The sequence below is a fragment of the Gigantopelta aegis genome, unplaced genomic scaffold, assembly GCF_016097555.1.
Source record: "Gigantopelta aegis isolate Gae_Host unplaced genomic scaffold, Gae_host_genome ctg2690_pilon_pilon:::debris, whole genome shotgun sequence".
Taxonomy (NCBI): domain Eukaryota; kingdom Metazoa; phylum Mollusca; class Gastropoda; order Neomphalida; family Peltospiridae; genus Gigantopelta; species Gigantopelta aegis.
The window spans coordinates 1-62640 of NW_024532997.1; the positions used below are offsets into that span (position 1 = coordinate 1).

General features: G+C 36.2%; 1 protein-coding gene across 1 annotated transcript; it reads right to left on the reverse strand.

The window, feature by feature from the left end:
• Positions 1–1761: 1761 nt before the first annotated feature.
• LOC121391583 (deleted in malignant brain tumors 1 protein-like) lies at positions 1762–54281 on the reverse strand (the record flags this gene model as incomplete). Its single annotated transcript, XM_041523161.1, has 20 exons — positions 1762–1947; positions 9240–9409; positions 10217–10373; positions 12293–12465; positions 13672–13796; positions 15030–15210; positions 16681–16831; positions 17201–17393; positions 26237–26306; positions 26571–26721; positions 33636–33808; positions 34819–34981; positions 37282–37454; positions 37866–38007; positions 40151–40323; positions 41320–41461; positions 42802–42974; positions 46157–46298; positions 53053–53222; positions 54125–54281. Coding segments are annotated over 20 exons (3165 nt in total), but the record flags the coding sequence as incomplete, so codon positions are not given.
• Between the last annotated feature and the right edge of the window lie 8359 nt (positions 54282–62640).

The window sequence follows — 62640 nt, forward strand, 5'->3', positions numbered from 1 at the left end:
CATCACTCTGTCACAGACACAACCACAAATCACGTAATTAATTAAGCAAACACTAAGATTTACTATGTTCTTAACATTGCTTAAAATATAAACACTTCTGATAAACATTCCCCAAAGCGGATTTTAATGAACTTTATGTTCCTCTACGAAACACGGCACTTCTAATGATACCAACATGTCTATAGCATTTTGTTTTTCGAGTATTACCTTCTTTTCGACCTCAATGTTTATCTTGATAGACTGAGTTGAAAATAATTATGTGTAGATAAATATTTTGTTTTATATTAGGTTATCAACGAAATCACCCAGACATAGTTTCCACTGGTACAATTGGTTGTTATAAAAAAATATTGTATAAATTGTATCCTTATAGTATGGCACACACCATTGACCACTTGATGTATATAGGTTGGTATAAATATGTTATATAATAAAAGCATGACTGCAAAAACTTGTTAATACAATCGATCTTGGACTTTAGTAATAGTATTTTTCAGTGTCAAAAATAAAATGCAATCATCAACCTGTGCAAATATATGCAGATACCAGTCTATTTGTTTGTTCTTTCCTTTACTCCTTCCATTATTTCTTCGTTTATAGGTTTTACAAATTGTTTCATTTATTTTAATTTTCATTTGTGGATGTTATTATATGGTATAAAACTACAAACAATAAAAAACAAAACATAATAGTGATCAGACAGTTTGCAATTATTAATTATGGCTTAGGTCAATAACTTTTATTATGTTTTTCTATATTATGTTTAATCCTAATATATGATATTGACGGTAGCGAAGCACAAAAGGGTAATAATCTCTGCATCATATAATATCAAGCTTAATACCACATGATTTTGTAAACTACATAAGCAACATTAATTTCAGTCAGCCATTACTCGATATTCAAATGACGTAAGAATGTGTCATTTTGAATGATAATGATGTCATTTTGGATATATTTATGTAAACATAAACAAGTGCATGCCGTTTTTTTGTTTTTCTCTAGACGCTGTACAGATGCTATTGAAATGTGTTTTTTCTTTGAAGACCGAATGCATACGTCAATTATGGCGTGTTATCCTAGTTTGTTTCTACAGGCTGGTAGGTACTGGGTTCGGATCCCAGTCGAGGCGTGGTATTTTTAACCGACTCCAAACCCAGAGTGAGTGCTCCGCAAGGCTCAATGGGTAGGTGTAAACCACTTGCACCGACCAGTGATCCATAACTTGTTCAACAAAGGCCATGGTTTGTGCTATCCTGCCTGTGGGAAGCGCAAATAAAAGATTCATTGCTGCTAATCGGAAAGAGTAGCCCATGTAGTAGCGACAGCGGGTTTCCTCTCAAAATCTGTGTGGTCCTTAACCATATGTCTGACACCGTATAACCGTAAATAAAATGTGTTGAGTGCGTCGTAAAATAAAACTTTTTTCTTCCCCTCCCCCCTAGTTTGTTTGCTTAAATGTGAATAAATGTAGTATTGTGACCTGGGTAATTTACATTTAATTTGCAAAGTTACCTAACTCTGAGAGTATGTGATCTCAAACGTACCACAAACTTTGATTATATAAGAAGTGCTTCCTATATATGTATTTATGTATATGTGCGTATTCATTCCCTGTGCATTACAAAGTTCATTCATGTTTTTGTATGAACGTTACTAAATTCCAAGCTATTAAAACATACTCACAGTACACTGTAAGTTTGAACTGATTTCTTGCCGACTTGTGTGTAAGAGTGTTGTTCACAGTACACGTGTACACACCTCCCGTCTCACTCCTTTTGGTGCTGGAGAGCTTTAACCAAGAACTGGATGTGATCCATTCATCCCCCAGTGACCAGACGTAGGAGCATGGTGGGTTACAGTCTGCAGAGCAGTTAACATTCACGTTTTCACCTTCCAGTACCTTACCAGGTGATTGTCCATTGAAATCTACAACGTCTGGGCCATCTGAAAAGGTTAATGAATATCTGTTCCACTTAATATAAGAAAACACGTGGTTCTTTAAACCACAATTTAATTTACCAATAGGGTAGATATGCCTGTAAAACAAAATACAGAAATGTTACGTGGGATTGAATGTCATTACTGTGGGAATGACGATCATTAAAGTGGTTAACTTCCTGGAGCTCAGGATGAGGGATTTATTGGCAGTAATTATTTGCTCTTACTATTTATATCTTCTCGATGTCGGTCCATCAGTATGTAATGTTCAGTCAACATGCTTAGTTTCCTTTATTAAAATCAACACATAGTTTTATTTATACAAATATGGTACTCACAGTAAACTGTCAAAATTAACTGGTGACTACTCGATTTTTGTATAGCAGTATTGTTCACTACACACGTGTATATATTCCCCATCTGATTGCGACTGGTGTCTATCAGATTTAATCTGGACGTTGTACTCATCACTTGATTCCCCAGCATCCAGGCAAATGAACATGTAGGATTACAGTCAGCAAAACAGTTCACAGTCAGATTCTGTCCTTCTGGGATTCCATTAGGTAATATTGAATTGAATGTACTAGTGATGGTATCTGGGCCATCTGAAAGAACACAAAGTGAATTTAACAAGCCCGTAGCCAATGGGGGGTCCGGGGAAGGGGGGTCAGTTGACGCCACCCACCCCCACCCCCACCCCTTTACCGGGGCTCGAACTTTATTTTACTTCCTAATATATATTTAGTTGTACGACTGAAACTACTGAGGTGTAAAATCCATTTTGGACAGACACTAGGACGACCAGAAACACATTGGATAAACGAACACTGATATTCTAAACAAGAAAATGTATTTGATATTTAAGTTTAGTAGTTAAGCGGTTCTAATAATAATAATAATAATAATAATAATAAGTTGGCTTGTATAGCACTAACCTTCACACTCGTATATGCTCGCATAAATTATAAAACACACACAATAATACACACAGCAGCAAAGATAAGCTAGTAGTGCAACTAATGAGGGGAAATTAAAAGAGTAATATTAGGTAAACGTGTTTAGAAGTATTGTTTGAACAAATATATTTTAAGATTCGTTTGAAAGGACATAAACGTTTGGGCATTTGTAAGAGCGTTTTGCAGTTTGTTCCACTTCGTTGGAGCTGTCATACTGAACGGACGAGGGCCAAAGGATTTAATATTCCAGTGCAAAGTTGACGGGTATCAAACACGAGGGATACACGTAGCCAAGGAAAGACAACGAAGAGCGAATTGACTTCCTGCAACCAATACCAGCAATTAAAAACATTAGAATGCAGCAAACTAAACATATTTATTACATTAACATAACAATAATTATTTCCTCCTACAGACAGAAGTAGAATGTATTGTCTTGAAAGACATGTACCTGGTAGTGACATTCAATCTTATGTTTGATATTGGTAGAATAGACATTGATACATTTATAACGTAAAATTATTAAAGCATTATGTTTGAAGACTTCTTTGTCAGTCCAAACAAGGAAGTGAATATCAAGAATATAGTCATAGAATGTCACTCTGAAAGATGGAGACTATCATAAAACAGAACTACAACATGGAGATCAGGAACATGAAGTACTCTTCCATGTGACCCTACCTCGAATGGACATTTGGCACAATAGTTTTTGATTTCATGAATCTCCATCTAGTTCCTCATCTACTGAGGACAGCACTCCTGAGGAGATCCCTTACTGGAGTTTTCATCCCACTTGCACAACCACAAAGAGGATTGTCATTCACAGACTAGTTTACTAAATACAAACTTGCAACGGGCATAGCTCATTAGAATAGTACAGCTGTGGTGACATGCACTCATGAATCACTGTCATAAAAGTGATGATGTTATATGTTCGTAAAAGGCGAGCATATCCTGTGACACCGGTGGCAACTCCTCGTGAGAACAGGCACCACAGTTGTGACGTCTGCCACTTGATCTTAAACGATGAAGAAATACTAAGCGTGAAAGAGTTTCACCACAGAGATCAAAACGTATGCACAAGAAAATAAGCAATGATTTTCATATTGATAACAGCGTACAGAATACTTGCTGTACATCTCTATAAACTCAAAGTGGTTGTAAAACATCATTACCATGTAACATAGAACATCCAGTTCCAGAGCATATATTACAAACATTTCCAACAAATGACAGTACCAGAGATAAAACGTTTGACCAAAACCCCAAAAAACCGAAGAATAATTTTGTGGCGATAGATACAACAAACTGTTGACTACGGAACATGAATGCAGTAAAAATGAATTGAATTTTAGGACACAAATAAACTGAATGTGAAGAACATGAACACGAAGAATGAATGAGTAAATGAATGTTTAGCGACACCCTAGCATGAAAAATACATCGGCTATTTTGGGTGTCCAACTATGGTAAGTCAAAACATCAATATAAAAATTCAAGAGTGAATGAACACGAAGACGAAGAGTTAAGATTCAAATGAACCATATTTCCTTTCGAGCATTAATATCCAAAATTATATATTTTTCCATGGAGCTGAACATCAGAATATTCCACTATTTCTCACACGTTTGGAGCGGGGTATACATGACTGTAACTGGAGTGATGCAAAGCTATACAGTGTGAATAAATAGATAAAATTGCTTTATCTTATGACTGTTTTGACTGATTAATGAGTACATGTTATCACAGCTATATCCATTCCAATGAGTTCTATTCCGTGCTTGTTTTGATTTAGTACACTAGTCTTGTGTGGCAGTCCTCTGTGGCAGTACAACAATGATGTATTGGCTAGTAATGGTTTTCCTCGAAAGTGGTTGTCCTCCTATAAAAGATTCACTGGATGGAGATTTATGGAATTAATCACAATTTTGCCAAATACCCATTTGACACCGCATTATGCGGAAATACGTTCTTGATTGTGGACAGCAGTTTTGTCATTCAGATCTAACCAGTTGTAGGTGCCAGTCCCCTATAAAGGTGTGGACATTGTTGCTATGATATAGGAATAGATATATGTTCTGATTAATGTGCAATAACTTTGTAATAGACCATGTCAAAGTTCTGATTATTTCCTGTTTAGTGTAGTGAATCCTGGGAGAGGTCATGTGTCAATATTATCTACTTTTCATAGCGGGAATTTACTTCCTGGTTCGAATTTGTTGTTTTTTAATGCTACAAAAAAACAGAGACAATGTGCACCAACTGCTCAGATATAATCAGCTACAGTGTCATATTTATTTTCTAGATAAATAACTTCCAGATAGTCCACCAAAAGCAGGTGATCCCAATATGAATTCGACCTACCTCATCATCTATATATCGGTCGAGTGACTAAAAAAAATTCTTATTTTAATTTTGTTTTTTAATAACCTGCTGATTGTATGTGTAGACTGTGTCAGAGAATCCCTGTCTCATGTTTCAAAAACTCTACAAATCTGTTATTGTGTGAAGACTGTCCCAGAGAATTTGTGTCAACTGAATCAAAACGCTAGGAGAAAATACATGTTAAATTTAATTACATTTTGTAACATTCAACAGTTAGAAATTGGATATGGTCCCAAAAAATCCAAGTACTTAGTTTTATAAATATCTAATCAAATCTGTAATAGAAGGCATCAAAAAGAGAGAAAAGTTGACGGGTAATGGACATACACCAGACAATTGTACAGGAAAGGCTCATCCGAGGAAATCCTAGTAGAATTAAAAATAGTATTAACTGCATTTCATATTACCAGCATATGCCAGTGTCTTTAATGTAATATAAATAAATGTTGCAACTATGTTTTTCAGTGGAATATGGTTCCAGTGAGGTACATGAGGAACTTCTCTATGTATAATACCTGGCAAAAAGCGGCCCCCTCCCTCTCTCTCTCTCTCTCTCTCTCTCTCTCTCTCTCTCTCTCTCTCTCTCTCTCTCTCTCTCTCTCTCTCTCTCTCTCTCTCTCTCTCTCTCTCTCTCTCTCTCTGTGTGTGTGTGTGTGCGTGTTAGTGTTATTGTTAATGCAGATATCAGGGTATCCTTAGATAAATACTAATTTATTCCAATGCGTTAGCATAACCAGGATTTTATTGAGAGGTGGGGGGGGGGGGGGAGGCACCGATAGCTTAGATATTTATGGGGCGACAGGGAAATATATACTGACCAGCATTGAAAACGCACCACCAGTTGATGATAACAAATGTGAATGGGGCGTATATCAATGAATAAGTACCGTACTACCTTACTACCTTATAGACCATGCATGACGGTGAATAACTTACCAAAACGATTACCTCAACACTCCCTGAAACACAACTCCAAAACACAAGATATTGCTTTCATAGCATGGAAAACGTAAATTGAATGTGCAAATCATGCTGATTGGGGCTATAAAGGATGGTCTTTAAAAAGCCACTTTCATTTATGAAGTAGTCTTTGAGGGAACGTTTAAAAAGGTTGACAGCTGAGGAACGTGAACATGCCTTAGGCATGCTTCAAGTCAGCATTTAGAGTACAGTCATCGCACGGCGGTTTGGATGTCACCATTCAACAATCACTAGACTCAACAGGAGATACCAACAGACAGGAACCACCAGGGACCGTCCATGTCCAGGCCAACAACGTGTTACGAAACCACGACAAGATCGCCAGATTGTTCACCTCCATATTCGTGATCAAACGCTGCCAGCTGTCAGAACTGCACCAACTGTTCAAGGTCGACGAAGGGTTATCAGCTAAGACTCTGTGCGACGCCGTCTTCGCTCTGCTGGGCTGCGTGCTCAACGACCATAAGTTGGAACTATCCTGACTGATCGACATCAAAATGAGCGCTGATGTTGGTATTGTCATTGGAGATTACAACATTGGCATGGTGTGCTATTCTCTGACGAATCTCATTTCCATTTAAGGAATGCTCATGGTCGGTTGCGGGTGTGGCATACACATGGATAACGTTACCACAATGACTGCCTTGTCCAGACGGATCGATGGGGTGGAGGGAGTATAATGGTGTGGGGCGGGATCAGGTATCATCAACGAAGAGTACTCCATGTTTGCCGTGGCAGAATGAATGCCATTTACTACCGGGATAACGTCTTGCAAACTTACGTCATTCCCTTGTTTCATCCCTTTGCTTAAATGGCCAGCACTCTTCCCTGATTTATCGCCAATGGAGTATCTCTGGTGTTACCTTGGTCAACGCATCTCACGTCGTCCACAAATGAATAACCTTAGAGAACTGGAAAACGCACTACAGCAGTAGTGGAATGCTACCCCCCTGAATACTATTCGCAGACTTATCAGGTCGATGAGATGACGTTGCATGACTTGTGTTGCTGCAGATGGTGGTCATACGCGCTACTGACTTTTTATTGTGACCCCACGTGTCTTTCATACGTAGATTAATTAAAACTAATCAATGATTGTGCATCCTTTTTTGTTTGTCGCCATTATCATTCAAAACGGTTTATTGCTCAGGTATTCTTTTCGAATCAAAACATTTCTATTGGAGCATTTCCAATGCTGTTCAGTATATAGTAAGAAATGGTGTTGGGAAAATAGATGTGATGAGGCAAACCTCCACCACACGCACACACATGCACACACACACACGTGCGCGCGCGCGCGCACGCACACACACACACACACACACACACACATTCCAACTTCGTCTGTGCTACCGGGCGTATCGTAGTCTGGTGGTGTAGAATATGAGTCTTTCGTCTACATTTTTCCTGGACACACACAAATAGACTAATATTGCAATGTAAGCCTCAGCGGGTAGGTGGAGTTTGTCCGACTCCCCCCCCCCCCCCCCCAGGTTCCTCCCATGATAACAGATCCACTTGCGAATGTCATACTGAAGCTACAAAGATTTAGTGTAGGTGTTATATGACGAAAACATTATTAAGGAAGGCACGTGTGCAGGAATTTTAGCATGGGGATCTATACTGTGGCAAACGAAATTTATACAGAGGGTCGAGACATGCTCCCCTGAAAAATATATTGGAAAAAAAGAAAATATACTTGAGCAAGGAGGGGGAGGGAGTCAATACCCCAAACCACCCCAATGCTTCACACGCGCCTGTAATCAAACCCCCAACGTCGATTCACAAATCAATAAACTTATAAATATTCTGGTGAAGACAAACGTTTTTCATGTTATTCATATAGGTTTACAAAATTCAAATGACATCCCGCAATTATTTAACCAAAGTACATGTCTTATTTACAAAAAAATAAAATAATAATTTTGAAGTCACAGGCAATATACGTTCAATGTAAACAAGCCATTTCTAGGTAGTATTGACCTTTGACCGGGTCTGTTTCCAAAATGTCGGGCATGCGCAGTTCGGAACTCCGAAGCTGTCTATTTGTAATTATAGTTGATTATATGGCAAGATTATACGGTATTGTTTGCTAATACTGGTTACCATTCAGTTTGCATTTGGTCTACTTTAGTTTTATATCCAGAATATCTGTGAGCCATTTTCTTATTAATTTATGTAATAATGATATAACATAAAAGGCACAATGTAATACTCACAATAAACTGTCAACAAAAAAGTGTTACTTCTAGTCATCTGCGTGGCCGTATTCCTTGCTGTGCACGTATATGTATTCCCATTCTCAAGTCTGGTGATGTTTGATAGTCTTAAGGTAGGGCTGGATGTGAGGTGTTGACTCCCCTGTGTCCAGGTGTAGGAACATGATGGATTACAGGTGGTCATACAGAGTATATGCATAGTATGTCCTTCTCTGATATAAGCAGGTGGTGTTGGGATGAATGTAACAGGGCCTGTACCATCTGAGTAAAACGAGAATAGCTTTGTAATGTAAAATTTGAATAATTTGTTAACATATCCCTAGCCAATTAAGGATCGCGCAAATCTACCCCGGGCACACCATGTGACTTTGATAAGACTTGTGTCTGGGGGAAAAGGAGGGCAGCCTTGAGTTATTTGTAAGGCTAAAATTGTCATGTCTGACCTAAACAGTGTGTTTAATATTATGCTTTTTAGTAATCAAGATGCCACAATATGTCTGAAACAATGTTGTTGTTTTCTGGCGGAGGGTGGGTGGGTGTGTAAGGGGCAGGGTTATTTCAACTGAATTGATAAAAAATATAATAATGGGGACAAAAGATACAACTTCATGCTTAATCATTTCTGACTAGAATTAGGCAACATATCTATTATGATAACGACGTCATTTATTTTCTATCCTATGGATGCATATATTGCTGATTACGTCATCATGAGCATGATTTATTTTTCTCAACCAAAGCAGTCTAAACTATTTACATTGACAGTTCACTCCCACATCTTCATTATGTCCACAGTTGTGTTTACCCCAGCGAGAAAAGGAGCACTGGTCCAAAACGTCCTCATTCCCTGTACAATCAACATCATCAAGCCATATCGGTCCTGCATCTTCTCCAAAGTGAGCACTTTGATATGACATAGCATTAAAACTGCAAACAGAGACAAAGGGAAACATAGATTCAAAAGCTAAAACATTCTATACAGGAGTGCATAAGTGCGCGAACAACTGCCACCCCCACCCCAAGTGGACAAAATGTGCTGGCTTAAAAGTTTGACACCATGTTTTTTTTACATACATTAGTTGTGATCCATTTAAAAACAAGAAGTGTTTCGTTAGCAACGTTTGACAGTAACGCTGATATGAATAAATGTTATTATCCAGATTGGGACATTTTCATTTAAATCAGGCACAATGCAGCCTCCCCACCTACAAACATGGCAGACCCTAGACCTATGCAAGGGAGGCTGTATGATTTTGAGGGACAGGACGCAACATCAGACAATGACACATACATTATTCCAAATATGCTAGCATGCACTATGTAAATTAAGTCGTCCTCCACAAACACCCACATATATAGATATATATGGTTGCAACCTTTGAAGTTCAAAAGAGGGGATGCATACCCCGGCACCCTCTCTCTGGGACTGAGTTACAGAGTTTGTAACAAGTCAGCTTCACAAACCAGAGCTATTTTGTTAGTTACAGCAATAGTAGACTGAACAGTTTAGCCAGCAGATAGAGAACAAGCACCAGGACCATCAGCAGACCCATAGCCATGTCAGTTGGAAAAAATGTTGATACAAACAAAATTAAATGATCAAATGGTTTCTGCAATCAAAAATCGCATCTCCATAAAAGACTGCTACAGTGGATAAGTTAATCACACAGACAGACAGACAGACAGACAGACACAACACGTACATAGAGATGCATTAAGAAATCAACTACAAACCTCTTGAGGCCTAAACTGCGACAGACGATCCGGGCTTCTTCCACCCCAAAATTATCGTCACAGACAGATCCCCACTGACCATCATGGAAAACTTCAACTCTTCCCTCATAGCTGTTCGTACCATTTACCAACCGAACTGGTGAGGAAATACCTGCCACTGAAGTCACAATTAAAAATCATTATGAATATCCAATTTAAAATCATTATGAATATCCAATTTAAAATCATTATATCGACAACAATCATGTCACTCGGCCATTATAAATATTATGGAAGCCAAGATTTAAATAGAATGAATTATGGGGTGTGAGATAAACTCTCTACCCTCTATGCCAGCTGTGGTGGTTGTCAATCAATAATGCATAAATATATTTTATTTCAAGAGCATTAAGATGTGACACAAGCCAAACACAAACGAAATGGCAAAGAAATAATGTCAACTTCGATTTTTACAAAACAGAAACTCATTTAAAACATACCAATGAATACTTACTACTGTAACAGGTGTTAGAGTGTATATAAATGTGAACGCTACTACGGCTAGAAAAGCCTAAATGAAAATCATTATTTTAATAGAGATTACTGTTTTTTAAGGACAAGGACGATATGTAAAACATTATCAGTAATACAATGACATGAGAGCAATTGGATTGGATTCCTAAACTTCAGAAAGGCTGTTCAACAGTTATGTAACACACAATCTGGCTTTTTTGTTTACATCACATCTCCCATGTAACATTTTGTAACGCTAACACTATGTAACATTATGTAACATAACTCTCGCTGCTATAGTGACGTCATCTAACCAATATTATTAGATTTTATGTGTGTATTTATGATTATTTTGGTTTAGTAATAAGTGGACAGAAAATCATTTCTTATAGAACAAAATTGCATTTTACTTTATATACATCTGAAAATTAATTAAGCACAACCTAAAATGTATTATCACCAAAATGTTTCAGGATGGAGAAAGTTGATATTGATAGTTTCAAAAATGTATGATCCTTTCGACACATTACACCGTTAGACCTTTGTTCGTGACCGCAATGAAGTTGATCAAATTGCACCTGCAACGTGCTTCCTCCAGCACGTGCTAATATCAAGTTTTGGATACACGTTATTTTGCACAGATTTCATTACGTTTGTTTTGATGTTACACACTAAATTATTTTAAATGGTTCGTGAAAAACACTTTGAAGCCACTAGGCGGCAGATTATTGGAATGAAGAATGCGGGAATGTCTTGTAAAGAAATCGGACGACAACTGAATCGCAACCATACCATCATTAGTCGCCTCATAACGAAACATCGATTAACGAACGACATCAATAATTGTTGGTGCTCAGGACAACCACGTAAGACCTATGCTAGAGAAGACAGATCATTATTGAGTTATTTGCTTGTTGTTGTTTTTTTGTTTGTTTTGTTGTGGGGGTTTTTGTTTGTTTTGTTTGCTTGTTTGTTTGTTGTTGTTTTTTTTGTTTGTTTTTTTTTGTGTTTTTTTGTTGTTGTTGCTGTTGTTTTTTGTTGGGGTTTTTTTGGGGTTTTTTTTTTTTGGGGGGGGGGGGATTGATGGGGTGGAATACGGTATGGTGTTTGTTTTGTTTTTAAGTGTTGTAGACTACCTAAATTAACTCCAACGTAGTATGTCCCATTAGAACCCTAAAATAGGCCAATATATAAGGTGGATTAAAAATATATGATTGTTCCAGGGACATGGCCCCATAGTCAATATCTGACTATGCCAATGGAATGACGAACATAGCCATGGTAAAGTGTAACATCAATATAGTTGGTCTGGAATACAAACGAGCACACACACACACACACACACACACACACACACACACACACACACACACAGACACATACATACACACACACACACCACACTCTCTCTCTCTCTCTCTCTCTCTCTCTCTCTCTCTCTCTCTCTCACACACACACAAACACACACGTCCATACTTGCGTTCTCGAATTCAGATTCGATTACTGTCTGTATACAAAGCAATATACATACACAGCAGAAGCAATATCCTGTTTGGTATAAACAATAATAAATGGTGAGCTTACCTGTTTTGCAGATAACACCTGCATCCTCTGAGTGGCCACAATTTGTTTGACCAATAGGCGAACCAGAACACTGTAGGATGGATGTTTCATTCCCCGTGCAAGCTAAATCGTCAAGGTAGATTGGTCCAGACCCTTGTCCAAATTTAGCCATCGTGACAGCTTGAGCTCCTGTTCTAAAGGTAAATATTCAAAAAAAAATTACATACATAATATACAATTATATCAAATGAGTAATCTGTGCATAAACGCATGCTTATCCAACCGAGCCAAATAACCACGATATCAACACGTAGTAACCTGACATTTTTAAAACATGCAACCCCTTTCAAGTTATATGTGTGTAATGTGTTTCAGTCAAAGGTGGTATAGAAAGTATTAGTTTTATCGTGTAGAAACTACTACCGGAAGTCGGATAATAGCAGGTGCCCGAAAGCAGCTTGAGAATGGCAGAGCTAGCCTAAAAGTTTTAAAATAAAATACATTGATTATATTTCAAAGTATGTCGTGTCACATTACAATTTATGTACCTTTTTTGTGAAATTAAACTCAAGTGTATGTGTGACCTAAAGAAGATCTACATCACTGGCTGCTAGTGACTGTGACATCAGACACTGTTCCAATGTAAAAAAAAGAAATTGCAGAAAGCTACTTGCTTTTTTGTTCAAAATGTTTAATTCAAAACACTGACTAGTTCTGACTGGGAGTGAATAATGGAGAAGTGAAACATAAGAGGTAATTTGAAGTTACAGGAAGTGTGAATTATTGCTGTAAATGGATTTTTGAAAAATGAGAAAACGACCCACCTGAAAATTTAACAAACATCCGTCATGTGCACAATTGATTTCCTAGTGATATGATAACACTTCGAATTATCGCGTATGGGTGATCAGGTCAATAGGAAGCATGGTTGCATGCCAAATAAAAATATCAGTGGAATTATACAGGTGTTTTTTAAATACAAATATTTACCAGCAGAGATAAAAAAAACCCATGATTTGAGTTTGAATCTGCTTCTTAATAAAACTTGTTTCTTGTAGTGGTTTATTTGTTTTCAGTGAAATTTGAGAAATGCGTGTATCTGCAGCAAAACTAAATCAGTGGTGCTAGTACTGGATATGCAAAATAAACTGGTAAATCCAAGCTTACTCTTTGAGATACTCCATTTAAGATCTTTCAAAAGTGTACTTAAATGAATATTTCAATGTTACATCTTCTAGACTACAGTAGTTAGAACAGGTAGATGCTCACTTCTATACATAGTATACATAAATGAAACTAAACACAACACATGGCTATCTTCAATACTACACATTGTACATTATCAGTCGTAAACATGAAAACGTCGTATACCGACTGAAACCCATCATAGCACATATAACGTCAGCCTCTTGGACACCAAAGCCATCATCACAGACAGTTCCCCATGTCCCATTGGTATGAATCTCAATTCGACCTTGTGTTGGAATTCCTCCTCCATCGACCAACCGTATGTTATTTGCAGGGACTAAAACAAATTAAGTAGTCATTATGAATTATTATTAACAGTAAAGCGACAAACAACACTGATTATAATTATTAAGGATTACTCAACAAATGACCACAGGGAAAGCTAGAGACTGGTAACCTGTTATCGTGGGGAGAGATTTAACTGCAAGGTAGAGTACTCGCCTGCGGTAATATGGGTCGCAGGATTTCTACTCATTCATCACGACTGGATTTCAAAGGTGATCGTATGTAATATCATTCCCTTGAATTCAAACGTCATGTAATGTAATATAATGCCCTTGGGAAACTGCATGTTTTCCTGTCCTGGACTGAGGAGTTGGCGAAAGTCAACACCTGCGCCTATGACAGCTTGTCCTAAAAAGTATGACCTGATCTGACCTAAACTGCGTGTTAAAAATAATGTGCTTCTTTATAACTAGGAGTAACCTATGTGGAAACAACGGGCTAGCTTTCAATCCATTTGTCTCTTCTTTTTTCATTAGCATATGTTTGGCTAATTTGAAAATGTACTTCTTTATTCTTGATTGGGAGGAACTTTTCTTCACTGTTTATACTATATTTGTATGGTAATACATGTAATGATAGGTATTACTGCTAGGATGGGGGATTTAGACTGAGTATTTTTACGCGTCCCTATACCACTAAGGTTTCAGGCATGTCCGGTCTGTGGATAACTAGTGGCCTGATCCGGGACAAAAATACAAAATAGGGCCAATTTTGATAATTAATATAAATAAGGACGGGGCTTTATATTAAATATTTTGAAGTGCAAACTATTATTATTTAACAATTAAAAATATTCTAATTTTTATTTAATAATATAATTTTACAAACATTATACAGTGCACAATTTCTTATTCTGTATGTCTAAATAAACCTAACTTAATTTTACAACTAATATTATTAATTAGCCATAAGGAGGTTAAGGAAGAAGGTTGTGCCAATGCCTCACAGTGTGACCAAACGGGAGGGTGGGGAGGTGACATATCTATCAGGGCTTTCATTATTTTACTGTTGTTTAATATCTAAATCAATGCATAGAGTATGACCATTAATTAAGTAGTGTAAACTGATATATTATTTGACAGTATAGCCCTAACGACTGTAAGTTTACTTCTCGTTTTAATACCATACCGGCTTTACCTGTAGTGGGGTCTTTAGATCGGTCTGTATGGGGGAAACTATATTGGAAACTGAGGAAATATAGTCACCGATAAGAATGAAACATTACAGACGTACTCGTTTGGCAGCGGACACCTGCATCCTCTGAGTGTGTACAATCAGTTTGACCAATATGACTCCCTGGACACGATATGATTGATATTTCATTTCCGGTACAAGCTAAATCATCAAGGTAAATGGAGCCCGAACCTTGTCCAAAACCAGCAACTGTGACAGCCTGTGCTCCAGTTCTAGATGATACAAATTAATATCAAATATACTGAAAATGTCATGAGCTGGTGGTAAACGCTATTGATACATTAGATTCTACTTTTTCAGTTCGAAGTCCCACAATAATGTTTGGGTTTTTATTGCTGTTTTAAATTATTATAAATTAAAAAATATATTTATATACATGACTGGACTCCATAACATATTAACGTGCCTATATCCAGTTAAGATTCAGGCACGTCTCTCCCGAGCAGAATCTCTGACATCGCCAGTGACTGGGTCCTGGACTGAATGTGTGTGTGTGTGGGGGGGGGGGGGGGGGGGTGTTAGTTGTAAAGGGGAGAATTTTGAAAAAGTTAATAGAATTCAAAAAATAAAATTAAATATTAACAAGCCAAAAATAAAAAAAGGAATTGACTGCTCGTCTGAATATTTATATAATTTGGAGCATTTTAGAAGGACAGTCCAAAAATATATAAGAAAAAGAAGAGGGGATCAGACTATTTATTAGCATTAAAAAGTAAATTCAACATAATTTTTTAACAAAGGTCTAAAAGTTTAAAGTCTGATTTATATGTCCACATGTGCGGCCTCGTTAAGGTGCACAACTTATGGGTACAAGATGAGTTGCACCCCGTCAAGTAAATCCCTAGATTGTCAGTCATTAGATGTGGAAGGTATAGTGCTGTACTAAAATGCAGATCTTGAGAAGCCAGATCCGTCTGAACGAGAGAGTATCAGACTTGTATATAGTCCAGTTGTCATGGTTGGTATAGTGGTGCTAACGGGCCCGGGTCCGAGGGATACGACATGGAACCAATATGAAACAAAGTAAAGTCCAGAAAAGAGTAGTAGGGGTCGACTCCACGTTCTACCTCTTCTTAGAGTGAGCGGCCAATTTTCCAGTGCTGCTAGGATAGGCTCGGACATGTAGAGACTAAACGTCAACAAGAATAGCCGTCATACGAGTCACCGAAAAACATGTTAACAAAAGTCAGCTGAAAAGATGACATGGAGGCAAGGAATCTCGCTAAAAAGAATCCAACCTGGTGGTGCAGGGTGTAGAAACAAGAAGCGTCCAAGCATTGAATCAATCCCGATGGTCGCATACATCTCTGTACAAAATTAAATTTCGTTGAGAAAAAAAGGGTTCCCAAGTCAAGCACATGAAAGCACGTGCAGTGTGCACAGATGAAACAGACACCTCTTACCGCGGCGAGCTCAAGACTGCAAATGCGTTATATATAGTGTATGTTGCTAGAAGCAAGGGAGGTAACATCAGAACCGTAGATGTGGGAGTTCTGTAAGATGTTTCAAGTTGCATTTAAATATCATTGGTTACTCTGATAAAAAAAAGCAACAACTATATTTTCATTTACCTACTAGAAATCAACCATTAGTGTTATACATTGATCGATTTTTGAAAATATTTGTTTAATATTCAAAACTCATAACAATTTTTTTTTTCTGTTCAAGTGTTAGTGTCTTACCGACTGAATCCCATCATGGCGCAAATTACTCCAGCGTCTTTGTCATCAAAGTTGTCATCACACACAGTTCCCCACGTGTCATTGATTTTAATTTCAACTCGACCTTGTGTTCGGGCTGCTCCTCCATTGATTAATCGTACAGATACCGATACTAAAATAACAAAAGCATTAATATATAGTAAAGTACTTGTAGAACGAACTGCAAAAGACCAGAGACATCGGATATTTATAGCAGTGGTTCGCTGTATATATTTGCGAAAGTTAGCAGTTTTCATTCTTGAAGTCGGCCATTTCGGATTTTTCATATTTAACCACAATAAACAGTTTAGTGACCACTGGTCTCATAACCTGCATTGCTGTACCGATGCTGGTAATAAAATAAAACATAGGCATAACTTAACTTTGGAAAAACTGTCTTATCGTATCCAGAGGACTCATTGTCTCACTAGTAGTAGGCAGCGTGCGTTCACATGTCTCCTCAGCCTCCGATGTATCTTTGGGTCAGAATCGACATGCACACCGTCACGTTGGGCGATAATGTCTTTAATAATATCATCTTTAGTCCACTGATCAGTGGTAACAATATCTTCGTCAGCAGTTAGATAGTCGTCTAATGTGATGTTGTCCGATACCAGTATTCCTGACATTAGTTTTTTCCTCACTGCCTGAAGTGTAGATAATGGTGTATTGTCATCTTCGTCATCGGAACTGTCCTAGTTGTCATTGGAAATAGTATTTTAAAACTACAATTGAAAAAACAGTTCACTATCCATGATGATGTCACATGATGCCAAGGTCTGTGAGCCATATTAATCGCTGTCAAGATAGAAACAGAGTGCTCTTATTGTATGTCATAAGCCTCGTTATTTCACGCCTGTAATGTTGCTTCAAGTTAGAAAAAAATACCTTAATCCATCAGTTGAATGTGGTATTCAGTGGTTGGAAAAATAGGGTTATACTTGTCAGTCTGGGTATATATTTATATATATATATATATATATATATATATATATATATATATATATATATATATATATATATATATATATATATCTTTTTTTCTTTTTTTTGTATTTTTTTGTTACTGCTGTTTCTGTCAAGTGACTGAACCTATTCTGAAAAGACTGCCCCTGTTATTCGACTTATATTCCGCTGGTAAACTTCAAATAATGGATGTTTGCAGATTTTTCTATAACTAGCAGTTTCAGGTTTTCCATTTGCAGGACAAGAATAGTTATTCAGTATGTTGATGTTTTGCTGCCATGACACGTTTCACATTTCGACTGTAAAGTTCTTTGTGGAACCAATTTATTAAACAAAAAAAGTTTTGTCTGCATTGAAAATACCGTTGGGATAAATTCAGCAAAATAATTTGCTAGTTGGGAAATCAACCAGGTGTCAACAACTCCAGGGTCAACTACAGAACTTTTTACCATGATTTGCTTTTGAAACAATACCTCTTCTGTGTTTGATATGTTCAGTCCATGTCTTTATGAATGAAAATCGATCCGCTTAGGGTGATATTGGTTTTGTTTGCAGACTTGAATTACTCAAAAAGGGCATCGTCAATATTTTAGGCCGATATAATTTGGAATTTTTTTATCTAGATCAAGTGCTTTTCTGTTACTTGATGATTTACTGTTCAACATTTCATATTTGTGTTACCTAGCTTCAATGCAGCATATCTTATATTAATGCTAATTGCAATGACTGTATAGGGAATTCCATGTGTTAGTCTTATTATTGGATACCAGCAAAATGTGGAGGAAACGAGAGGGACTTTAACAAGCGAACAATGGCAGTGAAGTGACAATGACAATACCATTATTCTCATAAACCGTAGGATTACAGTTTAAAGAAGAATGAAATACACACACGCACGCACGCGCACGCATGCACACACACAAACACAACAACAACAACAACAATGCGATATGGTGCATCAAGTAACCCATATTCACACCTGTAGGAATACTAGTACCCATCCAGACCCGATATCTCAACCGTGTATCAATAAGAAAGTATGACTTGGAATGCATTTAATTGCCACTGGCTAGGCTATGCTTGACATATGTACATCCACTTACTATGACAATACACTGCATGATGTAGGAATTAATTAATTAAATGGAAAAAGAAAACAAATTTGTTCAGAACGGTTAATTTAGTACATTCCAGTTGCATTTTTTGTTCTGAAGGAGGTAACATGTCAAAAGTTGATTTATAGTCAACTGTGAAGCATCATGGATGATTTTGTTCCCTTCCATTTATTCAGTAAAAAAATACTTCACTTTTATCTTTTATATGAAAATAAATATTGTGGTTCATGCTTTAGCAAGAACATAAACATTCATCATTTCAATAATAATTATTTCACCGAAACTGATAGTCAAAAACCATATTTTTTCAAATTTGTCCACTAAGTTACTGTCCCAAACCTATACATACAGTCTGTTGTATGAACCAAATAAACGGGTAGTATTATTTTTCATTCAAAACCGTTTTATTTTGGATAGTGTCCAGTGTTGAAATCAATTATATAAATGACACAGTTGTTGAAACTATAGAAATTATTTAGGATTTATTTTGTGTCCCCATTTATTATGAACACTATGTTATTATTTTATTTTAGACAAGTACAGTCACTGAGAGATACATATGGAATGTTTTCAAATACTCACCAGATGGCATTGCAATCCCTGTCAGTAATGAGAAGCATGGTTTTGATCAGATGTGACACATTTCTAATTTATTTTCAATTTTCGAAACGCGAGTCAGTCGTCCCTTTATTATATGTCTGCAATGTTACTAATGTAGTAATCCACCAATATATTGGCCGAGTTTAACCATTATACCACAAAGTATATATACCAAACTCTAAAACAAAAGCCTGAGTGGTAATAGGTCAAACTAGCAAGGTCATAGGATGAGACATTTAAGAAAATGCCTACTATGTTACCGTCTGCTAAGTTACATTCAACAAAGTAACTTAGTAGACCAGTGTTGGTAACCTAGTAGACAAACAGGTAGAAATGCCATCATTTCATGGAGTTATTGCTAAAATGTTACTATTAATACGTCTCCTACATGTTTATACTGAATAATAGTTTACCTATTTAAAGTGTAGTCCTAGAATATTAGCTTTACTGTAAATTTGTGACACTTTAGTAATATAGCGAACACCAGAGTAACTTAGTGGCCACACTGTCAATATATCAGTTACCAGTATAAAACACACCACAGTTGTCATCACATTGATTTATACTAATAGTTAATGATGGACACATACTTGTTTTCAGTTATTTTAATAAATACAGGTATATTTTATTTAACTACTACCAGTGTACCAGTTAATTACTATATACCGTGTTTATAACATGTGCAGAGTGCCAATACAATTAGGATGAACTTTTTTATGTGGAACTAGGATAGTCAGAAGTCAGAGATGTGTCCCGATATATAAAACATTTTAAGGGTCAGGTGTTATGGTGTGCACTGTGTTAATATTTCAATTTTGTGGTAATATGTTGATTAAAATAATGGTTATACATATAGCTTATGTATGCACTATTGTGTTTATTAGTAATGGCATCTTTTCAGTTTGATTTAGTGATATACATCCTAATGAATGTGTTCTGTACCAGGCACATGAAAGTGTCACCGAAGTAAATAATAATAAATAAAAAATTAACAAACAAAAAATACCCCCCCCCCCCGCCCCATCCCACCACCCACACACACACACACTGAATTCTGACCAGGGGATGCCAGTTATGTTTGTTTAATAGCTGACCTGTGCAAATGCAAATACATTCTTTCTGCAGAGTTCTTATATTCTAACTTCTGTAGAGTCACGTTAATTATGAAATATTGGCTAACACTACTCTTACTCAAACTACAGCACAAATAGCTCAATCAACACTGAAGTGACTGTTGTATCTTGTATATATAATTCCATGGGTCGCTGTTGATGTGTACCTCAAACTCCTACAAATGAAGGATATTCGTGCATCTTTGCATTAAATGTATCTGGCTGTATTTTGTTTTTATGATTCAGTGTTAAACAAGGCATCATAAGGTTGTACAATGAGACAGCTATACAGGTGGAGAGCATTCAACAATAAGGACATTTGTGGGTATATTTATAAAAAAAACTGTTTGTCTCCTTCCCAAACCAACCACTAATGGTAGTAAGCATCAACAAACTGACACACGTTATGAGGCCAGATCTTATAAATGATATAAGCATGTACACATGCATGCATTTAACATATAAAATTTCAAGTGTTGAAAAATAAAAATAGAAATAATATATGATTTTGTCAGCTGAAGTAAATTTAAAAAATGATGTGTATTGGCTTGTAGTTCAATTTTGTGTTTGTTATATTGATCCATCAGAGTTTCTGCCAGAGGGTAAAACGGGTATGGCGCCATACCCAAATTTTTGGGTAGATTTTTGTTTTAATTAACTTTGGACAAAATTAATTATTCTTATCAGTACTGTATGATTGCCTTAACCCTAGCCCAAAACTTAACCCATTTTCTTTCTGGAGGAGGCCCTCATACTGTGGTTGCATCCAATTCCATAGCGTCATACCCATACATTTCTTTCTGGCAGAACCACTGTCCATGGAACATTTTGTTTGATTCCACATATTATGATATTCATGCTGAGGTGGTTTTAATCATTCATTTACTAATTTGAATTAAATGTGTAACAGTTACGATTTTAAATGTTATTTATTGTCAATTCCGACTGAATCATATACATATGATGATGACCTCACATCAGTAAAATAATTATTTGTCTGTATTTAGACATATCACCTTGTTACACATTCTTATTACTGTATCAGTGTTTTTACTGTAAGTCAGTTAGTTCATTAGATGGTTATTATAGTGGAAGTGAAACCAGGTCTACTATGTTACCGCACGTCCACTAGATTACTTTCATGAACAAATGTATTTTTTAAAATTAAAATGTATGTTGTTAATGGATATTAGCATATATTTACAAGGGCAGTAAAAGGAAGTGCTGGTTGATATATAGTAAAACTACTTCTCGCAACATATAGGAAACATTTACATAAAATATAACCTTATCATGTAACAAAGTGACGTTAATTCATAGAAAGGGACAGCTTGCCTAAATTGTAGTACCATATAAAATGTCCCCTGTGTATGTTTAGTGCAATGTTTGATATTGCTGTTGTCCAAAACTTAGTGGACACTATTTCTTACCTGTGTCAGTTTTAAAAAACACACATACAAATTGAAATGGCTGTTAGCGTGCCAAACCATCATTTCATGTGCAGTAATATATATTGAATACAGTACTGCAAATAAAAATAGATTGAAGTTGTTTAATTTTTAAGAAAAACAAAATCTGAATTTTTCCCCTTTTCTGTGGAATGACCCATATATATATATATATATATATATATATATATATATATATATATATATATATATATATATATATATATATATATATATATATATATATATATTAGGCACCTGGAAGCTTCGTATATACGATTCGATTCGAAATCGTCGCGAACCTTCGATTCGATTCGATTCGATTTTTGTGTATTCGGAATTTCGAATATTGCAGTGTATGGACAATAATTGCAAAAAGAGGGACAAACTATATGGCCAACCTTAAACATTAATAAACAATAAAAAGTGTGGAAGATAAAGCAGGAAACAACCCTCACATTTTAAAATGAAATTCGTATAAGTAACCTATTAACCAAATAATACTTTTATCATACGTATGTTTTAGTTTGCTGATTAGTTGCTCATTAGCCCAAATGTAGACTCGTTGCACACAGTACTACACTGCTACAAGGCTAATTGATTGGTGTTTTCTTTTTTTAAGTACGAGATGAATATTACTTTATTAACATACTATTTAAATGAACCTTTATAGATATATATACAGTGAAACTTCTCTAAACCGAACACCCTTGGGACCGAATAAAATGTTCGGTTTAGAGGGGTGTTCGGTTTACTGAGGTTTTAAGAAACAGCCTTGATAACCATTTTTTAATTTTTACTATTAATATTACCAAGGTACAAATGTGTGTTAAATTACATTTATAAATTATAAAATTATTGGGCCACTGACCGGAATGTCTTTCGCACGTGTTTGACAAAACCACTGCCAAACGAGTTCGTTGAGTCGGTCAAATTTACACGCGTTATTAAACCTTCGTTTACTTCCATGTGCATTATTCTCGTACTGCGATTTATAGGTGTCCCTTTTCTTGATTATGTCAGATACAGTTGATTTCCCAATGCCAAATGAATCACTTAGTGACTGTAATGTTGGTTTGGGTAAACTTTCGTATCTGTTAATAATTTTAACTTTGCTGGACGTTCGGAAATCGATATGGAAATGAAATGCTATTGACGTACCTACGAAACATATCGGAAACAGAAGCCGACTTATTTGTCTAAATAAACAGTGGAACAGAGACAATGAGAATGCAATTAATTAAATTTATGGTTACTTTGTCGGGTCCTCGTGTAAAATAATCAGATATAACCAGTGATAAATTTGTTCGGAAGAGGTAATAATCTCATTCCCAATAAACACAGTGCACATGCTTATTCCCGTTACAAACTTAAAGGTGTTAATTGAATGACAAGGCTTAACCGAAATCTAGGTAACAGAGACTAATTAGAGCATTGTTCGACAAACGCTCAAACACGTCCCGGACACGCTACACCGAGCATGCGCATACCATCTGGAATAGTTAGTAACACCGCGACTTTGACAACTAATTGGTATGGTCGAGACAGGCGACGCTCCTTCAGAGTTTTTAATTGTTCGGTCTTCAGAGGTAAAATTTGTATTGAATAAACAAAACGGGACCCGGAAATTCGTTCGGTATTCAGAGTACAAGGGTTTCCGGTTTTCAAAGGTTTATTTCAGTGGTTAAAGCTGCGTAAAACGCGGGACCGTGAAAAAAGTTCGGTGTTGTGGGAATTCCGGTTTACTGAGGGTCCGGTTTAGACAAGTTTCACTGTATATATATATATGCCTATATATATGTAGTCCTGTATACGTATGTAGTCCTGTAGGTAACGAGTGTGCATAACCCTAATGCCAAGAGGTCGGCATAATGATCGACAAATGATCACTTTCAAGATATTATCTTGTGTTAGTTCAACTGTTCAACCTATGTACACATTAGTACTGGTTTTCTATTTAGGGCGCTGTATTATTTAAACTTCAACATTGTGTAGTCATGTTAATTATCGTACGTACACCCAATGCATTAATAATACAGGATCATTACATTTAAATATATAATGAAATTCATCTCCAATTTTGTTAAGAGTACATATATGACATATTTTGTTTTCTCTAAGATCGGAAGTTTCACATTACATATCATGTTGTACATTTACATATTCCATTTGCACAACTTAGAAATAATTTTCAAAATCTATTGAATTTTTAAACATTCTATAATTAATATCCTTTGATGTCATTTCAATTTCGTGTTTTCATTTTAGAAAACAAATCATGTAACACCTGGGATACAGTTCCGCATAGTCATTTAACATTAATCAAATCATGATATGTCCAGAACCTAAGTCAATCCACATTCATCAAGAGTAGTGTCCAAACAACTACGTAGTAAGTGGTCGACATTTGTTTTTCTTCAAAATAATTCAAGTACACATTTGATGGAAAGATTATTCTAGCGGCTCCTGTCTATTACACCTGGCTATACATAGCCTTCATTGTTTTGTTATCAAGTTGTTTTGTATTGTAAGAGAATAATCCACTTCAAGTAAAGTATATTCCCAAGTATTTACAATCTCAGTAATCTCTCCATCGAATTTAAATATATAGTCATAAGGTGTTCTTCCTGTACTAAAATCATTATTATATTTCTGTCAATATTAACATTAAGTCTCCATAAATGACGATAATCCAAAATATATTAATTGTATGTTGTAAAGCACAGGTGATTCTGATAGTTATTTATCATCGGCATAAATCAAAAGACATGGTTAATTGATTTAATCTCTTAACTGACACCAATCTACTAAGTAAAAACAAAAGGACATTATTTGACTGATTTTTATCAGGGCTGTCCTTTTGCATGCATTGCCGTTAATGTTAATGATTGATAAGATACAAAGAGCTTTCAGTAAAATTATGAACGGTTCGCTGTATGTCACTAACATTGAATTTCACAATTTGTGACAAGAGGTTTTGTTCGTTTTAAAAGTTAACTGACAATACATAGTCGGTTTTATACATTAAAAGTTATTAACATTATATAGGAGAAAAACAATATTTTACAATTGGTTAGTTCTAACTAGTAGTTTGTTCTAAAAATACTTAACTTTACATATACTACCAACAGCATATTCATTATTAAGCATAATTACGCAGAAACAGTGCTTATTAAATTAATGGAATACCAATATTACCAATATTACACCGTTGCTCGTGCGTCTTGAAACGTCATATATACTACATGTATTGTACTATGGACATTAGGACAGTATCTAGTAGGTGAAAGAAATGGAACCAAAAACTTTATATCAGACATCTTTAATATAGCATACAAATGCAATATTACTGATGTTATACATTGTTATATTCAAAATGGTACATTTGTAGACAAGGAGCGATGGAGAGCCAGGGTATACAGAACCTTTCTGGAATGGGAAAATGAAAGCCACCGGTCTCATCTGAGGGATACAAATGAACTTCTTCAATTTACAACATCCACCCAGACATAACGATTCACACTCTTTGGAAAATAGCTTACGTGCATCCAAAGTTCACATTTCCAATATCCTCCGTAATTAAAATAGGCAATATGAAATGTTTTGATAGAAAATGCATTCTTTGCGACAAAGTTGATTATACAAAACATATCTTACTAAATTGTGAAAAACTATTACAAATCAGAAATAAGACGTTTGATGAAATAGCAAACATTTTTTCTGTACACGAATATGTTATCTTCTGTGATCAAAATGATGACGAACTTTTAAACTGTATTCTTGGTGGAGAAAATAATGACATCAGTGACAATGACTTTCATTTGTGGGTCCAGTTTATATTGCAATTTTCAAAGTTTGTACATGTGTGTCGCCAATATATAATTAAGTTTTAAGTGAAAGCTCAGTGTACATATAGGGTAATATTAGAGTTGTATATAATCCCGTGAAGTTAATTTGATAGTATAAACACGTTCTACACAAACACACACACATGGAGAGAGAGAGAGAGAGAGAGAGAGAGAGAGAGAGAGAGAGAGAGAGAGAGAGAGAGAGAGAGAGAGAGAGAGAGAGAGAGAGAGAGAGAGAGAGAGAGAGAGAGAGAGAGAGAGAGAGAGTAATTGTATCATTTTTGGAAACAACAGTAACCGTAGTAGTGCATGTAAAATAGATAACATTAAAGCATCATATATTTACAATCCTGACAATGGACACCTGCGTCCTCACTGTGTTGACAGTTGTGTTGTCCTATAGGTTGCTTAGAACATTGCAGCACTGATGTTTCAAACCCCGTACAAACTAGGTCATCAAGATAGATAGAACCCGTCCCTTCTCCAAAACCAGCATCAGTCACTGCCTGAGCGCCAGTTCTAGAACAACAAAAAGGTGTAGCAAAATAGCTTCTGGTTAATGTTTAAAGACATAGTAGACTAATCACGAGCATCAAGAATCGATTGTTTTAATTATATCTAGTATAAATGAAAACTTTGATTTGTGGTTGCCTTGAAGTGTGTTATCCATTTGGTCAGATCACATACATTTTACATATATCAGATATATACTTAAACGTGTGTGTGTGTGTGGGGGGGGGGGGGGGGGGGGGTAAGTAGTTATAAGTAAATGGCATTGTTTACCTGCTGAATCCCATCATAGCACACACGACAGCAGCATCCCTGTTGTCAAACTCGTCGTCGCAGACCGTTCCCCATTTTCCATTGATTTCAATCTCCACTCGACCTTGTGTAGTAAGTCCTCCATTGACTAACCTTACTTTAGCATCAGGTACTGCAATGAAAAAATAAACACTATCTGCAAACACATTAGTAGCATTAATCAAACATAGAGTATAGAGTTTGTGCCACCGGTGAGGCAGGATATACTCACCTTTCACAAACATCTGAAATCATCACTGATATAACAGTGGTTCCTTAGTGCATGTCATTAGAACTGTTCTTATTCCTATGAGCTACGTCAGGTGCTTAGTAATAGTATGTATTATATAATAAACTAGTCTTTGTGACTGTTCAAAAACGATGAAATATCCAGTAAAGGATTTCCTCAGGAGAGGCTGCTCTTATAGACGAGGAATCAACCACTATTTTACCAAATACACATTCGTCTGTGCATTGTGCAGAAATATAGTCCTGATCACGTACTACGATTTTGTCATTCAGATCGTTTACTGAATCAGTTTGTTGTTTATGCAATAAAATAATATTTCCAATCAATTAGCCATGTCGTCATGAGATTTTCGTGAGTTTGCTTTCATTGTTAAAGTGTGTTCAACTAACATATCTCTGGTTAAATATTTACACATTATGTACAGGCATTCACAATAATTTCGGACAGTAATGTTATATATTTAGAAAGTCAATTACACTATTGTTTTATTAAATATTATATGTGGAAAGGTTGTCAACTTTAAGTTTATTTTTATTAACTTTTATAACAGAGGCATTATTTGACGAAAATTCATTTTCCATTGTAATATGTTGCTCTCTGCGCTATTTTATTGTGTGTTGATATTATAATGCTGCATGGATGATATAAAGAGGCATGTACAAATGTGCATTTTCCAAAACAAAGTGGCCTTGGGTTCATACAATGAATACTTACGAAACTGCCTCTAGTTTGACTGACCGAGTGAAAAAAAAATGGATGAAGCAGCCAATACGCACGATTTCGGGATAGCTTTAAAGAAAATGAGCCTAAGAGTGTTTAGTAAAATAGTCAGAGAACTCAAGTGGACCATCAGCTGAGTACCAGAAAGTCAAACAAACAAGGTGGTGGTATATTGAGGTATTTATAACACGAATATCAGTCATGTATTTTTTTGTTTCAAATTGTTGTAGTTATCCTTTCACTACAAAAGTACTCAGCTACTTATTTGAAGTGTCTAAAATTATAGCTTTCTTTCCTTTCTTTGATTTGTTGCTTCAGTAAATCATTCTTGCCATTCCCTCGAGCTTTTTTTGTGTAATTTGTAATGTACATTCTTATTTTATTCAACCAAAACCTTTCAATACAAAGTACACAGTTGTATCTACTAAATATGATGCATCACTGACCAAAATGATGGCTAATGCTATTTCATATTTCGAATATGTGCATACCTTTTCATCTGCTTATTGACTCTCTTGCATATTTATGTTTAGATGAAGTAACATACTAGACAGCTATTGTGGATACTAGTGGACAGCTATCGACAGGATATGCTCACCTTTTGCAAATACCTGACATTCACACCTATATTTCTTCCAATGAGATCTGTCCTATGCTAGTTTTGATTTAGTAACCTAGTCTGGAATTGGCTGTTATCTTTGTAGATGTATTGACCAGAAAAGGATCCCATCGGGAGTGGGTGTCCTCCTGTAGACGAGGCACCATATAGAGATGCACGGCTTAGTCATTCAGATACCTTTTGCGTTTAATTATTAATACACTATATAAGAAAGATGTTTCTTGCATACCTGTAGATGAGAACACCATTCATTATTTTTGGTAACACATATAGATGTGATACATGTTTAAAGACATGGGACTGGCTGGTGATAACTCGGTCGACCCTGCCATACCATGCAATGAATAAAAAAAGGAGAATCGAAATCAATTAATATGTCATCTATAAGATAACCTGAAATTAATTTCCATGTGACACATAGGTTAACTACATTCGCTAGGATTGTAAATAGGTTTTAGTTGGGATAGACGTTTAAATTGATATTAATCTATATGACAAAACCGTATTACATGATGAAAATTGTCGAATATATACAGCTATGATGTCATGCACTAATGAATCACTGTAAAAACAGATATGATACCAGGTGTTCATGGAAGGTAAGCATATTCTGCCCTACCGGTGGCAATCATCATGAGCACAACCTACAGCAATCAAGTCCATATGTACAAGATTGTCACCAACAGAAATTAAAAGGCATTTACAAGGTAAAACTAGTATATTGCATCAGCCATCATTTTAGTCAATGAATGGTCTGCCCTGAGCTCTCAAGCTATGAGTTGCTTTCTCAGAAGGTCGCTATTAATTCCCCCTTCACACACCCTGGAGGCAATAATTAGATGGCAGCAACGGAATCGTCATCATCATCGACCAGTCGGGTTGTCCAGAATTGTCGCCTCCACTTGTGAGACAAATTGCTGCATCATATTCCAGTGGTCAACTTTGAAACATGTGGAGATCACAAGAGGTCATTAAAGGTCAAGTGAGTACAAATTTGAAGAAAAAAGTAAATTATTTTCTTGATAAATATTATCTTCTTAGTCATATCTTGTACGTGTGATTACTTATAAACACAAACATCACACTAAATTACCATACTTTTGATTTAAAAGTTTGATTTGCGTAATATTCAATACAAATCTTTAACTTTAACGTCACATTTCTCAGTTAGACTGGTTTTGTTTTAAAGGGTTTTTTAAAAGGGTATCATTCTACCAGAGCGGGAGTCAAAACGACCATCATGGTTATTCCATATTGAATGATGTGCTGCATTATTTTCCAGTGAATGAATGGATGTTTAACGACACCTCAGCACATATTATAGTGACGTTCAGCTTCAATTGCTTTTGATTTGCATAGTTTTCAAAACACAATCTTAACTTTAGCGTCAATTTTCTCAGGGGGGGGGGTTTGACTGATTTTTGTTATGGGGGGAGGGGGGGGAGGGGGGGGGGAGAGGGGGGGGAGGGAAAAAATATGGTTTAAAGGGGGGGATGATCTAGTTTTACCAGAGCGAGAGAGAGAGAGAGGAGAAAGAGAGAGAGAAGGAGAAGGGGAGAGAGAGGAGAGAGACAAGAGAGAGGAGAGAGAGAGAGAGAGAGAGAGAGAGAGAGAGAGAGAGAGAGAGAGAGAGAGAGAGAGAGAGAGAGAGAGAGAGAGAGAGAGATGGCTACTGCCATTGTTATTTCATATCTAATAATGTTCTGCATTACATTTTAGTGGATATCAGCTTCAAAAAGTGTGGAAGGTCACCAGAGTTCATTGAAGATCAAGGGGTACAAATTTGAAAAAACCCAACTCGGATCAAAGTCTGTCAACTTCATTTGTATCTGAATGGTAAGCAAGTGTGGCTTTGCTGCAACGGCATTCCATTTGGTATACAGATATAGTTTAACACATTAAACATTACTGAATATATACTACCTCCCCATGGAATATGATGCAGCCCATCATGCTTGTCGCTTTGAATTTTTCGGGTAGAACAAAATCCTATTTTAAGCCATTTTATATTCTGTCTCCAGACTAATCACGATTGGTAAAACAACCTCATCAGATTTGGATTCTACAAATAAAATGCCCATAGAAACAACTCTGCTCCAAACCGTCTGGTAGTTGCATTTATATAGAGTAGAAAAATACATGACATTTCGTCATCAGGTGGGAGCTTATGTCTATAACCCCCCCCCCCCCCCTCTTCCACCGATTCCTACAGGTATGTTAAATATATATTTCCTTGTTTATAATACTTTTTTTTATTTGATTTCTTTAATTTTTCTTTAATTTTTAATTTTCAATTTCTTTTAAATAATTGTTTTATTACCCCAGATCGAATAGACAATTTCAAGGTTGAGGAGCCTATTTATAATACTGGTGTCTGTATATTATCTTTATTTTTGGTCGCTTTAAAATTTTAGTAACTCAAACTTCATTTACTTTCTAAATATATTCATCTTTTGTGCATACAAAATTATTTGGCAGTAAAATCCCATTTGAGTAATTAAAAACATTAGTGGAATTAAGATTATTTTATTCTAAACAAGTAAGTGTATATCATATGTATTTTTAGGCTGTAGAAAGGTTTTACTATTGGAAACCATATTATAACAGCGTCAAACTAAGGGTAGAATATCTAAGGTTAATAAACTTTTTTGTCATATTATTTTTATCAGGATGAGTAGTGACATACAATAACATTTACGCTTAGGCAGCAAAAAGTGAACACTCGAGGATATATTTATGGCAAATCTATAACCACCGTTTAGGCTTCATCGTGTTAAGACTTAACTAGAGTATTCTTCCATCCTTTCATTTAGAATTAATTTGGCGCATATCTTAAAACGTATTTTAAAAAAAATCCATGCTGTATTTGTGTTTTATTTGCATATAATCATGAAACTGAGCACGTTTCCATATTTCCATCAAACTGTTTTAATTTTGTTAAAATGAAGTAATCATTATCATATGCAACAGTGTCTTTCTGCTTTATAATACCAAACTAATTAAATACTTTTAAGATGATAGACGCATTTTGTTAGTGTTTGTTGCCATACATATCGCAACATGTAATGCATTGTCCTAGTTAGTTCTAGGGTATAACATCCTGTAAAAGATCTTCCATAAACTGGTAGTCTGTCTGTGGACGAAGCACTTAATAACAAATTTGTGGACGAAGCAAATAATAACAAATTGGCCAAAATTACCTTTTGATTCTGCCTTGAGCAGATATATGGTTTTGTTGTGCACATTTGAGTGGAAAAAACCCCCAAACAAACAAACATGTGACGATGTTAATTGATACGCACATATGTTGTATGTGATATAAATATTGAGACACCAGTATGTGCTATTTACTTATACTCTGTACAAGGTATTTCATGTCATTGAATGATTCTTCAAAGGGAGAGTAAACTCAAACATGAGCCTTATGTGTTGGGAAGATGCATACCTGGAACTCCAACACATACTGACACTTTACCAAATGAAAAAGTTAATTAAAAAACGTGATTATTCCTGCTACTGGGGTCGGCCATTTTATTGTGTTATCGATGCATCCGGTACTCTAGTTCGCGGCGAACTGACGTCAGCTCCTACCAACCTCTGTATGCACAGCGTAAACAAAAGTAGTAATATACAACAAGGCGCTTCTTTTTTATCAACCTGACTTGTAAAACAACATAAATGACGTGATAATGTAATAAACTATTTAACTAAATATATTTCAAGTTACCTTAATGGAACGAAATGGTGTTATAGTATTTATCACTGTTAAATAATCCAAAGGAAAAAATAACATTATTAGGCCTATTGGTATGCTACGTTGGAGCAACAACGACCACCCATGATACCCAACTGATAATTGTCTTTTCTTTGACACTACGTAATTGGTCAGTTCTGTGATTTTAGATGGGAAAGTCTACTTAGTAAAACGTTTTACAGAAGTATTTATAGTAATAACCCATGCCCATTACCACTTTAGGGGCGACAGGTTATTACACAATATCAGTATGTATGTTTGTGTCTAAACAGCAGTAATTAATTAGCTCGTCTGGTTACCTCTCAAATATACACCTGCCATTCAGAAATCACAGGTAGAGTCAACTAATAGAATAGACCAATTAACTATGAAAACATTCCGTGTATCACTTCACTACGTAGGTTAATGCATGGACAAAACATGGTATAATTATTTCGACTTGTTGTGTAGCCACTTTGACAATGGTAGTTTATTTTGTATTGGAAAATAATATATACTTATTGCTGGCTTACTGGGATGAATATTATTACAGAACAATGCAATGCATGACTACTTTATCATCCCACAAAAACAGGTACATTTGTTTATCTAGTTCTAAGACTCATTCCTGACGATACACGCTATGCATTACGTAATGACCGGCTCGCCAGAGGGCGTACTAGTATTCACTGGGATGGTACACAGTTGCTGCGTCCGTTATATATAATAGCCACATAGTCACATTTAACTGTTTTATTATCTAAATATAAGATTATACTTGTTGATATTAAGCAATAATGTGCATCATATATCGTTGAATATGCATACCAGTCCAAAAGCCTTGCTTAAGCATTCATTTAAGTACCTTGCGTGTCTGCACCACAATGAGCAGTAACGCGTCCATGTTATGTACTAAACCTTTAGACAAAATTACACCCCAACATGTTTTTTTCTTGCATATGATTTGTAAAATTCAAAAACCAGTAAAGGACATTAGCATTATGATGACTAGTTAAATCCAAGTAACAGCCATAAGGGGCTGTTCAACAATTACGTAACGCTTTAGGAGGGAAGAGTTTCGTGGAATGCGTTATGAAACCTTATAGTGGAGGAAGATTGGTTTGTTAACAGTTATGTAGCATCTTAAATAATAATTGTCTTATTTTAATATTTAAAATAAACTGTAGCCGGCCATTGCTAGTTTGTTCTTTTAGTATTTAATTACCACACTAAAGCACACAAAATGAAGTACAACCAGAAAAACCAATACTATTGGATAAATTGCGTGAGGAAGGTGGGAGGATATCGACGAGCGTTACGTAAGTTTGGAGGTCAGAATGGTTTTAACATTATCAAACATTACATGAGAAAGGGGGTATAAATATGTCAAATTTTGCAATAAGTAATTGTTGAATGGGCCGCTAAGTAAAAACATTTAAATGGTGCCTTGTATAGATATTTATTTATCTGTTTGTTAAAACTCACATCAAAAGACTTAAACATCTTTTCCTCTATATGATGCAACTGTTTATGATGCACGTTGTTTGTATGTAGCAACAGACAATTAAACTGCTAATGCATGTTTCAGGTTTTCATTCTCGGAATGTTCACAAATCATATTGCCATAGATAAAACAAAATACACTTGGATATACTTTTGATTAGGTCTTTAGTGCAGAGTAGGGTTTTCGTTTACATTTTACTAAATTTAACATTACCGACTTACATGTCTTGCAGCGAACAGCTGCATCCTCAGAGTGACTACAGTCAGTATGTCCTATAGGCTGACTTGAACAGTTTAAGATAGATGCCTCGGTCCCGTTGCAAGCCAGTTCATCGAAGAATATAGGTCCCGACCCTTGTCCATAACCTGCGTTTGACACAGCTTGTGCTCCGGTTCTGAAGACGAACAAAATAAAGAATACAGTTTAAAGAGACTGTCCTGAGATCGCTGCACACTTAAGATGTTCTTTTTGGGCAAGTATAATTATATATCAAATAAGTTATTTATTTTTTCGAATATTGTACACGCGATGTATTCCTGTGCCTCCTAATGTTTGTTGTAGCCTAAATGTTGTTTATATTTTTATTGTTCATACATATGCCATTAGTGAAAGACAATATCCAATTTAGGATACAACCAACATTAGGAAAATCCGAAATGCATTCAATAAACAGATACTGATAATATAATTATAAATGCCGTCATCAAAACAACTCTGTTAGTTGGTAAATTCTTAACAATGGATGTAAACTGCATTCTTGTTGTGTAGGTTTTCTCTGTGTGTCTTTGTTGTTGCTACTGTTGCTGTTGTTGTTGTTGTTGTTTTCTAATAAATGAAGTATGACTATTTTGTCAGGTACAAGCTGTTAACATGTTTAGAAGTGGTCATCGTAATATAAGACCATACATGACCTCTTGCACCGAACCAGTCACCAACATACTGAAATTAGTAGAATGAAGACAGTATGTTGATTTCTATGTCATGACCCACATAGCCTGTTAGCATTTTGGAGTCAAAACACATATTATATGGAGTATATTCATTAAAAGGTCATGTATACCGGATGCTCTTTGTATAACAGTTTTTGAGTTACAAATCGTTCATAGTGGAAACCCGTCTCACACCTATTCTTTTGTAGAGTTCATGTTACTCAAGTAAATATTTTGTTATGTATTGGCTTAGTATGACAAAATTCATAATTAAATTGCTTTCCATAGAAGTCATAACATCAATTTATGAAACGGCGGTAAATACTTTCTAAATTGCATTTCCACTTTTCTGTCTATCTTTCAATAGTTTTATATGTTCAATTGCTCGAATATTAAATATGCATACAATTTAAACATCTATTAAAATGTATATTATATCTGTCTGTCAAAGTATTTACGTTTATATGATATATACCGACTGAATCCCATCATGACACAAATAACTCCAGCATCTTGCTGGTCAAATGAATCATCACAGACACTTCCCCATGTCCCGTTGATTTCAATCTCGACTCGACCTTGTGTTGGAATTCCGCTTCCATTGACAAGTCGTACAGGAACCAGATATTCCATAGACTCTAAATATAAATATAACATTGATTGTATAGGAAGGACACACAATGTGGTGGTATTAAAACAAGACTATGTCTTCAATATATGGTTTGGACACGCGAGTCATTCTTAAAAAGTGTGCTCGTTAACCCATTGATATGCGTTAACATCTATGTATATAATAGTCAAACCTTACATACATACATTATATATAGTTGCAGGCGATTCGTTGTAATAGGTTCAAGTCCCATCGACGGAATGGGACAATTTGTGAGACCAGAAAATATTTAATTATCCCCTGCGCCATCGCCTTAGTGTCTGTGTGTGTCATAGTGAAATCTTACATATATACACTCTATATAGATATTCATACATCAATATATACTAGACAGTTTCAGGTTTGTCCACAGTTGCATGTACGTAAACGGGATCGACCGCAAAACGTGTAGGCCCCATGTAGATGGATGGGTTAAAGAGCATTCTGTTTTCAAAATGACTCGGTAACTAGTCCAAAACATAGTGTGGCAAGTCTGCAAGTTGTGAGCCATTCGGTGTCATACGTTAGAGTCCCAGCAACGACAGAAAGGCCAGAAAGAAGTCAGTGATCGACTGTGTCAGTTCGTTAATATCTATGTAAGTAATAGTTAAATCTGACTTGCATACAATATAAATATATGCATACATCAATACAAGCATACATACATACATGCATACATACATACATACATACATACATACATACATACATACATACATACATGCATGCATGCAGTGATATGCTGTCAGTCTAGGATTGATCTCCGTTGGTGGGCCTATTGGGGTATGTGTCATTTCAGCGTGTGCACCATGACTGGTATTTTAAAAGCCATGGTATGTGCTATCATGTCTGTGGGATGGTAAATATAAACGGTCCCTTGCTACTAATGGCAAAATGTAGCAGGTTTTCTCGCTATGATTATATTATGTCAAAATGTCCAAATGTTTCACATCCAATGGCCGATGATTAATAAATCATTGTTCTCTACTTATGTCCTTAAACAAAATTAACTTTACCGCTCGGCTATATTCAGTAGCTATGTCTCACGAAAATGTATTATTATGCATTATTTTCCATTTTAGACTAATTTGTGTTGTAAAGTAATAAAAAAATGGTTACATGGTGACGGACTAGCTTTTTATAGTGTGTGGGGATAACCGACGATAACCGCAAAACTTTTAGGTGTGTTGTACAGTCTAATCCGTAGATTGTGTAATACATTTCAAAACCTTGGTACCCTCAAAAGGCGATCCCAAACATACTGTGCCAGGAAAACCGGCTGATCAAATTAATGGCGAAAGGAAACCGTCTATTTTGAGCATCCCAACTGAATAGACAATTAGGAAATGCCACTGGTTTCCAAAATTCTACACATGCACGGCGAACTTCTGTACGCACTGTCGCCAATATCGACTTCAGTTTTTCAGAGTTCGTGTAGATGAATTGCGCCCTGTTCTTTTCTTTGATGAATCCAGGTTTTGGCTGGACTATCACAATTGGTTTTATAGGAGGTTTGATTAAGGTCTAGAGAGTGATACGTTTGGATGGTTGCACAGATCGGTACCTCATTAGACATAAACAAATATAACTGATGAGATTTTTGATCCAGTTTTTAAACCGTATGCTACTGCCATTGGAGATGATCTGTTTGTGTTAATGGACAATAACACCGAACATAATCGTGCAATATCATCTGAACAGGAAGCAATTCAATGTACTGGATGGTCACCATACTCCCCTGACCTAAACCCGATACATTTGTTTCATATTGACTACACGCTCCATACAGTCACTAAGAATTAGTTGACGTTTTGTAGGAAGACATTTTTTTTCAGCTCGAGTTCCGCAATGTGGTAGACAGCTTCCCAATGCATTGCCAAGCAGTAAGTCAGGTCCATGAGGATGACATACCCTACTGATATTACGTTTCTGATCCCACATTTTATGGTGAGAGATGTTGAAGCGGGGGTGAGGGTCAGAATGATTTGTAATCTTTTTGTTAATATTCACTTAGCAGACCTGTCACCAATGTTAAAAATTACTAAATATAATCTTTGTAAAACGAAAATCAAATGTATTTTGTACCATATGTAAAAAAAACATGCCGAAAATATATACTGGACCTTAATTAATTTTACTGAATACAAGTTGAGCTGAGCTGGTAATTTACAGACAATTGGTGTAAAACAAGCCGTCTTACAAAACACGTGTCTTAATAAATGTAAATTGAAAAATGACTTTCAGATGTTGATACTAATAGAACTGTTCTGTGCTGCACTTTCGACATACCCATCTCACAGATAACACCTGCATCTTCTGTATGTTGACAGTTGTGTTGACCTACATGGGTCACTGGACATGACAGTATGGACAATTCAGTCCCAGTGCAAGCTAGATTATCGAAGTGGATGGATCCTAAACCACGCCCAAAACCAGCATCTGTGATAGCTTGAGCTCCAGTTCTATATGAAAAACAACAACAAAAACTAACCACAACTTGGATATAATGTAATACATTTTAAATAGGTTGAGTCTATATTTTTCCATTATTATAATTCCCACTTATGATTGTGTGATTTCATATTAAGTTATACTGCTTTGATAAAATAAACTGTTCGTTTTAATGTAACGTATGGTGACTATCACTACCAAATCCAAACTGGAAACATATCACATGGAAATTGCACACGTCAAGGCATTATAATTACAGGTATATCAATAATTATAGCTGACAACAAAGTGTATTGTTCTTGAATATAAACTGACAAAATGAAATTATTTACAATAATTTATGTATGTAGTAGTATGTATTTCCACATCCAATTATTTTCGTCAGTATAGAAATATCATGAATATTTCATTTATTTATTTACCGACTGAATCCCATCATCGCACACACGACTCCAGCGTCCTTCTCATCAAAGTAATCATCACAGACAGTTCCCCATGACCCGGCGATCCTAACCTCAATTCGACCTTGTGATGGAATTCCCCCATTCACTAATCGTATAGGTACTAAAATAAATTAATCAGTTGTTAAAAATATATACAAAAGCATGTGCAGAAGTCCAAAATGTTCCAACTGCCCAAGGTGTCTCAGTTGGGAGATATTTTGCAGTTTTGACTGTTTGTGATAAACAAAGTCAATATGACATGAGTCAACGCATTACAATATTTAATCACATACAAAATTGATGACCTGTTAATAGAAGAGTGAAACGATATTTTATTAACGGACGTTTATCTCCCTTCGAGGAAAATAAATAAACTAAAATGTATGGCGAGTTAGATATTATTTAAATATTCAATACAAGTACATGTTTTATATCATTAAATGTGTTCAACACAGAGATACGTTTAGACCTGTGACAAAATTAACAGAATCTTAACGACATAACTGATTTCATCATTCATTGCTTAAACGCAGTTGATGTAGATAATCAGAATGCTAGCCATGTCAGATAAATAGCCAGAATAAACGCACAAGCAACACATAACATAGATGAGCCTCTGAAGATTTATTTACAGTCGTGTGATACACTCACAGGTGATATAAAATGTAACACTAAACGCCTCATTTAATATAGTACTAAATTCAGTTTCTAAAATTAAAATGATTTATTATCACTAATAGTACTCAGCTTATTCACATATATTATGTCTAGACATAAAATATCATAATAACATATTAAACGGTTGACATAAACTATTTAGGATCTACAAGTGTATCAATACATGCATATTGAAATATACGTATGTACCACGTAAGTGTGTTTTTGATATTAAAAGACCGATGCGTTATACATCGGTGCCACAGTTATACGAGTTTCAGGATTCTTGTATTGCCCGAGCGAGAGTAATACATGAATCCTGACATGAGTTTTGTAAAATCAGTATGGTTCACACGCGAGTGTAATCATTTCTTTATTATCCATATTATCCATAATAGTATTTGTTTTATGAATAACAAGCTAGTACCATGTAAACCTGTTTCAAAACTAACTAGAATGAGACGAGAAAATTACCAACTGCACATCAGGTCAGTGCTTGACAAAAATCATGGAGACATTCGTGCTAAATGAGCTATCCTGAATATTATATCATAATATTAGTTGGAAACCATGTACAAATACAGTTTGTATTCTGTAACGACACCACTAGAGCACATTGATTAATTAAACATCGGCTATTGCATATCAAACATTTGGTCATTTTAGCATATAGTCTTATGAGAGAAAGCCTGCTACATGTTTCCATTAGTACCGATAGATATTTTGTATGTACCATCCCAGACAGGGAAGCACACACCACGGCCTTTGATATACCATCCGCGGTCCACTGGCTCGAACCACCAGGGTTGATCCATTCAACTGACTGGGGGTTTTCTCGTTCCAACCAGTGCACCACACTTGGTCAAAGGCCGTGATATGTGCTTTCTTGGCTGTGAGAAAGTGTATTTAAACGATCCCTTGTGGCCTTACATATACCCAATGAGTCGTTAACACTCGCTCTGGGTGAGAGCCGGTACCGGGCTGTGAACCCTGTACCTACCAGCCTCATGTTCCATGGCTTAACCACGAACATTATCAGATCAGCGTTGACCTCCTTTTACCCAAATACATCATAATATATAAACAAATAATATTGCCTAAGATAATACATCCAGGAATATTCTCATCCCGAAGTAATACAGATGTTTTAAAACAGATCATAAAAACGTTTGTACTAATATAAAAAAAATAATAAGCATCGATACATTGGTTGTGTTTCACTCAGCAAAAACACAATAACTAAATTTGAAAAAAAAAATTTGCCATTTACACAAAACTAGATTTTAAAATCTATATAGCACCTATTGCTCTAATTGGCGGACCAGTGACAGATCTTGGTCGTTTCCAGTTAGGTGCATTTGGAAATTTGTCCCGGTGAAATGTCATTTGGTAGACGTGTACATATAAGGAACCCAACCCTCTCCCTGAAACAAAAACATCTAAGCCCACCTATATTACTATTTACGTGTAGGTCTGGAAAAGAGGGACGTGCCCTCTAATTTCTAACAAGCTTGGGATCTTTTTACTTTGATGGCTTCCAAAAAATCTGTAAAATTAAAATCATACAAGGAATCATATGGGTCATTCTGTTGTACATTTGTGCTTACCTGTGGTACACATAACACCTGCATCCTCATTGTGACCACAATTTTCTTGACCTATACGGTTTCCTGGACACGATAGGATGGAATGTTCAGTCCCTGTACAACCTAAATCATCAAAATATGTAGGCCCAGAGCCTTGTCCAAAACCAGCCGTCGCTATAGCCCGAGCTCCAGTTCTGTAGAATATTAAAAGAATATAAAGAGTCAGTTGGTAGGATTCGAACGTACTGAACCGATTCGCATGACATTTGACAGCCCACGATCTCAATCGCTCGGTCAACTGGGACATCTACAATGACTGAAGCCCAATTAACCGTAGTTAATGGAGTGTGCTTTGAAGCATTCGGTTCGAAATTAATTTAACGTTATATTTTCATACAAAATCACAATGGGGCAATTAGTCCATAAGCAGAAACGTTGACCCACAAAAGTTATAATATTTATAAACACAAAGTTTCAAATGGCAGGATTCGAACCAATTGTACCGACGCGAATGGCATTCGACATCACGCGAACTTAACCGCTCGCACAACTGGTATATCACTAGCAATGTATCCCAATTAACCATATTTTGGGAAGTATGCTGTAACGCATTTGGTTCGAAATTAATGTAACAGTTTAGTATTTTTATTCAGCAATTTTTATATTGCAACTGGGCTACTGCATCGTAGTTGTAAAACACATAACTAAAAGGATGTAGGCATCGTATTTATACAACACCAGCATACGTGTGTTTGTATATGTGTGAGCGTGTGTGTCTATGTGGTATGTGTATGACTGTTGGTGTATGTATTTTGTGCGTCTGAGTGTGAATTTATCTAAACTATATAGTTTGTTAAAGTTGAAAATAATGTGTCATTTAAAATAGAAACTTGCTGTCATTTAGCCTTTAACAGTTTAAACTGCTTCGAGGCTTGACCAGTAACTAAAATAAATAGTGTTTGTGTTTTTGTTGATGTTTTATTTATTTTTAATATTTAAAATAAAAATATTGTATAAAGTATGCATTTTCCTGGACGATTAGTCATCATTAGCAATTCTGAAACTTATGTGGATATCAAAAATCAAGTAAAGCAGAGGATTTGGCATTATATAGTTTTATGGCATTGAGTTACACATTTTATGTCATTTTGGCTTTTTATTGCTTGTGGTATATGCAAAAGTGGTTATACCGATCGAACCCCATCATTGCGCAGATGACTCCAGCCTCCCTCTCGTCAAAGTAATCATCGCAGACAGTTCCCCATGTTCCGTTGATCTGAATCTCAACTCGACCTTGCGTTGGATCGCGTCCATTGACTAATCGTACAGGAACTAAACAATAAAGCAAGTAGTCTTTTCACAAGAAAGCCTTATTGAATATTTTGTCATAGTCGTCTAGACACACACACACACACACACACACACACACACACACACACACGCGCACCCACGTACGCATATAATGCATACAAAATATAATAGAGACATGTCGTTAATAAAATATCATACTACAATTGCATGCAAATGTTTCAAATATAATTAGAGTAATTACAAGTATTTGAAAAAAACCTATTGCTAAAATAATATACAATACTTGATTCAAAAAACTGTTTTTTGTTTTTTTTCTATTGTCCTCATATATGCTTGCCAGTGTCGGGGTTGAGGACCCCGAGCTCACTGACTTACAATGTTATATCTATATCTACATATCTATATCTATATATATATATATATATATATATATATATATATATATATATATATATATAGAGATATATATATATATATATATATAGATAGATAGATATATTTAGATTGATAGGTATATAGATATTATATATAACAGGTTACGAAAAGTGCAGTTTTCGGAGACTATGTTATGGATTTTATATAGAAAACTATTTTTGTAATAATTCGATGAAATATTCTGTATTGAAACCACCGTACCTCTTATATATTAAAAGCTATACTATAATATATTTTCTTTCTCTTGGCGAACTTTTAAAACTGTGTTTGTCATATTTTAATTGCGATTTTGGAATCACGGCTGTATGTCTTAACGTTTTGTACTGTATTTTACATCCCTGATTTGTTTTTAAAAACTTTTTTTTACTTTTAAGAACAGATTGGTGCAAGATTTGGAGTAAACGTTTGAGTCTGGCAATTTTGCTTTGATTAAAGATCCATACTCTAGAAAGTGTGTTGATATGTTATATTTTGCTATTGTTAAAAAGCGGACTTCGTCATTAAGAAGGTCATTTATAAGAAAGATTCCCTTTACAATAAAACTAAAACTAAACAGGTGACCCTCCTCCCCCGAAAGAAGCCCAAACAAACACTAGGTCCTTGTATAGAGATTTTATCGGCTGGGTGGGGTGGGTGGGGTGTCTAAACTGACCGACGTTTATGGAGGGGGAATGAGTCACGCTCCCCCAGAAAATATATTGAAAAAAAAAGAGAAAATTCGCTTGAGCAGGGAGGGGTTGGACCTTTCCCATGCACACGTGTCTGGAAATATACCTCAATGTTGGATTAACTGTTTGGGATTTAATGATTGTATCCAGATGACTAAAATAATATATTTTGGAGACAAATATAATTTTGGTGTATGATATTTGTACTGTCTTTTTTGTGCCTTAAATACTAATGAATCCTTGCAAGTTACCACTTACTCATCTGACAGATTACTCCTGCATCTTCACTGTGAGTGCAGTCCTCTTTGCCTATACGATTGCGTGGACAGTCTAGAATGGATGCCTCAGTCCCTGAGCAAGCTAGTTCATCAAAGAAGGTAGGTCCCGAACCTTGTCCAAAACCAGCACCAGTCACAATCTGAGCTCCATTTCTAGATTTTAGAAACACGATTTAGAATAAATCTGTGCAAAAGGTGAAGTCACGTGAATGTTCTCCCAACAAAAAGGATATGTATGTCAAGATATAGAAGAACTACACGGTTTGTTTTAGTATCAGGAGATGCATCTCCTTGTCAACATCTTGGTGAGTCAACTTTTGTTTTAAAAAGTTTATGGTATTTGCTATTTTTATTATTTAAAGAAACAAACAAACCTAGTCGTGTGTTAATTTGAAGAGAAATCCCAAGCTTACTACAGTGACCTCTGTACCTGTTTGTGATAATGAGGAGTGTATAGATACATAGTTGTGAGCACGATTGCTAATGCTAGTAAATACAGACAGTGAACGCTGAGCGGTGATTCAAGCTTTGAATCGTCATCAAATGCTACATTAACAGAATAAAAAACATGGCCACACAGAACCAAAACCAAGACGTAAACAAGAAAAAGGCATAGGTATCGGGGAGCGAGTCTCTACAATCAGAAAGAAAAAATGGATAAAGTGCTAAATGAATTGTGAACAGCAAACAAAAATAATTCAGAAGCTAGACCAAACATCTAAAAATGTCACAGTGAATCTGAAAGTGCATCTAATTGATCTTAAAGAAGAAATACTTTCAACACTTGAAGAAAACTTAAGCACACTTGAAGGAAACACAGCTATAAAATGATGAGTTAAAGAAAAATAACAAAGTTTAAAACAAGAAAATGCAGTGTTGAAAGTACTAGTTAAAGAAGCAAACATAGCAGTAGGTTTAGCACTGATTACAACAAACAACTTGAACAGTATACTAAGAAGGACACCACTCGTTTGTTTGGTGTAAAACATAAAAGTAAAGATGAAAGTGTGTCAGAAACGACAGACACAACTATCAAAGTATTAGACAAGATAGATGTGAACATTGCTACTAAAGGCATTAGCATTGTCCATAAACTGCGATTTTTTAATGCAGACAAATTATTGCCAGGACTCTTAACCTAGAGGCATTACGAAGCAAAAGAAAACTTACAGACACATGGTTTAGTTTAAGTGAAGACCTAACTAAGGAAAAACATATATAAATTTAATCAAACGGATGGCACATGAAAACGTGGATTGTTTTTGGAAAAAAGATGGAGTTGTATTTGCAAAACTGAAATAAGAAGCACGAAGGAAGGAAGGAAATGTTTTATTTAACGACGCACTCAACACATTTTATTTCCGGTTATATGGCATCAGACATATGGTTAAGGACCACACATATAATGAAGGGGAAAACCCGCTGTCGCCACTTCATGGGCTACTCTTTTTCGATTAGCAGCAAGGGATCTTTTATATGCACCATCCCACAGACAGTATAGCACATACCACGGCCTTTGATATACCAGTCGTGGTGCACTGGCTGGAACGAGAAATAGAAGAAGAACGAATGCAAAATATTGCGAATATGGATGACTGCTTGATGCACAGATCACAACACACCTCTCTCTCACACACACACACACACACACACACACACACACACACAAAGAGAGAGAAACACACACACACAGAGACACACACACACACACACACACACAGACACACGCACGCGCACACAGAGACACGCGCACACAGACACACACACACACACACACACACACACACACGCTGTGATCGAAGCCGCTGTGTCAGGGTGGGTCCAACGTAGGGTCTTCTTGGTTGGCTCCAGTAGTTGGCTGATGGGACCGTTCGGGCAATGGGTGGTAGTAGCTGTCCTAGCTGCAGGTTGAAATCTGTGGCGCAGGTGAGTCAGGTAAATTTGCCGATCTTGGTGGCGGGTAGTGACACGTCGTGGACCAGGGCAGGGTCGATTACGTGTGGTGCCAATTTGTCGTAGCCGGTGTTGCAGTCTCACAATTGTTGAATTATGACAATTGAATCTACGGGCGACATCCCTCGCCGACAAGCCAGCTCAAAGACATCCTATGGCTCGTTCCCTCTCAATGCCAGAACATGTGAATCTGATAACTCAATTTCCCGGCTTTATAACCCTAGAACTGGTACTGTAAGGTGCCAGTGGCATGACTTGCACGTGCAGTTTGGAGACTTTCAAGAAGTCTGCTCCTAGACAATATGTTTCAGCATGTGTACACAGTATGGTTTGATGTAACCTTTCATCCCGTTGCATTCATTCTACCCTATATTTCAGACCGCATCTCCACAAAAACAAAAAATGAGCCAAATTAATGAGTGCTGTGTTTTCTATGTCTGTCATTAACCATGTATTTATCCATCCGTTCACTCATTCAAGCACCCAACTATTTATGTATTTACTAATTGTTTAGCACACAGCAATAATGGCAATATTAATAACTTGTGTTAATAAATATTACAATGTTTTCTTTTCATTATCAAAACGGAATCTGTAAGATATATCAGTCATTGTGTTTTTAACGTATATCCATGCGTACATATGATATTGTCCTTTTAGAATGACTTTGCTTTTTTTTCTTTCTTGTTTTTCCCTTTTTTATTGAATTTGAAATGACTTGATTATTTTTCGTATAATCTTATTATCTAGACAACAATAGTTATGTACCGTACTAATAAATTAAATTACATTAATACAAAGAGCACTTTTTTTATATTTCTGATCATGCTGCTTAAAACAACAACATATTTTATATATTGTTATTTGAAACTGCAGACCTCATATTCTATCTACCGTATCTGATTCACGATGAGAAGTTTGTATTCATTTGTGTAATTTGTAATGGGTTCTTATTTGCTGAACAGCACAGCATGTCCGTACTAATCTTAAACACTTTATGACTTCCCAAAAATCCCACAACTACACTAACTAAACTGTATAGCTAAAATAGTGTTCAAATAAATGTTGCAAATGTTATTGTTGGGATTTGTTTTTAAATCTTTATTCTGGTCGTATTTAAAAGGTTTCTAGACACTTTCTAAAATCATTTCTGGAAAGAAGTAAAACATATTGAAGAAATTGCTTGTGTTTATAGTTTTGTTAAATGAATGAAATGAATGAATATATTGATTGATTGACTGATTAAAATTAATGTATTTATTTATTTGTTTATCATGTGTGTTTATTTGTTTGTTTATTCGTTTGCGTGTGTCTTTATTTGTTTGTTTATTCTATTTATATTTTTAATTTATATTTTAAATTATTAATTGTTGATGTCATACCGACTGAAGTCCATCATTGAGCAAATAACTTGAGCATCTCTGTTGTCAAACTGGTCGTCACAGACAGTTCCCCATGTCCCGTTGATCTGAATCTCAACTCGACCTTGTGTTGGGGTGTTTCCATTTACAAGTCGTACAGGTACTGAAATAAATAAAGCAGCCACGGACATGAAAAACATGGCAGGGTTATCATCAGATAAAGTCCCAAATTTAGCTTTTCACTTTCAACAATGAAAAATCACTATTTTGTTTAAATTATTGGATGATTTGATAGAAAAAACAGCAGGGGATCATATGTCAGTATTAGCAGCGTACTTTTCTTCCAAAACAAAAGCAATAAATGACTGTGTCAAAACTAGGTTACACGCTCATTGTGTCACTACCGTAACATGATTGTAAATTAATCAAAGATTAATAACATCATCAAAACGCTTTATCCCTAAATAAATTTGAAACGTTTTCTACAAGTTGACTTTCTTGTTTGTTATTCTAATGGCTTTAAAAAATAATTAATTAATTTAAAGTGACACTAAACAAAATGTCATAATGAATATTTTGAAAGAAACGTCTTGAGGTAGGTTCGATCCAACAGAACAGTATCACCGTTGATTAAAGTAATTCTTTAGACACAAGATGTTGCATTAATAATTTATGAAATAATCATGAAGTGGCGACAGCGTGTTTCCTCTCTCAATATCAGTGTGGTCCTTAACCATATGGCTGACGTCATATAACCGTAAACAAAATGTGTTGAGTGCATCGTTAAATAAAACATTTCGTTCTTTCTTTATGAAATAAAATAAAATGTGGAGAACACATGAAGGATTTTGTACCCAGTTACGGTACTGACTTACACGTCACGATACTGAAAAACATATCTACTGAAATGTTATCTTTCTTAAAGCAAAAAAGAAGAAAATTGGAAAATTAAATTTAAATATAATGTAAATGTAATTCCTGAACCAGACAACAGCAAAACAAATAAACTAAATGTGTTATTAAGCCGTTCCATTCGTTTAAAAACTAGATTAAACACTCTTCCCCAATCCCTCATCCGCTGCAAACATGCCTACTTCTATAATGCATGTCCCATATTGAGAGATTCGTGAAAATATTTTTCTCTCATCCTCAGATATATTGGACAGAGCTATCCCATAAAGAAAGCTATGTAAGAAATTTCTATCCTACATTAGGTTGATTGAAACATATTGTATTGCTTTTCAAAGAACAAATGGATTAGGCACAAGTTACACAACTTACTAGGCCTTCTCCAAAATATATACATATTACGACAGTAATATATTTTTGCAATTTAAATATGAACAGAAATAAATATTATTGAGAAAAGAAAGAATAAAGGAAACAGATAAAAAAAAGAGACGCAGTAAATGTTTCTATGTGTTCGATAATTAAACAGCAGGTTTGATAAAAGAAACCACAAAACACAAACAAGGCATCACAATGATTACATAATGGCTACACAAATAATAATAATGAATAGTAATAAGTTTAAAGATCCATACTTTATTTACTACTTAAGGGAAACCTTGTGTTTCATTTATATACTTATGTACATGAAAAAAATATTTCTTTATTGTCTTCTTCACTTAGAGTATTTTTACCATTTAAAACTAGTTGTAAATCTATTAGTTGAAATCTTTGCAATGAATTCCAGTGAGCGCGTCTTTACCTTTCATATAAAATGCATTCACAGAAAAAATTATAATTGTTTTCAAAATTATACCCACAACTGCACGAAGAATCGGTGCTAAGACTCACTCGATATATGTCTGCTTTTAAATCACTACACCTGTGTCTTAACTTGGTATGTAATACATTTTCTCTTCTATTACCAAATGCATAGTATGGCGCAACGCATGGGACATTCGGGTTTTATTGCTTTTTTAAATGAAGATATGTTTTGACAATTTCGAATTTCAGCCCGTAGGTTGTTCCAAAGTTTCATTGGCGAATGGATAAATGAAGATTGAAGTAAATTAGTTCTAGCAGGGGGTAAAGAAATATCATTCCGATTTTTTAGCATGTAGGGGGATCTTTGTCCGACTGTGTGTGGTATACTGTGCACCATAAAATCGGGAGCCATACCTTGCATTATTTTAAACATTGAGCACAGCATTTTGAATTTACGCCTGGAAGTAAGTGTTGCTAATCCAGTTGCGTAATACAAAGACTTTCTAGATGCAAATTTGGGCAAACCCGTGATTAATCTGGCGGCTTCTAATTGTACTTTTTCAATAGTGTCTTCCTCTACTAAAGAACAACCATCCCATACTTCCGATGCATATTCTAATATCGGGCGGATAAAAGTTATATATTTTTTCAATAATGTTTGTCGATTTAATAAATGTTTGTATTTTCTGAGTACAGAAATCATTACCGAAGCCGATTTACAAATATTATTAATATGTGTTGTCCACTTGGCATTTGCTGAAAAGGTTAAACCTAAATGTTTATGAGTTTCTGTTGTGTTTAATGTTTTGGTACAAAATACAAGGTTAGGTTTTGGCTGTATGATTGCTTTTGTAAAAAGTACAACACTAGTTTTATCACGCACACTTGTTTAACATTGACGTCGTTTGTAACATATAAAAAAAGGAAAGAAATGTTTTATTTAACGACGCACTCAACACATTTTATTTACGGTTATATGGCGTCAGACATATGGTTAAGGACCACACAGATTTTGAGAGAAAACCTGCTGTCGCCACTACATGGGCTACTCTTTCCGATTAGCAGCAAGGGATCTTTTATTTGCGCTTCCCACAGGCAGGATAGCACAAAGCATGGTCTTTGTTGAACCAGTTATGGATCACTGGTTGGTGCAAGTGGTTTACACCTACCCATTGTGCCAGGGTTTGGAGTCGGTATCTGGATTAAAAATTCCATGCCTCGACTGGGATCCGAACCCAGTACCTACCAGCCTGTAGTCCGATGGCCTAACCACGACGCCACCGAGGCCGGTTGTAATATATAACGTCATATTAATGTGAAATTGTGACGTGAGGTAATTAGACACAGATTTAAATTAATATGTTGTTGTTAAAACCTTCATTATAAAAGATATCTTGTTAATGTGTAGTGTTAAATTTTATTTAACATATGAAACAAACACGAAACATATAATCTCACATATGTATGTTTATTCAAAGGTAACTAGAGGCGGGACGTAACTCAGTGGTATTTAGCCTCACCCCATGCGTTAGGATCGGCCTAGGATCGATTGCCATTGGGCTATTTCTTGTTCCAGCCACTGCTCAACAGCTGGAGTAACACAGGCTGTGGTATGTACTATCCTAACTGTTGGGTGATGCATATAAAAGATGCCTATCCAATCTGTGTTTTTGTGCTCTGGTGTGTCGTTAAACATACATTCATTTATTCATACATATAGGCCTACATATTCAGAGTATAGTTTATTTTTTTGTATTACGTCATATTTGATTCAAAGATGCAAACTCCTTAGTTAAAATACAACAATGCGTTCACACTCAATACGTAAACTGTTGCAGCCTATTAATTTTAGCTGAAACGGTGTGAAAAATGTTCAGACACTTTTTGGTTGAAACATATATATCAGCATGGGCGGATTCAGAACATTTTTTTTTTTCGGGGGGAAGGGGGGGGGCAAGAAAAAAGGGGCACACTTGCTCGTTAAAAGAGCATCTTAATAAACGTTTTAATATGTGTAGTTAATATGAATGCGTTTGTGTATATATCACAGTGTACGAACGAAAGTGTACAGTAAGGCCCGTCGGAGTATTTCTTTAAAGTGGGTGGGCTAATGAGCAGGGCCGTTGTTAAGCATCACACGATGTGTGTAGGGGCTCCAGGGGCATGCTCCCTGTGGACATGTTTGAATATGGATGGCTTTAAATGCCTTTTCTTGGCATTTGAATCGCAAAATTAGCCATTTTTAAACAATAATTTAAAGCGTTGTTTTGCATAGTATTATAACCCAAGAATGTGGGGTTTTTCCCCTTGTCATCTTTATAGCAAAATCACCAATTTTCAGACAGAGATCACTTCCTCTTTTGGAGTTTTATAACCCAGATATTATTATTTAGAAGCGTTCAAACCGTTACTCTTAGATCTCAATCCCTAAATCGTGAATGTTTGCGTTGACCGGGGAGGGGAGAACGTATATAAATAAGTATGACTATCATATATTTCATTGTGATTTGACTTGCACAACTGAACTTCATGCAGCTAAAATGCTTTCGTGCAAAACAATTTTTATACAAACAAAAAGGGCACTTGAACATTTTTAGGGCACTTGAAAAAAAAATTGGGGGACGCGTCCCCCTGTCCCCCCTGTATCCGCCTCTATAGGAGCGACCAAACATTGTAAGTCGTTAAAACATGTCCAAAACGGTCCAGAAACGTTTTAAGACGCTTGTGGGAACACAGCTTCAAAATGCTAACCGATAAGCAAAACCTCAAAATGGTGTTCTCGTTTCAAGAAGTGTATGATGTAGACACTATTAAGGACGATAAACAAAGTACGTATGTGTCGACAGAGTGCCATCAGCCTTTGGTAAATTCAACAGAATTCGTCGTAAAAGGGGCAAGACGTGAAGGTAAACAAGCGTACACTTCGGTCAGAGGTCCACATACATCAGTCTTTTGTTTTCACCATATCTGTATGTCACATGTAACGAAGTCCATGTACCTTTGTAAAAAGACTGCATTTCCTTGCCTCACTTTCTCTTTGAATGCACAAGCATATCTTTCTTGTTGTAAGAAAGTTGATCGAAGTGCTTTAAAAACAACAAAAGATAGTATTCAAAGAAACGAAACAGAGAAATTTGAGTATTTGCTATTCTGTTTCTCGAGGTGTTCACTGTTTTATTCCGAGAGTTCAGCAGATTCGTCATTAAAAAATCACTTGAATATGAAGTTGCTTGGTCATTATGCTTAACCAATGAGAGTGCGACATGTAGAAAAAAAACATCTTGCTATTAATATTCCAGAAGAGGGGTTGGGCGAGAATGGAGGTGATATTACACACGATCACAGCTTTTGGTACAGTAGGGGAGTCTGAGGGTGTATGGTAATTAAAGCTACGAAGTTTTGCGAAAGTACTTTGTATTTGGCGTCTTGTGTCATTAGCCTGCTGATTAACATTACCATTGATTTGATTGGCCCTCGCAGGCAATTTAATTTGAAAACCATTAATTTCAGTGCTGGCAACTGCCTTAGTCACTTAGGCACAATCATCTGATACAATGGTGCTTGATATTGGTAACCTGAAGAGAAACGATGTAATGGCACACGTCAGTGTTTTAGACATACTCAAAAACCTAGAACAAAAACCTAGAACAACTCAACATTGGTGTTTCCGAGAGTACCCGATCTTTTTTCGATAAATTGTATTTGGGAATGAGGCTTATAGAAACAATATGAAATGCCTTTTTTTGTAAAGGAAACAGTCATCATCATTTGACGGAATTAAGTCCATTAATACATTAACGGCAACTATGAAATTCAGTTGCACATCAACAATGTTTTTGGGGGGTGGGGGTTTACCGTACTGTAAGTTAAACAAACATACATTACAATTTGACAAAAGCAATCTTCCTTAACAAAAAGTAAAACTAAAAATAAGAAGAAAGAAAGAAAGAAAGAAAGAAAGGAAAAAAAACCCCACAAAACCCCCCCACAAAAGAATCCACACCGAGACCACACACGAAAAACAACAAAACACAACCGACCCCAAGAAACAAAAACTCAACAAAACAATACGAAAAAGACAGCCGACCAAACTATTACACTTTTAACTACTAAGACGACATACCTACATCGTATTTATACGTTAAACATTGTGAAGTTCTATGGGGTGGTGTAAGATCCCCAAAATTCTACTCTGAGACAGGGTCCGCACCAGAAAATATGACCTATAATCTTACTATACAAAGCTGCATGCCATTTCAAAAACATACTGTATTTCAGATTTTGAAAATTCGCTGAAACATTACGCATTAAGTGCTTGTAAGTTACTTTATTTGGTAGTTTTGAGTTATTGCGGTTAATTTAGTATACTATTATATAAAATTACAAATATTAAAATCTATTTTGCATTTTATGGTACCCATTATGTCAGTCATTATGTAATAATATGTCAGTACCGTAACACTGTGTCAGTACCGTAATGGGTAACGTTACGGTATTGACTACATTTTATAGAAACGACACTATTTACTAAAAATGCACAGCTGTATGCATTATTTAATGGTGCCATATAAAACACGCCATTCATTTTTACATAGTTAATATGGTCATTTGAGGGGCCGTTGAAATATTAGGTAAAACTGTTTTTGTCAAAATTAGACACCCTGTAATGCTCCATAACGCTAGACCATACACACACCCAAAATATTACGTAACGCTTCAAGACACACACACACACACACACACACACACACACACACACACACACACACACACACACACACCTATTTCCATTCACAAAAACACTCATGATATGGATGCAATGTAATTTTAACTTACTGTTTTGCGACAAGCAGATGCGCATTTCAACTGGATTTATAATCCGTATTGTATGTATACGTCTAGCTATAACTACGTAAGTTAAACATTGTCGCCGTGACAGCGTTTATAACGTTTGGACCACCCCCTCGAACATTACGCAGTATTTGAATGGCCCCTAACATCCAAATTCGCATAATCCATTCCGAATCTACGTTACGTTACTGACATTGGATAGTCTGAAACCTTATCGTCATGGCAGCGCCATGCATTTATGTTTGAGTCTAGACTCTAAACCCACTTCTGGTTATCAATAATCTTTATAACGTTCTGCAAGTTTGGGGATTTTTGACATAGATGTATCTGTTGTCTATAGTTAACCAACTTACACTGACATCGCACGCTTACATCCTCATTATGATGACAATTATTGGATCCCCAGCTGTTAGAAGAACACTGGTCTAGAAATTGTTCATTCCCATTACAGTTGACATCATCCAGCCAGATTGGTCCCGTGCTTGATCCAAAGTGAGCGCTTTGATATGCCGTTGCACTAAGACTGAAATAAATATTCAATATATGTGTTTTTCTCTTACATTTATTTATATTTATTATTTTATAAAACAAAGTTTAAGTTTGTTTTATTTATTGACACCAGTAGAGCACATTTAATTATTAATAATCCGCTATTGGATATCAGACATGTGGTAATTTTGAGATATAGTCTTAGAGAGGAAACATTTGTTCACTATAAAAAAGTACTGCCGGAAATAGAATAAAAATGATTTTCGTCGATCATTTCTTACATATTAAACAGACAAGTAAATATTTTGTAAATATCTATGTAATGATAGTCTACCTAATTTAGCATTTACTTGTTGTGGCTCTCATTGATGTACAAGGTGGTGTCTACTCTTGAAATTAAAAGAAATATGTCAGTAAACAGGTGATTTGTGCACTTTATTGGAACAGACTATAACAACTTTTGGTCAACATGAATACTTCGGTTGAAAACTGAATATGGGCTTTTAGATTTATTTGTTCGCATAGTTTTGTTCAACGTGCACAGTTGTACATATGCTTTGCAGTTCAAAGAGTACATAATTTGACAGAAATATTTGTAAAATATGAACATATTTGATGACTAAGTAGTGCAATCACTAAGTAGTCGCACTGGTGTAGTAAACAGCAAAAAAATACCCGGAACATCACTAGGGTCTCTGCCAGGGGATATGAAGGTAAACGTACCTACCCTAACCTCTAGGCTATTAATGGCTATATAATAATATAACTTGTGTGACACTAATTTTTAGATATATCAGTGTGTCTAAGTACAAGAAATACAATTACAAAGCCAAATTCAAAAACATTTCAAACCCAGATCCACATACCAAAAGCAGTTACGGTGTGTTTTACTTTGATAACGTACCCTCAAATTATTTTGAACTAGCATCTACAAACCTTTCGAGGCCTAAACTTCTACAGACAACACGTGCCTCGTCGGTATCAAAATCGTCATCACAGACTGAGCCCCATTGTCCGTCATGAAGTATCTCAACTCTCCCTTCGTAGCTCGAGGTGCCGTTTACCAAACGCACAGCCGATCTAGTCACAGCTCCTGAATAAACAGTTAAAGTTTGCTTTGTTTAACACATAATTAGAGCACATTGTTTAATTAATCATCGACTATTGCATGTCAAATTATTGATAATTCTGAAACAGATTTCTAGGAAACCCGTTACATTTTGTTTTTCATTAGCAGCAAGAGATTTTCTTATATACTCTTCAAAAAAAGAAACGCAAAAGGGTACAAATGGGTTATAACTCCGATTTTATGTTTCCTACCGGTTCATGCTTTGTGAATATAAGGTCATTGCATGTCCCAAACACATTCCCACGGTTACATTCGATAAAACGCAGCTACTGTACAATAAAGTTCCAAAATGTGAATATTCGCAAAAACGCAGCCACGTGCAAACCATGTCACCACTGCACGTGCGTTGTCTGCACGTGCAACATGAACACCGACAGTATAAAAGTGTAGGGTGTTCGCTTGCCTGGCCTCTGTATCTGGCCGACAGTTGACAATCCAGGACATGCCACGTCTCAGTGAACCGCAGAGAAACAATGCCATCGGCCGACTAGACGCAGGCGAATCCAGAACTGCCGTTGCCAGGGCATTCCATGTGTCCCCAAGCACCATCTCCAGACTGTGGGACCGTTACCAGCAACATGGATCAACACGTGACCTCCCTAGATCCGGTCGACCACGGGTCACTACCCCCGGGCAGGACCGCTACATCCGGGTACGCCACCTTCGGGAACGATTGACTACTGCCACCTCCACAGCCGCAGCAATACCAGGTTTGCGCAGGATATCCGACCAGACCGTACGGAACCGCCTACGTGAGGTAGGAATTCGTGCCAGACGTCCAGTTCGAGGTGTCATCTTAACACCACAACACCGTCGACTCCGACTGCAGTGGTGCCAGATTCATCGACAATGGCCTCAACTGCGATGGAGACAGGTGTGGTTCAGTGACGAGTCCCGATTTCTGCTCCGACGTCATGATGGCAAGATGTCGCGTGTATAGGCGTCGTGGTGAACGTTATGCGGCAAACTGCGTGCAGGAAGTGGACAGATTCGGCGGGGGTAGTGTCATGGTGTGGGCAGCCATCTCACACACTGGCAGAACTGACCTGGTCCACGTGCAGGCTACATTGACCAGATCCTCCGGCCACACATCGTTCCAGTTATGGCCAACGCCAACGCAGTGTTCCAACATGACAACGCCAGGCCTCACACAGCACGTCTCACAACGGCTTTCCTACAGAAAAACAACATTAATGTCCTTCCTTGGCCATCGATATTACCGGATTTGAACCCAATTGAACATCTATGGGACGAGTTGGACCGACGCCTCCGACAGCGACAACCACAGCCCCAGACCCTGCCCGAGCTGGCAGCAGCCTTGCAGGCCGAGTGGGCCACCATCCCCCGGGACGTCATCCGTACTCTGGTTGCTTCAATGGGCAGGCGGTGCCAGGCAGTTGTCAACACACGCGGAGGCCACACCCGGTGTTGACTCCAGATGACCTTGACCTTGGTGGTGTGTCCTATCACTTACTCACAATGGACTAGAGTGAATTGTGAACAATCCTGCAACATTTGGTAATTATCGGACTCACCATTCAATAATTAAATCAATTCTCCAAATGTTACGACAATGTGGTTTTGCGTTTCTTCTTTTGAAGAGTATATGTATAGTGTTCCTAAATAAGGTTTGCCTGTGTAAGCCATATATGTTAGGATTAAGCTAGTGTACGATTCAAATAGTTTTAAATTTGCAAATGTAAAGTAAATCAAGGTATAACAACCGGATATTTCTTTATTATAGTTTCCAAAAAATCTGGTCGCTTGTTGTTTGTGCATATGGGACTGCCAATCGCATTCTTTGTACTTATTCAATGCCGCATTTCGAAATTTGTTTTTCAATTTAGTCGACCGCGTGCACACATCGTGCTAAATACTGCATACAAAGATGCATTTCAGAATACTAAGAATCAAATGAACCAATCTGGAACGTGCTAAAGTTTTGATAACAACAATTCTTCATAAAGTAATCTGTCTTTTCGACCAAGCTTTCAACAATTATACAATTTGATCAACCTTTACTGTATGATTTAATGTTACAATTTCGTCTAAATTAACGCAGAATGTGTTTTCCAAAAAAGTAAAATAATCCTGCAACCGATTAAGGTTTTCGTCCTTACGAGTTTGTTCCAATCCATATGACAGTAGTTGTTTCAATATTTGGTTTTAGCCCGGAGTATTTAGAAAACTGTTCTATTAGTTTTAGAGTATTCCTTAACGAAGCATCTGGACAGGACAACAGGACAGGACATCAAGTGTAATAGATGTATCATATGCATACTGCATTATTTTATATTCAAATTCTTTTATTGAAACTTCCTTATCATTTCTAATTAGATTTCCTAATATTTCAGTGCATACAATGAAGAGATACGGTGCTATCGGATCACCCTGTCTACAACCCGCCCTACAGAAAAGAAACCTGAGAAATAACGGTACGGTTAATTTACGGTCTTTATCCAATATATTAACCCATTTTATATTATCTCCAGTATTAAAAAAAACGAGAGTGTTTTCTCAATAAACTTCCAACAAACAGAATCAAAAGCTTTTTCAAAATCAACTAAGAAAAGGAGTGCCGGAATATTATTTTCGCATGTGTAGTGCATCAAATCGCATAATAATCTGTTGTTTTCTGCAATACATCTACCTGATAGAAAACCCTTTTGGTGTTCATGAATTACTATATCTAAATATGTTTTATTCTATTTGCTATACAACCAGATATGAATGTGTATGCTGTGTTGAGTAGTGGAATTGGTCTCCTTCTTCTTCTTCTTCTTCTTCTTCTTTAAATTCACGAGGTTTATTTCATTTAGGCAAAGGAGTAATAATAATACCTTGTTTTTGAGTTATTGAAAGTTCACCTATTTCAAAAGAGTAATTAATAATTTTCATTAAAACATTTCCAATGTCTTTAAAACAGTTGTTATTAAATTCTGAAGTGAATCCATCGGGTCATGGAAATTTATTATTTTTCGTGTTTTTTCACATTATTTTATTTGGTGTTATATGTCCTATTGATTCTGTTTCTTTATTTACTGTAGGAATATTCGTATTTTTTAAAAACATCTTCAAAGCCAATTTCTATTAAGATCTCATCTTGTGATTTATATAATTTTGAATAGTAATCTCTAGCTTCCTGTAGTATTTGCTTTTGATCATTAATAATATTACCAGTTTCTGTAACAAGTTTGTTTATTGTTTTGTTACATAGTTTCTTTTTTCCAGATTTAAACAATCTATTTTCTCCATTTTCTATCCATCTAGTTCTACTCCTTAAAATTAATCCCTTCATATATTCACTACGAATCAGATCTTCTTGTTTTTCCTTGTTTTTTCTAGACATTCTGTCAACTGTTTTGCTTATGGATTTGTATCTACTACTTCGGTTAAAAAATTAATACGATTTTCTGATTCTTTTCTTTCCGCTTCCGTTTCTTTTTTAAGTGTTGAACTTAACTGGATTATCATTTCTCTAATTTCTAGCAAAAGCATTAAAAAACAAACATGTGATCATTTATCATCAAACTTATAGATTCAGGGTCTGCGTTTATGAGTTTCTGTCGTATGGAAGAGCAGCGTACTGCTCAATTACAGTCGAGATCAGACACTTCACATTTATGTATTGTTCATTGTCTAACAATAAATTATGAAATTTCCAGAATCCTTTTCCTTTTAAAAAATCTGTAAGAGTTATAGAGATTTCTATAGCATTATGATCAGTTTTATATCCACGAATTATATTTATTTTTTCCAATACAGGATGATAGTTCATCAGATATTAGAAAACAAAATCAAGTCTAGCCTCTCTTTTAGTGGAGGTTTCTTTGTCCATGTATATCGCCTACTGCTGGGGCTATTTACTCTCCATGGCTCACATAAGTTACAATTGTTTATACGATTTAAGACCTCGTTGCGAGCTCGATGGTTAATTAAATGAATATAATTATATATATCCAATTATAGATCCAATACGAGATTACAATCTCCACAAATCACAGTGAATACATTGCCAAACGCTACTATTATATCATTAAAGTTTTGTATATAAAACTCTGTTGAATCACTATTAGGGTCATATATATTTACAATTTTATTGTTATTGTCCAACACATTATTTCTATTTCTAGAACAAGTAAGTTACCATCAGATTTTGTTTTACCCAATTTATATTCAAAATTTGAAATGAAGGAAGGAAATGTTTTATTTAACGACTCACTCAACACATTTTATTTAGGGTTATATGGCGTAGCACATATGGTTAAGGACCACACAGGTATTGGGTGAGGAAACCCGCTGTCGTCACTTCATGGGCTACTCTTTTCGATTAGCAGCAAGGCATCTTTTATATGCACCATCCCATAGACAGGATAGCACATACCACGGCCTATCAGGGAGGAAAAAAAGAGGAACAAAACAATCAGAAGTGAAACGACATTGCAACAAACAATAAAAGTGTTTACAAGTAAATCTATTCGCATATCTTGTCAAGAAAATCGCTATAGTTCGTTTATCTATGTACAAACACTATAAATATTTCAGTCGTGTACGGCGATAGTGTTAACATCAAGAATTGTATGCACGTCTCTGGGTTCTTACGAGTAACATTCTCTTCTAAAATCAACGTCTCCGTGTTTATATTGAAACATTGAATGCATCCTAGCCAGAGGACTGCCACACTACCTATGAACATTTTGCTTACATTAGCGCATAAACCGGTAATTCGGTCTACTGCGTAGTGTAAAAATCAATGTAGCGAACGTTAGCGACATGCTATTGACTGAACTTACAGCAGGAATCGACCAAGCATTAAAGCGAGTTCCAACTAGGTCATTAAATTTGATTATTTACTCACTTGGCCAAAAGAGAACATTAGCATAGTCAGTATGTTATCAGTGCCGTAGCTAGCCGGGGTGGGGGTGGGGGGTGGGGGTGGGGGGGTGGGGGGGGGGGGGGGGGTAAGGGTGGGTGGAGGGGGATCCGGAAAAAATTATAGAAACTTAAAGAAAATTCTCTTCTTAACCGTTTCACCCGTCCCAACTCCCCCACCCCCGCAAACAAAATAAAACCTAGCTACGGCCGTGGTTATACATATCTTTTTTTCGCACCACAGTTGTTATTAGAAGTGACTATTGCGGTCAATTTTACTATTGTAATAGTATTGAGATAGTTAAACTACTATTGTGATAGTATTGCAATAGTGATAGTGCTATTGCAATAGTATTGTGAATTGTTAAATCGCTTGATAACAGTAACAGTAACAGCAAAACTATTTACTTCAATTTTCCAATATGTATGTATGTATATCATATGTGTAAGTGTACGTGCGACTTTACGTATCTTTCTGTTAATGTCTGTGTTTGTCAAGGTAGTGAAATGATATTAAATAAATTTATAATATAAAGACCCCACACGGTGACATTGCTATTGTTATGCTTTATTTTCTATGGTGTCCAATGTTTTTTGCAGAAAGATCAACTTATTATTGGACTATTTATTTACGGTTTCGAATGTTTCTGCAGAAAAATGTAATTTTTATGGTTTCCAATGTGTGTGTAGAAAAATTAACTTGATCACGTGTTTTGATTTTAATTGCGATCACTGTGCAGTGAAAATATCGCCGGCTGTTGAAAACACTGTCTGAGGGCACCAACGTAGCAGGGACGCAGAGGTACTTCTTTGCAATGATGGACAACGATGAATATCTTTGATTATGTTTACTCCACAAGATCAAAGGATTTCATTATGCATACTATCGAAACTATCGATAGTGGAGCAAAAATTGCGATAGTTATCGATAGTTGAATTAACTAATGATGCATTGTTATCGAGACACTGACTATCGCAATATATCGATAGTGATGTGATGGGAAATAACAGATCGATTCAAAAACAGTATGCCCTTCCACCCCCATTTTGGGTACCCCCTCTATATAACATCCTGCCACGCTAATGTAACCATTTGCATTTAGTTTAATTCGTATTACAATAATGCTACCGTAACGTACCTGACTTGAATGTTAAGAAGATAACATATACTATTATATCCAAACCCACATAGCTGAACGCATATTTGTTGCAGCTAAAACATCCATTGTTAATGTCGGTAATGTTAAACTGTAGGTATTCCAATGTACACAGACTTGAGTCTTATTTGACATGACCTGTTTAGTTTATTATTTGTTTGTTATCTTCGTCCTAGTTGTTATCAAACCTAATTTGATGTGTACGCCAGAGAAATTCCGAGATAGCTAAGCACGTGCGAATTAGTTTACATGATGAATGACAACGGAAACACGTCACTACATTCCGAACTGATAGTTTACTAATTCTTTTGTGCGCCTTAACATAGCGCATTTTATACCAGCTTTTTATCATTAAAACAAACATGTACTGGCTTCCAGTTACTAACGCCATTTATTCTGTGAAAGCATCTGGCGGATTCAAATTAATATAACGCCTAGCGATTGTTTAAAGGGACAGACCCTAGTTTCAACCCATGACAATTAACACTAAGTTTAGTTATTCTACAAACCTGTAACACATTTGGATGACTCTGTGACTGAAATTGTGAAATAACTTCTAAAAATAGACTAAAACTCGACTCCATAACTGTTACTTCTCAGACGCACATGCGTTTTTAAAAATATGAGAAATGCATTTTATGGTATTAAAAACATCAGGGTGACAAAAAACCCGCTTCGAATGGACGAAAATTGATAATCTAAACCATAAAATCTTATAAAGTACGATTTCAGTTATTAAAAACGGCTATAATAGTCCAAAATATGCCTTAGTGTTTAAAAACTAGGGTATGTCCCTTTAACAATAGGGTCGTATATATTTGGACAGAACGGCGAGACGTAGTCCAGTGGTAAAGCGCCCGCTCGTTGCGCGATTGGTCTGAGATCGATATCCATAAGTGGTCCCATTGGGCTATTTCTCGTTCCAGTCAGTGCACCACAACTGTTATATCAAAGGTCGTGATTGCACTATCCTGTTTGTTGGATGGTGCATAAAAAGAGTCCTTGCTGCTAATCAAAAGGTGTAGCCCACGAAATGGTGACAGCGAGTTTCCTCTCTCAATATCTGTGTGGTCCTTAACCATATGTCTGACGCCATATAACCGTAACATAAAATGTATTGAGTGCGTCGTTAAATAAAACATTTCTTTCTTTCTTTTGGGACAGGGTCATTAGCCCTCCAGAAACACAACAGAAGTGTTTGTTATTTTTAGGTTTAAAATTGTTCCTTTCCTCCAGCTTCAAAAGATCCTTTATCATGGGCTAGATACGGTCCTAAACGATACATCAATACAGGTTTTAAAATTTCGCTGTACTGATTTTGAAGCGATTGTAAGATGTTTCGGACCAAAGAAAAGACATATTAATAACTAATTGTGAAGAAAAACGATTACATGGAAAACAATTTTTACATCTGGGTTTGGGTATCCGGAAACACACGGTTTCTTTTTCTTTTAGGCCTTATAAATATTTCCATGTTTAGACTAACAGTATCTTGTACATTCAAAGGGTTTCTGGCCATCTGTAGAAGTTAAAACACATTTTCCACCATAAATAAATAAATAAATGAACGAGATAATGTACTGTATTTGACAAGCTCTATCAGTGAGAAAAATGTCATAATGATAGCACGCTCGGGTCAGTCTCTTTAGACTTGATACAAATGCACGTCGAGGAAAAATGCAAGGTCAGATCCAAGGAGAGACCAGGGGGACCAATTACATAAAAAAGGCCTTTTCTAGAACAATTGGTTTAAAATGTTCACTTAACTCCCCTTTTTAAAGGAGTTGGTCCATGTGCCCTTTGGCCGTTGGTCCCCTATCTGAAATATTCCCAGGATCGACCTTGCAACGTTTCTGCCAATTATTAGTGAGGTGTGTTGGAGGGATACCTTCATTGGCGGGATACACATTGTCCATGAGTCGTGTTACGGGGCGATATGCATATATAGAAAAAGAAGTGTGTCGGGGTCGGGGAGGGATCATTAAACGTATTTCTTCTCTTTCACATGTTACACCAGTAAACTTAAACAACAAAAATTCCCGGGACTTTTTCAACACTAGCTATAAACGATGCTCGTCTAGACGCCCACAAACCCCTGCATACTCCACAACTCTCTACAAACGTCGCTGGCCCCGGTTTAGACACCCACCCAAACTGACCCCCTGCATTTACATCACCCCTGCATTCATCATGACTCGCTACAAACGTCGCTCCCCATGGCATCACCCCTCGCCCGGAAAGTCGCTGGTCTAGACAATAACCCACCCCACCCCCTGCATGCATCACGCCTCGCT